This window comes from Amblyomma maculatum, chromosome 3 (genome assembly GCF_055883805.1).
Source record: "Amblyomma maculatum isolate TAMU_Amacu chromosome 3, ASM5588380v1, whole genome shotgun sequence".
Taxonomy (NCBI): Eukaryota; Metazoa; Arthropoda; class Arachnida; order Ixodida; family Ixodidae; genus Amblyomma; species Amblyomma maculatum.
Window position 1 is genome coordinate 30,255,480 of NC_139346.1, and position 72,089 is coordinate 30,327,568.

General features: G+C 45.5%; 1 protein-coding gene across 2 annotated transcripts; it reads right to left on the bottom strand.

The window, feature by feature from the left end:
* Nucleotides 1-4,973: 4,973 nt before the first annotated feature.
* On the bottom strand, nt 4,974-54,727 carry LOC146194439 (monocarboxylate transporter 3-like). Of its 2 annotated transcripts, none has more exons than XM_084597409.1 (4): nt 54,230-54,727; nt 26,978-27,121; nt 14,505-15,467; nt 4,974-12,876 (listed from the first exon to the last, which is right to left on the bottom strand). In XM_084597409.1, exons 1-4 carry the CDS (start codon nt 54,339-54,341, stop codon nt 12,713-12,715), a joined length of 1,383 nt encoding a protein of 460 aa, XP_084453535.1. In that variant the 5' UTR covers nt 54,342-54,727; the 3' UTR covers nt 4,974-12,712. The 2 variants fall into 2 exon arrangements, with proteins under 2 accessions (XP_084453535.1, XP_084453534.1); XM_084597408.1 differs by having other exon boundaries at nt 54,127-54,727.
* Between the last annotated feature and the right edge of the window lie 17,362 nt (nt 54,728-72,089).

The following is a 72,089-nucleotide window of genomic DNA, read 5'->3' on the forward strand; positions in this document are numbered from 1 at the left end:
TGAGACATTCAACAAGATCCTTGTTTTCTTGCCTGCATTGGTGTCCTGCATAAACTACCCCTAGCCATGTCCTTATGCCGGCAATTGTTCCTGATACCCAGATATGTTCTTTACAAGAGGATTTAATTCTTTGCCAATTTGTTCCCTGGTGTATCAACATACCTACCCCTCCACCCTTTTTTTCGTTCTCGTTCTGCTGCACCCTTCCCAGACGTAGCCTTCTATAAACGGCGGATCTTCTAGATCCCTGAGATGAGTCTCGCAAAGAGCGTACACACCTATTTTGTCATCCTTCAACTGCTGTTCTATCTCTAGCCATTTCGCTCTTTTTTGACCTCCCTGCATGTTTATGTAGCTGATCCTAGTATTAAATTTCTTTTTTGTACTTTTCTTTCCCGACCTCCTCCTTGCCATTTTTCGGGGCTCAGCCTCAGTTATTACACATTCTTCTGCTTCACTTCTAACTATCTCTGTGCACGGAGTCCTCGCGGACCCCCTCAAAAAGCTACAACCCTGCCTGCCAGGAGCCAGCCGATCTCTGCTCCCACACTTCTGTTAAAATGAATGCCACCTCGTTGAAAAGCCCTACCAAACCTGCTTTATGCCCCTCCCTGTTTACCTCAACCACTTCAAAACGCTTCTCCAGGCTTAACTTTCTTATGTCCTGATTAACTGTCACCCCGTCCTTTTCCAGCTTTCCGTTCAATCCTAGCACCTGTGGTACTGTGCATGCATACATAGCATACTTGCTGTGCTATCTCCCTGATGTAGTCAACTCCCTCAGCTGAACGTTCCATCACTCCTGCAGCGCCAACATTTAGGACATCATTTAGCCCCGCGGCTACTATCACCATACGGCGCTCTGCGCAATATTTCATCTGCCTATTTTTACTCTCTTTCAGCACTGCCCTCATTGTGCTCCCTCGGAAGGCTCCAACTAACACTCGCTTATCACCTTTTACACGTTCCAAGATATCTCGCTTGCACCTGCTCATGTTAGAATCTCCGGCGATAAGCACCTGGGCCTTCTCTCTCCCTCTCCCAACTTTTGGCTCCTGCTTTCGGTTATCTGTGTCCTTCTCTCTGGGGTTTTCATTCTTCCTTACTTCTTCCTTTTTTTCCGGCTTCTTAGTAGCTGCTTCTAAGACCTCTGTTGGTTTGGATCCGCCTGACCTACTTTGCTTACGCCTTCCATGCCAGTGCTGGTCTCATCCACGTGGCCCGCACTGGAATATTCGTCCTCGTTGGTTCCAAGCATAAAGTCGGCCATTTTTGTTCCATTTGAGGAAGCTGTCCAAGCAGTTTCTGATTTTCTGCCCTTAACAAACGTACTTCATTTTCTAAATTATCCACACGAGACACTACACTGCCCCTTTCTTGATCAAATCTATCTAGGCGCGCACGCAGCACGCAACACCGACACAAAAAGTCGCTGCCTTCCGCTTCACCTACAGAGTCAAAACGCGTTTCATTGAGATTAACCTGCGCCTCACACTGAATACACTTTACCTTCTTTTGATTGCACATCTTCAGCATGTATCGACTGAACTATTTCTATTACGAACTCTCAGAATATACAAACTGCCAAAAGAAGACACAAGAAACGACTAGCATACACGCGTTAAAATCAATTCTTCGAATGTGAATAGCCTAGAAAGAAAGTATTTATCTGAACAATATAGTTAAAGAATGAACGCCGAGAAAACCTAGCTGCCGGCACGAAAAACCAGGCCGCTAGGACAAAGAGCTAAAATCTATTCTTTAGGCTGCACCTAACCTAACTAGCTGAAAACGAAATAAAGTAAATAAAAGAAAGAACTCATCCATTTGGCGCTTCGGAAGCTCCCGCTGTCTCCAGTCCGTCCGTTTCCGGCAGCCATGTGTAATCGCAGGAGCGATGGAACTAGCGTTCGCACCACACGGCTGTTAACTTTCGACTCAGCTTTCTACTCAACCACTCAACACACGGTTGTCAAATTGATAACAGAATATAAACGGCCCCTATATATGCTTTCCTTTGTGCCAGTGACTTTTGGTTCCCTTCTTATTAACGTTCCAAAGCCTGAGAGGAACGCAGCAGAGGAGGGGACCAGAAATTTCTACCACCAAAGGTTCTGTAACGTGCACTCAGATCGTACAGTGCATAGGCGCCTTTCTTTCTGCCTTCCACCCCAAAGAGACGTCTTGGGCTTTGATCCCGCCTCTCAGGATTGAGCAGTTGAGTTACCTAGCCACTGCGATGGTTATAGCATATCTTGATGAGCTATGTTATTTAAACGTATAGTTTACGCAAGAGTTAAATAACAGCTCCCGGTTTGGGGAATAATCGAATCGAAAGAGGGAAGCCTCTCTACAGAAGCATGTTGCCATGTAATAAATTATGAAGGCGTCGTTCATAAACGCGTGCATGTTGACTCCAGCATCCCGGATGCCTAGTCAGGAAATAAAAGTTTCACTCGTACCTTTTGGGAGCTGCGTCTTGTTCTGATGCTTTCATCTGCAAACATAAACAATGCGCCAGTTGAGGCATTCGACTCTGCCAGTGATGATGACCGATTGTCCACCGTGTTGAGAGTGCTGAGAATGTAAAGAACTAATTTTCAGTAATATCCAAATCATGGCGTCGAATTTCATCCGTTGGTTAGGGAGCTAGGCATGTTTTACCACAGTTACGAGCCCCCCGGTTCTGTCACTTATTTAGTTCACAGAGTTTGCGCAAGCGCAATGTGTGCATCTTCTACCAGCCAAACGGCGAAGGTACGAAGAAATAAGACTCACCAAGTTACAAAACTAGCATCGTCTGTTCCTAATTTAAGTTCACGTGTTTTTTAGCTGCTTCCAAGTCAAAGTACATCTCGCCGGAGTCTTAAATGCGGCCTATTGACTTGAGTACAGTGTATGTTTAATATAAACAATACGACAAAAGCATATTTTTACGCTGATATTTTATTATTTCTGTATTCGCGAAGGAAATAACAAAAACCTACACACACAAAAATACGAGGGCCACTCAAGGTCGGCCTGTAAGGGCATGATGCGATAGCGTCGGCTACCAGGTGAAGTTTAAAGCCCCGCTTTAACCAATCCATATCAACGAGCCTGGATCGCTTAAAGGTAACGGGAATTGCAAGTGTCCTGGCAGGCTGATTCTGATATCAGTCCCATAAGACAGGAGAGGTCCGAGTTGGCAGCTTCTGCCAAACGTAACGTAATGTAATCTGCAACGTAATAAACGTTTTGCTATGCCCCACCAGTGCGAGCCCACGTAAGCGTTCACCTAACGCCTGCCAGTGTCACGTGACGGTCGTGATTTTGCACTCGACGCCAATGCTTGCTCCGACGGCAGATGTTTTTTTTTTTTTTTTTTTTTTTTTTTTTGTGGACGGAGCTTTTAACGCTGTCGAATTATTATCGAAGATACAAGTGCGCTAGATGTTGCACATGGCTGCTGTCTCCTCGTTTGCTAGTCTAGAGCAAAACATTTTTGTATAATTATTCAAGAGGGGAAAACTAACCAGATATTTATGAAAAAGGTTTCTAATCTTCTTGAGGAAGCAGATTCTCCTGAAAGATGCTTGCGCAATAACGTTAAGAACCTGTTAACCAGAGAATCCAGGGTTGATATTGTGAGCGAAAAACGATGCGCAAGTAGTATAGAAGCTGGCTGGCATGGCCGGATAGTGATTGATGGTAGAGTTGCCTGACGTCATGGTATCACTAGACATGGCTGAATTGGCAGGGGCTGGCTAATAGGGCCTCTCCTTTGAGATAGGAGGGGGAAATAAGAGGACTCCTTCTCAGTCAGACACGGTACATCAGTGCACGCGCTGTACCCCAGTGCTGTTTGGTTGAGCGGGCTTTGCTATCCCTGTCGGGTAGTCTTACATATGACTTTAGACTAAATATTATCTGTAACTATTTAGACGAAATCAAGGTATTTCTTCAAGAAATCAAGCCCGGTTTACAAACGGGTGCCATTTACGCTGCCATGCCATACTCTTAAATCAGAGCTTAAGACTCCTTCCAAACGTTTCTCATGTGTTTCCACTTCGGTTAACATCGGTAAGAATTTGCATCAGCACTGGCGACGTCGAAACAGCATGTGTGATTCGTGCAACCACGTTAAAATATTCATGACAAAAAAGTGGATATTTTTATCACATCAGCATTCGCATCCGTTCGTCGCTAACCATGGTCATGACACGCTACGCCGCAAGTCATTTCTCTGTCGTAGGGTTTCTCGTGCGCTGAGTGGCTACAAGTTTATTTAATTCATTGCAAGTATTACATGTGGTAATATTATGCGCGCATGCCCTGAGTCGGCTGCATTCTTTCAACCAGGGTGGAGGATGCATTTACAAGGAGGTACATCATGCTCAATTTATTTTCCAGGCAAAGCTTCGTGCATGGCAAAAGGCACCCTACGGGCACTGGCGGTGTGTCCCGTTAGAAAGCTTCACTTATGACCAGTGACAATGAAGCCACCGTAACATTGTCGACAGGCAGAGTAAGTCCACTTTGCAATAGAGTATGAGGAGAAAACACTTTATTGGACAACCGCAATGTTTCCCGAAATAAACACAGCGCGAAGAAACAGGACACATGAAGAAGACACATGCAAGACGGGACTGGCGCTGTCATTGTATGACCAGCACACATGGGCGCCATTAAGCACAAGCAAAAGATCGAGAAACTGTATGCGGTTCCAGTCTGGTATGTGTCTTAGCACCATGCTTAGCGCCAGTTCCGTCTTGTATGTGTCTTCTTCCTGCGTCCTGTTTTTTCGCGCTGTGTTTATTTCGTGATAGTTATGAACCAACTAGCCCAGACCAAGATCCCAGTTTTTCGATCGCCTGACTGGCCACAGCTCGTTGTGGGGACTCGTTGGTGTCCGCCGGCCAGGTGGCCCAATAGAAGAAGGGGTTTTGGATAGGGCAGAAGTGATGGATGTTAGTGATATGGCAAGACAAGATGGCATAGGAAAAAAAAAAGAACAGCTATATGACACTGCAGGTGTTTAGAAATGCGTGTTCTTAAAGCTTAGCTGAAGTAGACGGAATTGAATTCCATTCCCTGGTATACGCGAGCTTCTCGGACGCAGCTGAGTAAAGTCAGCTAGGTGCGAGAGCATGAATGTTTATATAACTTGATGACCTTCTTGATGAACACCTCCACGTTCACCGTCGCTAGGCTTGACTATGAAATCGCTTGCTCCTGATGAGAAAACTGGCGGGCGGGATTTGCCAGATCATTACCAGTGGTCACAGTACCGCCACGACTCCAACAAAAGGGGTGCGGCTGGACCGATTGGACTGTACAATGAAAAGTAGGGCCTCCCTGACTCACGTGAGTCTACGTAGGCTAAAAAAGGTGAAGGGAAATAAAATATTTGACAGAATAATACCCAGGCGTTCGAGATGAGAAATATGAGGGGTTTGAGACCAAGCCACTAATGAGGCTGATAGAGCGGAGTGATGAGAGGTTGTACACAATGGCTACTGCAGATCATCTGGCGGCCATGTGAAAGCCAGCATTGTAGATTACGTCTGCTATGCTTGGTGGACCGCGATCACACATGTTCTCCAAGTTGGTACGACCTAGTATCAGTGCAATCAGCAAACAACTCACGGCAAAAATTCAAGGAGGCACTTTGAACCACTAAAGTGCGGGAATCGAAAGCCTTTACAAAACGGTGGTTGTGAAGTCTTTTGCTTAATCTTTACTGAACTGTGGATGACTGCTTATTGGCTCTTCAGCTCCAGGTAAGCGACTGGACAAAGTCTGACATTTTGGATTTATAATGTTCATTCATGTATGACACTTTCTGCGGACGGACGGACGCATGCACGGACGCAAACTCGTCAGCTATAAAAGCTTTCGCCTTGGCGTTTCTTGGCACGCGTTCCTTGCAGTGTTCATTCAAGTGTGGGATTGGAAGTACGACATCGCTCCTACCGCGGGGCGTTCTCATAGCCACATAACATTCTGATACAAGACGGAAGCCCCTGAAGCGGATTCGATGCGCAGAGAATTTATATGTATATGACATTTTCTGCGGACAGACGCACGCACAGACCCACAATCATGGCTTTCGCCTTGGTTTTCCTTAGCGCGCGTTCGTTGCAGTGCTCATTCGAGTATGGGATGGGATATAAGACATCACTCCTACCACGCGGCGGTCTTATAGTCACTTGACATTCTGAATCAAGCCGGAAGCGCCTTAACGCCTGAAGCGGATTAGACCTGCACGACCTTTCTATAGCTTTTCCCGCCGCGCCACCGCTCTCACTCCCCACGACACATCGCGTCGCCGCTTTCTCCCATGACGTCCCGTTGCTGATAGGATGGGCCTAGAAGTCAGCAGCGGCATTCTCTATGGCAGCTGCAACCGCATGACGTTAGGCAAGAAGAACTAAAATATTGTGACGTCCCGTTAGAATATTCTAGTTCTAAGGCCGCGAAAAAGATGAAGATGCGCTAAGGAAGAAGAAAAAGAAAGTGGGGCGCGTGCAGAGCCAGAGACGACTGACTGCTGACACGGTGCCCTTGACGTCCCGTTTTTCACGAAATACTTCAGCGTAACAACTAGGTGCATGCTTTCTGGTTACGGTTGACCTCGTCAGCAAAGGCTCGACCACTCGGACCTCGTCGAAGTCGACGCCTTGCCGGTTTGCCACCTTCAAGCCCCGAGATGTCACTGGATGGAGACGCCGCGCCCAGGTCAGCATCGAGCGCCTTCTGGCCGCATTACCGCGAGCCTCGATCCTTTGCGGGCGCTGCCGGTGAGGATGTGGACGAATGGCTAACGCACTATCAACGCGTCAGCCGATATAACAAGTGGGACGCGATCGACTGCCCAACTTGCCAACGTGGTGTTCGCGCTCACAGTCACGGCTCTTACATGGTACCAGAACCACGGATACTCCTTCACGTCTTGGACACGTTTTGTAGAAGAGCTCAGCGAGTGCTTCAGTGATACCACTGCAACGAAGAAGCGTGTAGAACAGACACTGGCTCACCGAGCAGAGATTCCTAGAGAACACCTGCACCCAGCACATCGAGGCGGTCTTGAAGCTTTGCAAAGTCGCTTCACCTCACCTGTCCGACGACGACAAGGTCGGGCATTTGTTTAAAGGCTTCGCCGAGGACATTTACACCTATCTGATAAGTAAATAACACCTGGCATCGGTATCGAACGTGATCGAGCATTGCCGCACGTTTGAAAATGTAAAGATGCGAAGAACTACGCCCAAGTTTGGTCGTTTGGCTACTATCCCTACGGTGGCAGCCGTTGATTCTACATCCACCATTGATGTCGCTGCTACTTATCTACTACTACTATTCGTCAGAATGTGCGTGACGAGCTCACCCGCTGGAAAGATCTAACCTGCCGTCCAACGGAGAAGCCATCAACGTATCCGCTGCCTCAGCTTCAGTTCGTCTGTCAACGCAGCTGACTACGATGGGTGCCAGGTACGCCAGCAGTCCCATCACTACCTAGCTTGTCATACTCCATGATCGCGCAACGAAGTGCATGTGCGCTTTACCGACCCGTCGCCAGTTAACTTCGAGGAGGACATGAGATCTAATGCTGTCCATATGAGTCTTGACAGCGGTCATGTCTTCCCAAGGCGGACTTCTGCCCGTCCGTCCTTGGTTTGCTACCGGTGCGGCAATCCTGGCCACATCTCGCGGTTTTGCTATCGTCACCGCTCACCTACTGTACCACCACCTATTTTGCAGAGCCAGGCTATCAGCAGCAGTATCGCCGCTCCCCTCGCTACGGTACCACCACATGTACTGTAGGGACAGACAGTATCTTCTCCACCGGTCGCCTGTCCACTAATCCGCTGCACCGAATCATTCCTTGGCCAGCATGAGGACCCCTTCTCCGCCATCGGATCGCAGCGTGACTCCTCCGGCATTCCGCACACGCCGGTCTCCATCGCTACGCCGGCACTCATCACCTCATCCAGAAAACTCGTCAGCGCAACCGATTAAGGTGAGGTCGCTGAAATTCCACCGTGTACCAACGTACCGCCGCCTGCTTTCATGCTCAAAATTAAGTTAACGTGTCTGTGGGTGATGTAGCCACATCGGCTCTTGTGCATACTGGTGCTGCTATTTCAGTCATGGGTTTAGGCTTTAAACAATTCAGTCCAGTTCAGTCGTTCAATCATGTCCGACTCTTCGTGACCCTATGGAACATATCACGTCACGCTTTCCAGTCTCTCACTATCTTCCTAACATGACAAAATTTCATCTGCAGCGCCTCGAGGATGCCATCTAACCATCGCGTTCGCTGCCTACCCCTTCTCCGGTGACCCTCAACATTTCCCAACATCAAATCTTTCTCCAGCCACTCCTCTCTTCTCATCAGATGACCAAAGTAGCTGAGCTTTAACTTTAGAATTTGATCCTCCAATGAGCAGTCAGAGTTTATGGTCAACACTATTGGCTGATTTGATCGTCTGGCAGCCAAGAAACTCTCAAGAGTCTCCGCCAGCACCACAATTAAAACGCGTCAATTCTTCGGCGGTCAGCCTTCTTTACAGTTCAACTCTCGGATCCATTCATCACAACTGGAAAGACTTTCAGCTTCTTCAGCAGTAGTGGTTGGTGCATAGCCTTGGATAACTGTTATGTTGAAAAGGTGACCTTGAATCCGAAGTGAAATCGTTCGGTCGTTTTTGGGGTTGTAACCTAGCACTGCTTTGCCCATTGTTCTGCTTACTATGAGAGCGACCCCATTCCTTCTCCTGGATTCGTGTCCACAGTACATTCCATGTTGCAATGTGAATATCTCCTTGCAACATCGGACTTTCCAGTCGCTTCCCGACACATCCAAAACTGAGCGTCGTTTTGGCTTTAGCCCAGCCGCTTCATTCGTCCTGGAGCTACTAGGAATCACCCTTTGTTCATCCCCAGTAACATGTGGGACGCCTTCCAACCTTTGGGGGCTCATCTTCCGGCGTCCTATCCTTAATGCTATTGTGACTGGCTATACGGTTTTCTTAGCAGGAAATACTGGAGTGGGTTGCCATTACCTTCTCCAGTGAATCACATTTTGTCAGAACTCTCTGCCGTGACCTGTCTATTTTGGGTGGCCCTACACAGCAGAGCTCACGACTTCATCGAGTTTCGTAAGCCCCTCCGCCACGACAGAGCAGTGATCCATGAAGCGGTTTAAACAAATGATTAAACAATTATTAGGGCGCAAAGTGGTGTTTAAGTGTGCCCCTACGTTAACATTTTCTGGAATAAGCGGGAAATCGTTGCAGCCTTTGGGAGTTTGTAGTGTAGATGTCGAACTGGGTGGATCAGTTTTTCAGGCGGAATTTATTGGTATTGCCCATTCCACACATGGTGTGATTTTAGGCTTGGTCGTTTTAAAAATTTGTATCTCTACCGTTGACTGTCGAAGTGGGGCGGTTTATTTCCAGCAGACATTTGTGCCTAATCTCTTAGAAAGTTTGTCCGATGCGGAAACTGTATTTACGCCCCCGAAGACACAATCTACCGTCGGGGACTACAATGTGCGTCCCAGTTCATCCATCGCCTCGTAATGATGACACGTTTGAAGTTGCGGTGCAGCCTATCTATTCGACGTGTGTTAAGCGGAATGTACTTGTGCCTCATTGTTTGATTTCTGTGGTGAGCGGTCGTGCGTGGTTGTGGGCTATCAATTCCTCCCCTGAGTCCAATCTTCTGCCAGCTGAATTGAAGCTTGCCTTCTGTGGACATAATATGCTTTCTTCTGTCACATCGGTCGGAGTCGTTTCAGCCGAACCTCTTCCGCATTCGTCACCATAATCACCAATTGCTCGCATGATGAACGCCAGTTTCTGCAGTAATGAACGCCAAGCTCTGGTGGACCTCCTACTGCAATACACATCTGTTTTTGACTTCGCCTACTCCTCTGGACGGGCTTCTATTCCTGATTCTCTTATTCGTCACATGATCAACACCGGTTCGTTTCGCCCGCTATGCCAGAAACCTTAAAGAGTATGAGCATTCGAGCGCAAGATTATCAGTGAACAAGTCCGAGAAATGCTCCTCAAGGGGGCCATTCAGGAGCCTTAAAGTCCCTGGACGGCTCCTGTAATTCTGGTAACTGCACTGCATGGCGATCGCATGTCTGGTCATCTCGGATCAGTTCGGACGCTCCGCCGCGCACAAGAACGATTTTATTGGCTGAAGAGGGGATCGAGCATCTACAGATGTGTTGCCAGTTGCACGCAATGTCAGCGCCACAAACACCCTAAAGTTGCTCCCGCTGGGCTGTTGCACACTGTGCCACTTACCAACGTGCCCTTTGAGAAAGTCGGCTTCGATCTGCTAGGTCCATTTCCGAAGTCTTGCATTGGCAACCGCTGGATTATCGTTCGCGACGATTATTTTACTCGTTTCTGCAAAGCAGCGGCTATCCCATCAGCTGCAGTCCATAAAGTCTCGCCGTTTCTGTTCTGGTCAGTGATCTTAAGCCATGGACCACCGCGGGTTGTGATAAGTGACCGAGGCCGTCAGTTGTCGAGGAGTTTCTAGGGTTTATGTGCAATGAAATTTCACCATTCCGCACCTTATCACCCACAAACGAACGGCTTGGCAGAGCGCATAGATAGGACGTTGACAAATATGATTTCAATATACGTGGCTGCCGATCACAAGAACTCTGACACCATACTGCAGCGACTCATAAGATTACGAGTTATAGCCGTTTCTTCTGCACGCCCGGCCACCACACTACACCCTGGACCCCATATTGCCCCTATCTGTAAGCTGCCAACCTTGTGTCGCTAGGACCCTGTGCCTGGCAGAAGAAGGTCGACGACTGGCGCGTCTGCAGACCATTTCTTCGCAATAGCGCTTCACGGAACGCTGCAATAGGCGTCGACGGCACGTTAGTTACGCTCCGGGCGGTACTGTCTGGCTTTGGCGACCACTACGACGGCGTGGCGTTCGCCAGAAATTGTTGGTTCACTAGGATGGACCTTACGTGATTATTAGCCGCTACAGTGATGTGACCTACGAGATTGTACGCCTCATTGCGACATGTCGTGGCCCGAAAAAGACAACACTGTCACACGTTGCGCGCTTGAAGCCCTGCCAACCTCTTGAGACCTCGTAACTTGCCCGGCGGGCTTCGGCTGCGCAGTGCGAAATGTAACAGGCCACAGAGATGATGAAGATGCGCTATGAAAGAAGAAAGAGGAAGTGGGGCGAGCACAGAGCCAGAGACGACTGACTGATGACACGATGCCTCTGGCGTCCCGTTTTTCACGAAATCCGTCAACGTAACAATATGTTTCGCACGTGCCCGGCGGGGCTTAGTTTATTGACATGTTCGGTTCCCACTGAGGCACGATTTTTTCCCTTAAAGGTTAACACGAAGAAGTGTGACATTTCTAGCATACGAACAGGCCGGCGAGTCATGAGGTGCAAAAGGCTTTCGCGGTAAAATGAGGGCCTTCGTTATGAATGACACAAATAAGGCGCTAACAGCTGCTGACAGAAAGGGAAGATAGAAGACATAATAATGTAAAGTAACACTTAAACTTGAAGACAATTTGTTGCAAAGTAAACAAAAAAAAAGTCTCTAATACCGCCGGTTGGATGCGAACCTATGACCTTTGCTTTTCGCGTCCTGTGCTCTGCAACTGAGCTGAGGTGACGGCAGCTAAATCTATTATCTTAGCTATTGCTGTCACGTGTAACCTATCTTTGAGAATATTCGCCAAGGCCAACCTCCTCCATACCGATCGTGGGATCAGATTCCCCCAAAGGCATAGGCTAGTTTTTTCTTCTACTGTTTGATCAATTATCTCCATGTTTAAATATTGCTTTACATTATTAAAAGAATTTCATATGCTTCCCATTATGATAGCGACTGTTAGCCCCTTTTCTTATGTAATTAATAACTAAACCCTTTCTTTTACTTGAATTATTTGCTGATTAGCTTAACAAGGGCTTCCAATATAACGGCTTTGAAGTCATGGGCGATGTTAGATGGTTATCACTCAGCTCCCACCATATCCGTTTGATCACGTTCGACTTGACACTCGCGGTATGACTTTCCATATCCGCCGCTAAAGAGGACAGTGGCGCTGGCGAACACCCTCAAGGGTATGCTACTCGTAGCAAAAACTCCTAACAAAGTGGAAGAAAAAATATCTGCTGACCTAGTGCAATTATAGAGTGCAGAAAGCGAAATTCAAAGTTGTGGCTTGGAATCCCCCCTGTGGCATGTGCTTCATGTTTAAATATTACTTCACCATATAAAAAAAATCGCCTATGTTTGGCACTAAAGCAATGGATGCTCCATCCTTTCGCGTGTAACGTCAAGAAGCGTATTTTAATTTTAAAGCGAAGCCGCCTTAGTTTGAAGCGCCGCTTCTAATTCTCTGGCTGTCGAGCGGGGAGGCATTTGGCCCATTTCCGGCGCTTCCATAGCGAAAAAAGGGCAGGTCAGCGCCCTCTTCGGAGTTTTCTTTTGTTTTATGGGTGGTAATAAGATGTGAGACTGGCCGCATGCTCTCAAGCTAGAGATTGTAGTCCCGTAGTGTTCACAGGGTAGTAACAAGGCAGAATTGTAAGTGTCCCTCCTAATACGAGGTAGGCTTCCGCCAAGGGGTGAAGGATGCACCCGGACGGTGAGGAATACCTTCCGAAATCACGTCCTGTGTTCTGATTACAACATGTCTTGGTGCACTTGTCAACACGTGGTTTCTTCGGGTGTCCGACAGTCTCTTTCCTTTCGCCAACACTGAGTTCTTCTTTGCACTAGCTTCGCAGCCCAGACCACGACAAACAATGCGTTGCAAGCAGCGGCCGCGTGCATCAGCCCGGTGTAGGATCCAAGCGTGTCCCGGAAATAGCCTGTTCGGAAAAATAATTCATAAAATAATGCGCAAAATTATTTTAAGGCTTGCATACCACACATGCAATAACAAAAACTGTCTTCACTTGCAGACCAGCGCGAGACCCTGCCCTCATGCTATTGCTGAAAATTAAAGAGTTTACCTACGCAATTTAGAGTAATTTTCTTTTCTTATTTACGTAAGGCAAGCTATTCAAGTGCGCGACATAGAGCCAAGGTTGTGTATACATTTGTTAAAGATCTCAAACTTAGTGTCTCTGATACTAAACGATGTCGTATTTCACGAACATGGCCGCACATATAAAATATACACACGCTTTATTCAAGCGGTCTCGCGAACTGCGCGGGTCGGCGTGGGTAGGCATGGCCATCCTGCGCCAATGGGAGAAATAAGGCGCTCGCGTCACGACCACTCTTCACGTGTGATTGCTCAATGTGAGCGAGAACACAGCGCTTGTGTATTATCCATGCTGCAAGCTTACTCAAAGCAAGCCTATTTTATGGGTTGTTGTCACAGTGTAACAAAACACAGATGGGTCTTTGGTGGAACCACGGACTATTGCGGCGCCGACAACCCTTTCGGCTATCTGCACACAAATGATCCCACTGCGTTTTCGTAACTTCAATCACATCCTGTTCCCACTTTCTCACTATGCTTAACATCACAATTTTCAGATAAAAATGTGCTTTGCCTATCCATCGACATCGCAGCTTTGCCCCATGCAATGGAATTCAGAGATATTTGCATACGTCGGCAGTGGGAAAAAATTGCCCATGGTTTATCTTGATTGAACGTAGTGTGTAAGCGAAAGCTCCATTTCTATTGGTTACACGTGTTGAAGCTCTTTATTTACAGAAGAAGAAGCAGGTCAAATGGATCAATCAGATTCGCAAGACGTCAAGAAGAAGAAGACGGGAAGCAAGAAAATTCGGGGACTCCAAGAAGAAGAAGACAGAAGAAGGGAAGAAGAAAAAAACGCGGGGGCGTATGCATAGTTGCGGCCTGCACCCGGTACGGTGACATTGGCTTTAAATGGCGTATGAGGCTTTCGATTCAAAATTTGGTGCAACTCGAACTGTCAAATTCGAAAGTACTGCAGGACGTAGTACAAGTTTTACCAATGATGGCAGCAGATGTTTCTGGCTAATAACTAGGTCGAATGGAGACCCACGGAGGACCAATAAATTTTACAGCATGATGATTGCAGCAAGGAAGAGAATAAAGTCCTAACTGCCAGTGCAGTGCAATTGCTCGTCTGTGATGGGTAATGAGTCATACATATTGGACCACAAATACTTTATGGATAGATTCTCCTTAAACACATTTTCGTTTCAGCTCTCGGAGAAGACACTTCGCCAAGAAAACGATAAATATGGTCAGGACAGATTTTTCCGCTGATTACGTTTAAGACAGGCATCCGCGCACCTAAGCGGCGTGGAATGACGTATCTTTACTTTTCTGCTGTCTCCAACGTTCCGTAGCAGTTTCAATACACATTTGCAGCTTACGTACCGCTATTTATATCTGTATGTACACCTAAGAGTATTTCCGTGACATCTGTCTGGCCGCCTCGTTTTATACAACGCGTAAAACAACGTGCACGTGATTACTGCATGCTTCGCTTACCTATAATTGGCGGTCGCAGCATCAGTACTACTCCCATGCACCATGACATCGCTCCAATCATGGTGGGCAGGTTTTCCATGCCGAAGTTCTTGACCAAAGCGGGAGCTTGAAGCGCAATTCTAGATCCACACGTGGCTCCCATTAGGGCCGACGCAACCAGAATCACGTGCAAGGCTCTGAACCACGCGAGCATCTCAAATGCGATCGCCTGAGCCAGGAATCCCAGCAGCATGGTGGATTCCAGGGACAACACTGTTGAATCGACCGCCAAACCAGTTAGCGGCCTGATGAGAATGTCACTGATGGAATACGCATGCAAGAGGAACACAGCGTCTGCTGATGATATTCCTTGGTCGATCGCGTAGTCCGTCGACATCGAAACGAACATCACCATACCCATGGTGACTGCTGAGAATGACATCGCATCCAGCCAGAAGGTACAGGTGAGGAATGGCTTCACAGCCTTCTTTATATCGCTAGTTGCGACATCTATTCCAAGCCTCTCGTTGAGGAAAGCCCGTGACCAACGACTTCCGCCAGAAGCCCCAGCGGACGAGCATTTGGCAGCGTCCTTCTTTCCCTGGAATCTGCTGAGAGATTTTGGGCTACCGTCCTTCCTGCTGAAGCCCTTGGTATTACATTCTTCTCCAGCGGACTCGTCATCTGTTGTACGAGCCTCGTTACAGTCGAAAGTCTGCACTCGCGCGGGTTTGGGGTCTTCCAACCATGGCGGCCTTTTCAGGAGCACGACGAAAGGAATGGCGTTCAGAAGAGCGGCTCCGTATAGAAGGAAAGCTCCCCGAATTCCGTACGTCGCGTAGGATACTTCAGCGAACGCCGGAAAGACAATCGCGCTCAGGCCACCAATGGTGAACATGACGCTGCAGGCGGTTGTTCTCCGCCTCTCGAAGTGCTGGGCCACCAGGACGTTAGCACCAACGTAGAGGCCTGAAAGTGCGATTCCTGAAACGAAAATATACTAATTATGCATGCTGAGGATAGCGTGATCACATGAACGCATTAGTTCAGGTACGATCAAGAGTTGAAGAAAATATTAGGGCTCGTAACTCCTTCTTGAAATATTATTTGCACTTTCCATCACGACATAATATATAGATTCATGCAAGCTATTGGTATCCATACAACGTACCACTAATAAACACTTTGGAACACTTACGCCCGCTGCTAAGGGTATGATGACATAGAGTTCATGGCCTCGGTATGGAAATCATCTTGCGGATACGCGTACATACACTTTACCGCTTGGTCAATAACTAATAATTTTATTTACGGCATTGTTATGTTACGTACATTGTAATCTACCCAATCATGTGAAAGCCCACTCAACTTAGGTATACATTAAAGCTGCTTTTAAGCACACCGTACAGACACATATGCGTGGCCTAGGCCCGAGTTGGCAGTGCCTGCCATCTCACATGACTTCGCATAACTCACAGACAAGCCAGTACCCGGTCAAGTCATGTGCAGAATTTTTCATCCATAACAGCGACAACGCCGGGTTTTCTGCACAATAAGGCCTTTGATGCTGTCATGTTGAAACGGAAACAATTGTCCGTTTTTTGTCTTTTTTTTAAAACTAAAACCATATTCAAAGGATTTCACTCTTTTCTTTAATGCCTGTTTATTCGTCATGCAAAATAATGTTCGAAATAAAGTTCTAAATCTCTCAGCCAGCCGAGATTTGTCGTGTCCTATCCTTATTCGCAAACTCGCTTACTAGACATTCGGATCAAACTAGAATACGTCTCAGCCATTTGGAATCCACAGCTGTCGTATTTAATCGGCGCATTAGTATCAGTACGAATTCGCGCAACCCAATTTATTGCATCACGTTATCACCGGACGAGCAGTGCTACTGGCATCAAGTTATCGCTTCATATGCCACGGGTGTCTTTTCACCGTAAAAGCGCCCAGCTGCTCATTTCTACTCCCAACCAATAAAACATCGCGCCGCCTGTTTCACTGTCTGCGTCTAGAAAGTTTACATGGGCACACTAATGCTTTTCATAAATCCTACTTGTCATCCGCTATTCAGCTGCCTGCGGCAAATAAAACTCAGCCCGTTCTTGAAAAAATTAAAAAACCTGCTCTTGTTTTATCCCCTTCCTGAGTATCACTTAGAGCGCATTGTCACCACTTCTGAAGTACCACCTCTGCACTTACTACATTATTTGAAAAATCTTGAACTCTTGTCTAAAATCCCATATTTCTTCCTGATATTCGCGATGACCATATAGTAGTCATGAAAGTTTCCTGTTTCGTTATGTAATACCCTTTTAAAATTTGTTTGCCTTTTTCACTGGTATAACACCGATGTTCGTGCCCCATCTGGTTTTATGTTTTGCTCCCCTATGTACCGCAGCGCACAGGGGTCCTTAAGAAAAAATAAATGATGATGAGTAAATCAAAAGAGTTGAGTGTCACATGAATAGTCGTTGTGGAAACTATGTCAGTATTTCAAAATGGATGGTGCTTCTCAACGTGATCTATGAGGAGTATGTTTTGCGTGCTGTCTAGGTGTGCCGATATTGCTACTCAGTATGATAGTATTATGATTAAATGTACCAACAGTATTGCCGAGCTTAAAAATTGGTATTACTTTCGATCGCTGTACGCTGGTGAATGCTAAGTGTCAATTGCTGCGAAAAGAGCGGTGGCAATGCTTGTTACAGGTTTATAGACGTGTTTTAATCATGCCATTTTAAAACTAAGGTGATTTGAGCCAACAGTAATTTCGAGGTTATGATACGAATTTCTGACATATTGGAGCTGGAAGATGGTTACTATATGGATGATGATATAATGTCTTCAGAGGGGAATACTTGGGAAACTTCGACGTTTCGAAGGGGCACACATTCAGTTTTCGTCACTTGTTAATCGTCAGTGACCCCCCCCCCCCCCCCCCCACCTAATACAATCTCAGAGCTGGAACTTGGATTGATTATGGGCAATATTGCCGCGAAATATTTAAATCTTTATTTGTTGTTTTGCGAGGGTCGCTGGCAGGCGACCTTATCACTGTGATTCTTGCGCACGGATCGATTCTGTATAATTTTATTCCTGCTCGTTGTCGCGAGAGGCTGCTTTATCATTTGCTTTGTCACGCAAGATGCGCCGAGATGTATCTCGAAGATTCCGACTACTCGCGTGAGTTTCCAGAATATTCCAGGTTACGCTAATCACCATTCGCGCTTTGTCTAGATGTTTCCTCACCGCCTATAAATTGAGTGTTTGTCGGTGTGATGGAGTTGGTAATTCAACGACCAGCGAGCGCATTTGCTGCCACCGCCGCCGCCGAGTTGTCCAGTTCTTTCGCGGGCGCAAGTCAGCCCAATAATGAGTTCATTCTAATGCTACACCTACTTGTCTGTTCATTTGTTGCCTGCGTTAAAAACCCAGCTAATAAGAGCGCAGAAGAACGGACAGAGAGAGAACATGGACACAAGAGGTGCTCACTTCAAGTTGTTCATTCCAAGAAGGAACATATCAAGAGCAAAAAAAAAAGTGTTGAAAACCAGGAAAACACAAACACAAATACTCCTTTCCCCCAAAAATCTAAATAAAAGAAATTAGGAAAATGAAAATTAAAAAAAAATGAAAATAAACACCAATATACCTAAAACAAATCCCGGCATACATGGCGCGACCTACTACTCACTTGTCTACTGCACAACCCTTATATGTCATCACAAAACACTCTCTGCACTAAATAAGCATTGAGTCATTTCTTCGTGCTATCAGTCAATATAAGCAGTCTTTAAATATCTATTTCCTTCTGCCACACCACCACAGATGGGCGACTAACGCGGGTATCACCATATTCTCTATGTAAAAAGCTTCCACAATTTCTCGTGCTATTGTAATGAATAAACGAAATACTGTACTCGAGAAAACAGGTTTACAACCACACAAACGACGATACTTGGCTAGATCAATAGATGAAATAGAAGAGCATTGTCGCAAGAAATAGGATGTCCTTGAAGTTTTTTCTTATGACATCGCTCGGTCTTCTCAATATACCCGCTACCCCAAGAGAGCGGAAACTTGTACACAACACCAACTTTGCACAGAAAGAACTTATAGGACGATGCTCAACCTGACACCCACCATATTTATATCGTTAACTACTCTAAGATCTTTTCTGCTGCTGTGGACTCAGTTGAATATTAGCGGATAAAACAACCTAACACCAATAATGACTGCAATCTTATTTAACCTATGTTCGATGAGAAGAAGGGGATACTTTATTCTAGAAAATATTCTTTCGACGCTGACTTGTATAGATGGCACAGTAAGTGTTGCTGTATAGCTAGTGAATACAGTTTTGGGCGCAACTTCTTTTGTGTATTTTGGGATCATTTTCAAATGCGTAGAGCAGGCTCTGGACTTCTTCAATTTTGAGAGAACTGCCGGTGTCTACGAGTCCTTGCAAGCAGTCTTCTCTTTGCATAAGAAATGGTTCAAGCTCACTCTTAGCTTGTAAGTTCTAAAGGGGAGATTCTGCTAACGCCTGTAGCGGTACTTGATCACTACCGACGATCCTAGAAGCGTTTCCATTTGGTGACTAAATGCCGTTCTGCTCGCCACCTTTCCTCGCTGGCCAACGTAATGCTACAACGTAATGTGGTATCGAGGGCTTCAGGACGCAGTTCATCGGTTGCACATTTGCTGCCATTCCCTCTTCTTGTTTTTCCTCGTCGTGCTTTTTAAGGTTTTTGTCCTTACTATCTCCTCCGCGCAACTCGTAGACCAGGTTACTAATGAGTGGCGCTTTTTCTCAATAGTGTACATCTAGCGTTCAGTGTCACATTTTAGACTGTCTTAGGTATAGACATCAGTGATGGAGGATAAATCAATGAAACGCATTCTTTCTTTTTTTGGCACCGTAGTTACACGGGCCGAAACGATAGCACACCAAATAAAGCTTGCGAATTAATACTCCTACCAGTAATTCCTCTCAGTCCCTTGCTCCAACCAGTCTTACGTTTGAACATCAGAGCTTCATTCCTGACATAGTTTAACTCGCCAAGAGAAATTAAACAGTCATCGCTGTTAATAAAAGGAAGACAGGACTAAACAGGAAATCAACCTACGGATTCATCTTTGTGCTAGTTCAGATGCAGCTCAAGAACAGACCGGTAAATTTCTTTCCAAGGCGGCCTTCCCACAATCAGCGTCGGCTTATCATCCTGAAGTCTCGGTCAACTAAATTGCATCTGCTGGCGTCGCATCTCATACGGCTGTTATGCATGCGCCATGTTACTCATTGCGACGTCGTCGAGCGATGACAAGATAAAATTATTTGCATGGCGTTTAACAAATCCTTCTTGTCGTTCTTAGTTGAACATCGGTGTATATTTAATTGTTTGAGTATTTAGCTCTATCTATAAACTATCTACTATTTCACTTTCTAGGAAGGCTCTAGAATGAGCAACTTGGTCCATGAGTGGCGCCAGTGCAGCGGCTATCCGTGATCGGGATCAGGTGGTTTGTGGTTTGTGGGGTTTAACGTCCCAAAGCAACTCAGGCTATGAGAGACGCCGTTGTGGAGGACTCCGGAAGTTTCGACCACCTGGGGTTCTTTAAAGTGCACTGACATCGCACAGCACATGGGCGCCTTGCTTGTCACCGCCATCGAAAAGCGGTCGCCGAGGCCGGGATTATATCCTGCGCCCTTGGGAACAGTAGCCGAACGCCGTAACCACTGCACCACCTCGGCGGGTGGTTACGGGATGAAAAAAAAAAAAAAAAAAATCCCGGAAAATAGACTGGTGCTCACATGAGTTTCCTTTTTTTCTTGTGGTCTTTTTTTCAAGGGACGATTTTTCAATGTAGTTGTGATGTTTTCGGCGAGCAGTGGCGCTTTGGAAATAATAACGAGGAGAGCGGTGTACAAGCCGCGATAAAAAAAGTAATGAAGGTATGTTGCCAACAAAAGGGGGTCGGGATAGTACTGCGAACCGGTTTGGAACGGTTCTTCCGAATGTTTCCGGTTCAGGTTCAATTCCAAGATGGCGGGGAAAATTCGAGTTCGGTTCCGGAATAAGATTCGGGTTTGGTTTCGGTTCCAGTTTCGGTTCGACACCCTGCTTTTCCCGTTACAATGCTTTACCTCAACTCACCTCACATCAACTCATAAAACGTATCAAACTGACACACCACATCACGCTATGACTGCTACTTCCTGACTATCTTGGGTGATATACAAGCTTTGACGCACTTCATTTAATCGTTATAAAGGTAATAATATGAATCCTCAACATTTAAACTGAAAATATAACAACCACCCGGATTAAAGTTCCTAGGAATTTTCACCATCCCATCAGAGCAAAGAAATGAGAGAAAGGTGTTTCACGAAAAATCGAATTCAAATGTTTTTACAATTAAGACATCGACGCATATTCCGACGTACTGGCCTCTGACGCAAAAGAGCGAAAGGGAATTTCCTTTTCGCACTAAAACGACAATTAAGGAGAAGTTGAATTGAGTGCCTCTTCTTTCCTTATTTTCCCGGTTGTTCGTGTTTTCCGAACCCTATGGGTTATGTGCTCCTACCGTCCTGCTTATGCAGGTATCCGCGTTTAGCACGTCAAATAAACCCAGATGGCTTAATCGGTACGCAGGACTCCACTAAAGGCGTATTTGGTAATCTACTTGAAGTTTTGAGACTTTTAGTTCCCCTGCCATATGCAAAACCTGCTTTGATTCTTTTATTTTCGTGACAACTGTTGTGTTATAATCGTAGATCTCAGGACTAAAGCTGCTGCCATCACTACATCTGGCGGGAATGAAGACGGCAGTTAGCACACGTTACGAAAACCTGAGGGAAGAAAAATACCATAACTATACTTATGGGAATATTAGATAAATCTGACCCAGGCATGGAAGACAGGGAGAACGTTGCAGGGTTGCTTAGATTGCAGTTTACGGTTTAGAGATACCTAGTTTGCGCCCAAACTTTCATGATTGGAAGTTGAACGCACACTGGACAACTACCAACCTTCCACTCTAGCGTGCGCGACATCAGGCCTTCCGAAATGCGAGGTCATATTGCAGCCATAATATGATCGGGCATGACGTCTTGGTTTTTAAAAATCGCAAACGGCGGAGGACAACATTAACAACCTTGCCATTATCCTTCCTTAGCCGCGTCGCATTCGGCTTAGCAAAGTCAATGGCGTCTCGCGCGAGATTGGTTTACATTTGTACCCATTTTTACTTGTATTTAAAAGTTGCCCTTGAATCTATCTGCCACACACGCACGCCTCGGACAGCTTCAAGCTTGCAAGCAGGCCTCACGTTTTCATTATACGCCTTTTGAAGCAGTGTAAGAAGCTGAGCATCCACCAAAATGACGCCCTACGTCTCTTCGTACCCGAGGCCCGGTAGGAAAGCAGATATAGAATACAGGAAACTGGAAAAACCGCCAGCCCGAAACACGACCGACCATAAGTGTGAGTGAATGCTTGTTAGTCCAAACCTAAAAAAAAAAAAATTAAAAACAGACTAATTTTCAACCACCTGCTGCGTTGCACGAGCGTCGACCTAACTCAAACCACATGCTCTCCCTTCGAATCTGTTAAACTAACCGACGCTGCGCAGCCACTAGGAATACCTTTACATCGATGCAGTGATGGTTGGATAAGAAGAGTGTACATCGCTATAGCACGAATTCTGCTGCGCGAATTAACGTAAGGGCTTTTCGCTTAATGCGCAGGTAGTTGAATTGCAGCGTTAGCTGTGTAAGGACGTTCACAAAATCAGTGAGGAAATTATTTCTAAATAATATGGAGGTGTTCGACACGGCATTTTGCAATCTCTTACTCGTGTCATGAAACATAAAAAATAGCGAAAAAATGGATGCTCAGAAATTTACAAGGTGGAGGGCAATTTGCACTATTATTTGGACGTGGATTTAAAGATTTCAGTGGTCCAATATTATGTAAACTATGCATGTATGATATCTATTGAGACTAGTTTTCTCTATTAAACGGTTCACTTCCCCTCAAGACCTAAAAGCAGTAGCATTTATTATTTCTGATCTTAACATAGCAGAATGCTAAATTATATACCATTGAAATGGTGTTTGTTCTTACGCGAGAGGAAATAAAGGATGTAATTCGTACGAGGCTATGCTACGTGAAATGTACAAAACAACCAGCAGAGGGGAAAGCACTTGGCCCGGCACATCTCATCTTCACATCCCTGGACAGCATCAGAGATGGCCGTCAAGGTCCGCTAGAATGGTTGCAGAAAAGAAGAGGAGCCACTGTGGCGACCAGTGGCCAGTACAAACGGCAGGGCTTCACGCGGCACTTTTGGACAATTTTGCGACGTGAAGACGCAAATCCGAAAAAGTTATGGGCAGCTTCACGGTCTAATATATAAAAAAGCTTTGCTTATGATGCGAGGTTTGCTACACAACCAAGTTTCAGTCGATGGAAATTCAATGCAATATAGCTAGGTAAAAGATTTGCCATATTATTATTGCGTGCAGTCGCGTCTGCTAGCCTTCCAATTATGAGGTTAAACAAATGGCCAGCTGGGGCATTCGAAACGCTCTGCCAGTGCCGAAACAAGTGTACACTGCGATGCAACAGGAATCTGGGGTGAGAAGTGCGTAGTGGAGGACGCCTCACGCTGGTATACAGCATGAAGAGCAGAAATATTAAATAAGAGCGGATATATTTATCTACTGCAAATCTTTAAATACCTACGGGCAGGAGTATCTTCCGTGGATGCCATCAACCACGCCAGTGACGGAGTGTGCTAAGCGCACGCGATTATTATAAAAAAGTGTACTGCAAAAAAAGAAAACATTCACAAGAGAAGACAGAGGTTCTCTTGTGATTGTTTTTTTTTGCGCACCACACCTACCAATTCTCCGAAACCAATGCCGGACAACGTATTCTACTGTCGAGTCATTAGGCTGCCGCGTTGTGGCGCACATAGTTACAAACTCTCTAACCTTCTCTTTCATCCCCAGGAAACGCTGCTATTGAGGATAGCCTGTCCGCGTCGGTACATTCGCACAATTTATGTGTAAATACACACTTTATCACAGTGTGAAGGGACGAGAAAACAAAAGGCAACAAACATAGCACAACACAACGCATGGACGGGCATTGATTTCAAATCCGTCAGTGACTCAGAAACGACGCAGAGAGTGTACGACGCGGTACGTTTTGCGAATTGAAAATGGAAAATACTGCCTCTACAAAAGCGTAAAGAGAACAGCGAAGCCGCATCAAAATTGGGCAGGACAGCGAGGATTCGCCTCTAAAGTTAGTTAAAACTTGATAGGGTTAATGGCTGCCGCTACCGGCTACATTTGCGGATCCTGGTTCTTACACATTCACTCTCTTACTCGCTTAAATAGTAATTTTTGTTCCTGTTTTACCTCATAGATGCTCGCTTGTTTAGAGCCATAAGGTATCACAATATGTAAAAGATCACGCGAACTGCATCTCACACCCCCGCTTTAACCATGTCGTACGAGCGTATCTGCGTGGGCTAAGGGCAGCTCGTCTCAGCCAGGATTCATGGGTACAGCATTACAGAGCTTTGATCTCTTCTTCCCATTTCAAGGGCGAAGCCCAGCTGGAAGCTTCTGCCAGATCAACTATGTCACGTGGTCTTGTGACATCACAGAACCAGGAAACCCCACTCAGTGCACAGCCATGTTATTTGCCAGCTACCACCTGCCGCAGCAATGCCCGTGATGTTTCAAGGAAGCAGGCCTTCGTGACCCGTGCGGGCCAAACATGGGGCGCAAAGTACGGACAACTGCCGCTGCTGAGCTCAAACACCCAAAATACAGAGAGAAATATCCATGTCGAGGATGACAGCAGATGAGAACGAAGTACAATTGTCGACAGAAGGGGGCTATAGCAGAACAAAATCTGCGAAACTAACGTAACTACGGCATTGCGCAAAAAGCATATCTCATAGGAACACTAAAAATGTGAAGCTGACAGACAGACGTGAAAGGCAGCTAAGGTGGGTGCGAAATACGATCCAATGTTAATGTTACGTATGTTTCTATTTCCAAAGTTCTGTCTATCGCTGCCGGGGAGTATACCTTTATCATTTTCGTATGGGAGGTTGGAGGTCTGTTATCGGTCGTATGCTCTGCCATCGAAAGACCGTTTTTATTCAGTGTTCTTACAAACGACCGCTTTTGACGCTGATAGCTAGTTGTCTAGAATGTTTGGGGTCACCTGTAAAAACGTCCAGTCGAGGGGAATGATGGCTGGTCACATTATTTCGTCACAAGAATGGTTTGCAGCGACAATCTTCTTCGGCATTTGAGCCGCCTTACAGTCCCTTGCCATGCACTATTACAAAGGTTAAGGTCGACCTCAGACAGCCAGGGACGCGCTCATCATTACTACATTCCTAACTTGTTTTACATGATCAACAAGCGCATAGGGACGCAACCATCCTCTGTCGGTTGCTCTTATTTTTGTGCTGAAAACAGCCTTTGAAAGGGAGTAAAGCGAAACATTTTTAGCGCATATGCTCCTATTGTCCGTCCTGTACAGAACGCCAAGCAATTTTTGAGGGGAACTCCAGTCCGCTAGCAAATGGTTTGAACAAATGTAGTTTACTTCATTTACTTTCACTATAGGGAGCCCTTCGCCTCATAATACCCGGTGTCTTGGATGTCCTAGACATCTGTTTTTCTTTCTGAGGTGAAAGCTTGAGCTCAGAAGGGTAGGTTTAAAACGCACCAACCTTGCCGGCGAAATTGTTCTTCTGTTCGCGTACAGAAACATCTGCTACATTTCTCCGGAAGCATTCAGCGAACTCTGCCACACCGGCTGCACTGTGACTCCACAAGAAGTATTTTCGTATTGTGGGGAACACTGTTTGGTAAGAAATGAGGGATCGAAGTTGATGCCCAATGTTTAAAGCTTCATCATACATACTATGCCGCTCACTTGCCTGGTCAAGTGACTACAAAAGTGTTTTCATCCCTACGATGCACAGATAAAACAAACCGCACAAAGGAAGTTATGCAGGACCTGTCTATTACCTCCGCCCTCCCCCATCTAGAGAAAATATTGCTATATGATCCCTAATTCCTAAGCGTAATAAAATAGTATATATATATATATATATATATATATATATATATATATATATATATATATATATATATATACAGCAAAATATTTCACCTTTTTCATTCGCCTATGCCTGGACAGACAGGGGTTCCTGATCGTGTGTTATGCAAGCGCGTGCCCGCAGTACGACATCGAGTGCGCCCCTGATTTCGCCATTTGGTCAAGACAGTCACCTAGGGCGGCAACCGCATTTCGCAGTGCGACCGCCTGCATTTGTGCTAACCTCTCTATTCACATTCTTCACAGCGGCACTAGATTCACGCTCGGTAAATTCCAGTTAACTACATCATGCACGGGCACTCCTTCCCACGTATACGTGTACGGGATGGACCTTGGTAACGGAATTCCAGGATTAGAATATGACTTTTTCTTTCACCCATTCAACTGTATTGTTAAAACATTACTTCTGAGAATTGCTTTGCACAGGCTTTTTCTGCACGTTTCCCGATTTCATTAGCATAGGCTTCCATACCTGCACGGTAGGAAGGATGCAGAACTCGTGCAATGTGCCTCAGCTATCGTAAGCATTTCGACTTCTTTTCCTCCTACCTCTATTAATTCTGTATGCGATGAACGGTTCTGTTGACCTATAACATAGCCTCCTTTATACGAGGCTATGCCCATAGTTATTGAATCAATCAATAAAAAATTATTTTAATTTCTTCCGCAAAACCTTCTGCTGCTGTTTCACATTCATGATATGGAGAAAACTATCTTGGATAAACATAACACCCAAATTTTCGCTACTGTTCCAAATCACGTGCATAAGCTGCAAATGGGCTTTTACTTCCGGCCGTTTCTTTCATAGAGATATTGTTTTTGTGCTGTACGATTTGGTTCTAGTGCAGCAGAGCCCTTAAACCACAAAAGAAAAAAAAAAGTCCTTAAACTGAAGAAAGCGCGTTTCCTTCCTTCACAAAAATGCCTTAGAGCATGAGCTGTGCCATAAGTAGCACGAAGCAGCATGGAGACATTTACCAAACGTAGCGCTTTTGCCCAAGTGCTTGGTTTTTATGGCCGCATTATGAATGCAATCACGCGAAATAAGCGCAGTGACACTATGTATGGTTTCTGGCTGAGCTTCGATTTTTTTTTCATGCTTTCCTGGCTTAATACAGCTGCAATTGTCCTCATTTCCTACTGTATAGTGCAGCCGTTGTCTCTTGTAGTGTCTAAATAAAGCACTAGACATGTGCATTTCAATTTACTGCGTAAATATACCAAATTCTAGATGCTTATGCTGCAGTAACTGCCTTGACTGGGAGCTGGAGTTGGAAAACTTTTATTTGAACATTTTTACAACTGTTGGCGGCCCTCGCTTACCATGTATGACGCCGAAGAAAACGGCGATATATGGAATGCTTTCGGCGAAAAAGCACAAGCCCACCGCAGGCCCGCTGGTGAAGGCGCACGCGTGCAGGACCTTTCTGCACGAGTAACGTTTGGCAAGAAATCCCATCACAGGACCTGCAAAAAGCATACACGGCGCTGCTGTAACACAACCGTTCAAAGAGCTTTACACTCTTTTAGCCTTACGCTATGACTGTACGCTCGGATTTTCTAATACTTCATTCAACATTTCTCATGCCTTTTCTCTCAGTTCTTTTAAACAAAAATGACTCATGATTTGCAACACGTATACTTTAATTCCAGCCCGACGCCACTGTTAAGCGGCGCGCAGCAAGTGAAAACTTTTGGGGACAAATAGGCTCCATTTTCAAGGATATTGCCGCGAAACATCCAAACCTATATCTGTTGATTTTTTAGTAGCCGCCGGCGTGCGGCCTTATCACTTTGATTCTGGCACGCATATCAATTCTGTATTTATTGTTTGTTAATGCTCGATCTCGCGAGAAGCACATTTATCAGTTCCTTTGTCTCGCAAGATACACCGAGATCTGTCTCGAAACTACGGCCACTCGCGTATGTTTCTACAATGTTCCTGGTTGTGCTAGTAATAGTTTGCGACGTTATCTAGGACGTCTCTGAGCCATCTTTGAATTGAGCGTTGACGTGGGCCACAGGCCTTCTTTGTTCGACGACCGCCGAGCAACGATGAGCCCACAGCAGGCCATCTCAGGTTTGCGAGCACGTTGCGTCGAATCCAGGAGACGTAATACTGGCCACGAATACCTGCCGAATTTGCCCACTAAGTGAATACGTGTTGGGAGTGCCAACGACGTAGGACGCCACCGATCAGACCAGAGGGACTACTGAACCCGATTCCGCCCTCAATCCTGCCCTTTCAACAAATTGGGATGGATCTCCTCGGCCCCTTTCCATCTATGGGTAACAAGTGGATCATCGTGGCCACTGACTACCTTACCCGTTACGCCGAAGCAAAAGCACTGCCCAATGGTACCGCGGCAGAAGTTGCCATATTTTTTGTCGAACAAATTCTCTTGCGACACGGCGCCCCAGAAGTGCTCATCACGGACAGGGGAACGGCGTTTACGGCAGAGTTGATGCAAGCCATCCTGGAATACAGTCACGCAAGCCATCGACGAACAACTGCGTACCATCCCCAGACCAACGGCCTTACGGAGCGCCTGAACAAAACGATCGCGGACATGATCGCTATGTACGTCGACGCTGAACACAAGACCTTGGACGCCATCTTGCCGTACGTGATCTTCGCGTATAACACGGCAGTCCAGGAGACGACCAGAGCGACCCCGTTTAAGCTTGTGTACGGCAGGGAGGCCACGACGAGGCTCGACGCAATGCTGTCGCACGTAACCAACGAAGGCAACTTTGACGTCGCCGCCTACCTGCAGCGTGCAGAGGAAGCTCGACGACTCGCACGGCTGCGTATTAAAGACCAACAGCGCACTGACACCCGGCGATACAACTTACGACGACGCCACGAAGTGTACAATCCAGGAGACCAAGTGTGGGTTTGGACTGCAATTCGTCGCCGTGGACTAAGTGAAAAGTTACTGCATCGATACTTCGGGTCATGCAAAAACCTTCACCGCGTCGGACCACTGGACTATGAAGTCATTCCCGACGGTACGACAGCATCATAACAGCGACGCGCACCCAGAAATCGTTCATGTTATTTGTCTGAAGCCGTATTATGTGCGTTATAGAATTCTTGCGAGTACGCTTTTGCAGGCTAGTTGGTGCCTAAGCATTCTGTTTTTTTTTTTTTTGCGCGGAAAACGACACAAAAGAAACGAGGTAGACAGGACAAGCGCTTTCTTCGTGTTTAAATTTTGTAATGTTTATGTTTAAGTTGCTTTGTTTATATTGGAAAACCGAGGCTATGTTTTTTAAGGGGAGATTAATGCCGCGAAACCTTACAAACTGTATTTGTTTTTAGTAGCCGCCGTCATGCGGCCTTATCACTGTGATTCTGGCACGCATGTCAATTTTGTATTCATTGTTTGTTAATGCTCGATGTCGCGAGACGCACCCTTATCAGTTCCTTTGTCTCGCAAGATGCGCCCATATCTCTCTCGAAGATCACGGATATTTCTACAATGTTCTAGGTTGTGCTTGTAACAGTTTGCGACGTTATCTAGATTGCTCTGAGCCGCCTTTGAATTGAGCGTTGACGTGTGCGACAGGCATTTTTATTTCGTCGACCGCCGAGCACGGTTATTACTATCGCCGCCGCCGAATTGCTTAGTTCTTTTGCGGTCGCAAGTCAGCCCAATAAATAGTTTCTTCAGTGCGCTCACACACTCTTCATTTGCGTCATCGACCTTGTCACCATCACGTGACAAAATTAACGGTTTGTACCTGTCCCTGCGGGTCCTCAATCGCTCATGCGTACTTTTCTATTCCCTCAGTCGCTAATGCGGTAATGTTTTCCCCTGTTATCTCACACGCATTGTTACGAGGATGGAAGCCAATAAAAAAGAGCATGACTCATGGTGATGATATGGATTTTAATAAAATTAAAGAGAACTGTAGAATCTACATTGGAATACTGCGAAATCACGGATGCTGCTGTTGGTTTCTTCTTTTTGCTTAATTCACTTCTTGTTTGCCCACTTACTTTAGTCTTTGGTACTTTCAAATTGCTTGCCCTTCCTATGCCCTTTTTCGGGTCCAAGTCCGGTTGCGGGACGTCACATCCTCTACGTCACATAATTCACTTCTTGTTTTTGGTGCTTCCGGTTGCGTGATGTCACATCCTTGACGTCACATTCACTACGGCACCCCTTTCTCTTTTTCTGCTTTCACTCCCACCTTCCTCCCTTCCCTTACGGCGTGGTTCAGCTTTCCGCAAAACATGTGTGACGGATACTGCGCCTTTCGTTTCCTGTGAACCAGCTATTCTAATTACCTAGTGAACTTATTAGCTTAATTATATATTCGGACGCATTACGTCACCCTCTATGTATTGACACCACTAATTAACGTCTACCACTTATCACTTACTCACAACTGCTGCGGAGACAATTTTGCGGACACGTTGTGCGGACAGAGATCTGTGAACATAGCGAAGTAACGCTTTCGCATTAATAATGGGATCAGACAGCGCGAGCGCTCCTGCCTAGAGAGGTGCACGTGCCGAAATTTTTAGCCCGAGCCCGGCCCCGACGCTACAGATCCGAGCCCAGCCTAGCACTCAGATTTAAATCTCGGCCCGGCCCGTCTTGCTATAAGTGCATGAAGCGATGATACAGAAGCAAATAGTTTCCGGATTGTAACTTTATCCAAGATCTTGAAATTTTTGAAGTAACAAATTTGGTGAATATATAGAGGCACTTCACATACATAGAAATAACGTATTATGCAGAAACAAGTTATGCATTGAATTGAGGAATTTGTGGCGTTCCTGGATAATGAACCCGGCAGCGCTGAAGTTTCGATGCTTAACTTGGGGCTGGAATAATTAAAATGCTCTTTGATAAGTAGGCAAGTTTTCGGCTGGCAATTTGTTTGCTTCTCCAAAAGTGAGCTAGCGCAAACATAAACAAGGGGTTGATTTTGTTGTCAAATACTCGGCGAGCTCGCCTGGCTCAACGTGTGCTTTTCAAGCGAACTTTTCGCAACAAGAGAAACACGAGGAAACTCTTGTACCGCAGAAGCTTTGAGCCATGTTCCGCTTCAAACGAGCCCATGTCGAGGCAGGAGTGTCAGAACAGAGACGTTTGACAGGCGACAATGTATAGCGTGAATCTTGAAATGAGTACCTAAATATCAGTGCCGGTGTTACCTAAGTGGAAAGGCGAAACTCGAAACTAGCCCACGAGTGACCCCTCTACTCAGTCACTGACAGCTGCCAAAGATCCATTCGCGCTGAGGAGGCGGGTCGACGCCGAGAAACGTTTCGGAAGCTCTCGTGGGGTGAGGGTGCCGTAAAATTCTGCGGATTCTAGTCTTATTGCACAATGCCCACATTCGCGCTCTGGCAAAAGTTGCATGTGAAAGCCCTCTCGCCCGAGCCCGAGCGAGAGGGCTTCCGAGCGGCCTGAGCCCGGCCCGCGGGCCGTTTCGGGTATGGGATTTCGAGCCGGCCCGAGCCCATACACAGCTCTACTCCTGCCCACGCCGGTGCCGAATTCTTTGATTGGCTTGTGGCTAGAAATGTTAGCATTCATTGGTAAGCAGACACATTATCTGCAGAGACATAAAACTTTGCTTCAGGCAGAGCCATATCAGCGTCCTACGGATTGCGTACTTGTGTGACACAGCGCCCAAGGGTCCTTCATGACTGCCTTCCCATCTCAACCTCCTACCTCAAATGTGCCACCCGTGTGTAACCTCTCAATTAGGTCATGTGATATAATCTCGTGACGTCACAAAAACCGCTGACCAATCAGTGTCGGGCCATTTCGCGTTACAACTGTCAAGTGCCAGAGATATACTTTTATTTTAACGCATTATTGTTAGGATTCCACATCGTAGGAAACCCAGCGTTAGTGTTGCAGACGATGAGAGAAAAATTCTGATTGGTCGGAATGATTGATCCTGGCGTCACAGTCACATCACCTTGCTCGGAAAAGCCAAACAACCGACACTCTTTTGGTAATGTGCGCCATGAGAGGAATTAATGTGTACAAAACACGATACGCAGTGCCAAATAAAGGTCACCGCATGAGTGGAAGTATTTTACTTTATAAAGAAAAATAATTGTGCCCGAAGATTAAATTTAATACATTTAGGCAACGCTGAATGGCATAATCAGGTAGAGGCGCCGGTGAGTGCAGCTATGTATGTTGCAAGGCGCTTCCTCTTAAAGCAGCATTTGTCGAATAAACTAAAACCCCTCTAAGTAGCACCAACCACTTCCCTTCTCCTCCGTTCCAATCTCCCTTCGCGGCACGGTCTCGACAGTGATGCCCTCTATGATGGACCTCCCGAAGGAGAAGACGGCTGACGCGCTACCGGAGGAAAAACGCGGAAAACTGTTGAAGCCCTGCGCCGATGTTTTCTAAGTGAAATTTTATTCCTCTGGCCTTAATGACGCCTTGTAAGAAACTTGTGGAAAGGACCGCCATTTAAGGTGTAAAGCGTCTGCAAATTCACAGTGCGCGTTGTTGAAGCACGACGCATGCCCGCGGTTTGCTCAAACACGCGCGTTATGTCGGAAAATGACAAGAGTTTCAAGTTTTGACTGCATGGCAGTATGTAAATGTGGCTGAGAAGGCTTATTTGCGTACCTGTTGAACAAGCAGACGTTTGATCGCCCTTAACTTTCCTGGGTCAGCAACGCCTACAGCAGCTGGGCCGCTGCTGCTCTGTGACTTTTACAGATGCGAAGTTGATGCGCGAGTTGTGGCGACCATGAGCAATGTTTTCACTCGTGGACGGTGTCGATAATGCGAACAATGCAGAGGGTGTTCTCGCAGTGCAAGATATCGCTTATTTATTTACATTGCAAGAGATTAAACGAGAGTAGAAAACTGGGAAAGTTGGTAAGTATTCATCTTGTTGTGGCACCACAGGGACGAGGGCAGATACGGAGATGTGTTACCTTTTGTTTCTTTGTGTATTCTTTTGGATTTTTTCATATATAATACATGTCCCAATAAATTTTGACAGTTGGTAGTAAGCACTTGGTCTGTCGTTTTCCGTATCTGTGCTCGTCCCTGTGGTGCCACAACAAGATGAAGAGATTAAAATTTGATAACAGGGACGATCTTGGTGGAAAAAAAAGAAAAAACTGGATGGAAGTTAAAAAAAAAAGATCTCCCCTAGCACCAGTAACGTTTTGTTGTGCTAATTCTCTGTACACCGCGTGCACTTCCATTCTTTCCCAATGTGAATCATCGCTGAGAAGCAGCGTCTCCATAATTAAAGCAGCATTTTGGAAATAGTAGAGACAAAAAATTGTTTTATAATGAAAGGAAAAATCACGCGCTCAATGTTTATCGCGCTAACCACCACGGCACCTGGAAGCGCAGTGTGCGTTCGAAATATTGCCATCTGAAACGTACGATGGCTCAAAACAAGTAGCAGGGAATGTGAAAAAACTGATGATAGGCTTGCGATAAAAAATAGACCATAGCTATTGTTTGTAAAAAAGACAAATGAGAGATGAAAAATCGCAGCAAGTTGGTTAAGAAAGGATTATTTTTATTAGCGAAGATTAGAGTAGACGCTGAAATTTTTTTAATGGGCAGATTTTTTTGCCCATGCAAGCAGTAAGTGTGACTGCCAGAATAGCTACCTGAACAGCAAAGGACCTAGGAAATGGAAGCAGAAGGAAACAAAACAAAAATTGAATACAGCATTGAAAAAACGACGTACATAACTGCTGGGCGCGCAGCTGCCGCAGGGACTCCGTCGGCACATCATAATAAAAAAAAAAAAACGATAAATTTACTGGGGCAACCTATCACACTGAGAAAATTCACCACATGAAGCACGACAACAAAAGCGCATATGGCGTATACGAAACCCATTTGCTTAATCAGGCGCATTCTATACTAATGTGTTCGTAAAAAAAAAAAAATAAAACAAAGAGTGAAACGAAAGGTGCAAAAGTTTTAGATTACAGCAAAGCTAATAATCAATTCCAGGGCCTGTGGTAGTTAAGAGCATTTCCTCTCTGTTCGCACACAAAACGTGCGAGCAGGCGCGCATCCCTCTGATTCAAGGTCGCGCCACGAAGTAGCGGGATGGAACGAAATGCAATATGCCCACGTACTAAATACGATCAAAGAGCCCGTGAAATACCCCTCAATAATCTGGAGCCGTCCACTAAAGCCTCCCTCATAGCTTAAGTTGCTTCGTGACCACAAACTAAAATACGCGTGAGCGCACGCGGAAGCTAAACCGAGCGTATTCATAAAGGCCCCCGTACGGTCGTTTTTAGAGGCGCTGCGCTCGTCCGCCTTCCGCCAGCTGGCGGACGCGTACGGCACGGGTGGCGCATAGGGTGCTATACGGTCACTTTGGGGCATCTTTTGGGTGGCGGACTTCTCCAGCGCTCTGATTGGCGCGCCCGGCGCGCGCTGCTTCGAACGTCGAAACGCTGCATATGACGGCTGCGGCGCTGGTTTGGGGAAACTTTTCCTCTTCACGGTGGCTCTCGATCGTCGGCTATCAAATTAATTTGCACCCTAGCTGTAGAGTTATTGAGCCCCCGAATATACAACACAAACAGTATAAACTGACCATTAGTAGAGCGATTAAGTCGCCGGCGATGCAATCATCCAGCAACAGCGTAGACGCACGCATGCCCCAGCGGCACGAATTTTTTAAGTACTCCCGGACGTATACATCGAAAGGTAAAGTGTATATATTCATATCTCTCCTGCCTGTGTTCGCGCGATCACTTCGGTATAGCACTCGTGGCAAAGATGCAGGAGCTGGTCAATTAATGTTTTCATCAGAAATTACAGCCTAAACACATTTTACAACACGCCTGTTTTACTGTGAGAAAATAGACTGCAAAGCATAAACAAACATGCACATCATTTGTAACATGTACAGAAGCACCGTTTTCCGTGCGGTTCTCCCCGGTGGTAGCCATCTCTTAGTGGCGTACATTTCACCACGTAATCCTCATTTCTGGCTGCAACGTACAGCTGTGGTGTTGCATACGAGATGCATTTGCACGCAGAAAATGTGTCGAGGTTCATGACAGTAACAAATCTTTAAAAGTGCATGGAATCATTTGTTATGGTATCCATGCCATAGCAAATGATTCAAACAGTGCATGTTCAAATTATCTCTAAAATTCAATGTGTTGACTTCTTCAAAGACATTTAAAATAGCTGCTCAACTAGTTTGTTTGTATTCAGTTTGGTTTTCAGCACTATTCATATTTGATTCAGCAGCAAGACTATGCTATTCATAATCAGTTTGGTTGGCAAAACTACAATTCGCATGCCCCCCTGTACGTAATACTAGTTTCTCCATCTCTGTGCTCAGTGCTGCCTATATTATTAAGTGCCTTCGTGTCAAGTGCAGCATACACTTCCTTTTCTTGACCTATGCCATTTGGTCTTCCTAGATTTCATGTGTGTGCACTGCTTTTGTCATTTCAGACGCAGAAAGTAGCAAATGAAATCTGGCGATTGAGTGTTAACATGCAACACAGCTCAAGCTACTCAGCTGCGGCATGTACTGAAAAGAATTATTACCGACTGAGACAGCCTCTACCAGTCAAATTTCAAGTGAAATATTTGTACAGTTAGTGCTGAGCACAAATAAACAAGAATTATGGCACAACTGTGCTGCTGCTGAGGAAGAGTCCATAAAGTTTTCGAAACATTGCATGATATGAAGTGACTATTCTAAGTAGAAATATGTATATATTGGATGTATTGTGTGGAATGAGTGTTTTATTCTTCTGTTGTAGTTTTATTTCACTGTTTCTCATACTTAAAAACAATACACCTAAGAGTAAGTAAGCACTGAAAAGTCGCGTCACTGCACGACAGAGTAATAGTGCATGGCCAGAGCGGTCAGTTGGGATCAAGAAATACTTAGCGCCCACTGCCTTGCATCAGCTAAGGGTCCCCACTTGTAGAGGAAAACTGTCTAGCGGCTAATTGTAAAACAGTGACCAAGTGTAATGGCATGTCACTTAGTTGCCAGGACAGCATGCAGACTTCATGGAATTTTGACTTGTCTGTGAACACGAAATACTATACTTCTATGACTAGTGTACTTACCTACCCGACTCCTTTGCTTTGTTTACATAACTATCCTGCAAGCCCATACATCAACTTCATCGTGGAGTGAATACACAGATCCTCAATATAATTCAAGGAACAGAAACCAATTGTAGTGGCATGTAAACACAGTGCAGTTCTCCAAAAGAGTCACGACAAAACTGTACCTTGTGATATTGAATAAAATATCCCCTCTGAGGATTCAATACTCTTCTGAGAAAGAAAACTGTGCTTGGAACTCTGAACTGTCAAATAAAAAAAAAATGGAAGAAAGCGAGTGTGTGTGGATGTAGGAGTCCTTGCCACGGGAGGCTAAATGCCTTGCTAACCCAGATGTTTTATACTCGGTGGCTCATGTAACAAGTAACGAATGCTAAGACAGAGAGGCATGGAAAGCAGCACTGAACTGCAAGATGTTTACTAGATCAATGTTATAATTGCATATAGTGAGAAAGCTGCTGGATAATCTTGTCAATCTAAGCAAAATGCTTTTATTGACTGTTTACAATCACCTGGCCTGTTTGAGACCGATTAAAAAAATGCTGGCTATGCCCACCATCGAACCGTTTGAAATTATGGTTGCATTTTGTATACTTACTTATTTCCTTAATCAACTGAAACTAGCAGTGTTTTTTTTCCTCAATGCTACCTATGCTTAAAAACCCATCTAATGTAGCTTTGTGTTTTGGATTGCTCATCTCAGTGAATTTTGTGTATTTACAGGCACATATGGAGGCTTCTGGGTCATTTTACAATATCACCAAGCAGCAGGTGTACCGTAAAAAACACATTTCATGCTTTGGTCAACTGCTGCAGGATCCTTCGTCAGGGAGTCTGTCTCTACAAAAGCATTGAATGTAAATGTATGGACCAGTGAGGCTTTACATACCTACCAGAGGATGCATGCATATGTAATAGTCATTCACAACTCATCCATATGTGCCATTTAGTAACTCAAACAGCATCTGCCTTGCAATGGAAACATGCCACTAGGATGCTACATGTGCTGACCATTTTATGCTTATAGTACTTGCTGTAATGCTAGTTGGTTCACACTGACCATTTGAGCGGCGCAAGGACATGATCACAGGAAAAGAAGATGGAAAGAAAGAGCGCCTTTCAATCCCTCTTCTTTTCCTGTGATCGTGTTCTTGTGCCGTTTTATTGATCATGTTATGCTGGGTTACCATTTCTTGAATGCGTAACGGCGCCCTCGCTTCACTGCCACTGGAAGGTTCTAGTCTGTGCCTGGTTCAATAGCCCTTAGTTTAGATCGCCCCACCAGATTCTGCACGTCTGAAGAGCTCATGCTGCATGATACGTCATCCTGTCCCGCGTTAGATGCGTGTAGGTTTCTATATGCATTCCCGATTTTATTTTTTTTGTCTGTGTTTCAATGTTACTTTTTAGATGTTTTCAGGATCATGCACAAATTCCTGTGAAGCTTTGTGGATGCGTTCCTACCTGCGCTGTAGTGTGTTCATTTCCTTCTCTGCCATTGTCATTTCCCTTCATTCACTCTCCAGGCCTTTGGGCTGCGTCGAATAACATTGGCCAGCACTACTGCTTCTTGTGCGCCTTGTTTTTGTGCTTTTCGTCTCCACTTTGTTCCCCTTAAAGCTGAATAGAAACTAGTTCATGCAGTTTCACACTTGGGAAATGCGTAGTCCCCAAGTAGACGAGAGGGGGGGGGGGGGTGCGGTTGTAATGCAGCAGTGATACACAGTGGTATGCACAACATATAATAGTGATGATCGCCCCTTGTAGACTAGCAGACAATGCTGTTTTGCCTTTGAGCAGTGTGGATGACTATAATGCTGGGTTCTTTTCTAATACAAATTGGTTGGTTGGTTGGTTGGTTGGTGGGGTTTAACGTCTCAAAGCAACTCAGGCTATGAGAGACGCTGTAGTGGAGGACTCCGGAAATTTTGACCACTTGGGGTTCTTTAACGTGCACTGACATCGCACAGCACACAGGCGCCTTGCTTTTTGCCTCCATCGAAAAGCTGCCGTCGAGGCCGGGATTCGATCCCGCATCTTTGGGAACAGTAGTCGAGCACCGTAACCACTGCGCCACCCCGACAAATTGAATAAATAGATAAGTTGGTAAAGCACTACTCTTGCTCATTCATTACAATTGTGTTTTCTTCAAGCATGTAGCCTTGTACTGTAGTCTCACTTCTTCACACTTGTGCAGTGTTGCATGTGGAGACAGGCTCTGTGGAATTTTCCATACAAAGGGGTCCTTGCAATGGGTGTATACAGTGACAGCTTCATTTAGGGGGACATTATAAAAATAGCCACTGAGCTCAACAGGGAAATAGAAGTACATTGCTCTGAGAGGACACATAACATGCTGTAAGGTGCCGTGTTCCAGAGTCGTGAAGCGCACTAAGCCTTCGGTCAGTCCGAGATTGCTAACTAGGTACATGCTGACGCAACCGCATGAATTTTCACTTGACAACCATATCTGTGGAGTACTTAGAAGCACTCCAGTGATTTTAGCTGTGTGCAACATGGCTTTTTTGAGATTTCAAGCTGTTTGTGTTGCCTGATAGTAATGCTGCACTGGTCTGGTTGAAGCCAGGAAATTCAACAAAGCAAAGGATATTTTATCCAGATTTCTGCATGCTATACCATGAACAAAAAATGAATGTTGCCTGTCTGTAGCAGCAAACTTAAGCTGTTATATGCATATCCCCAGTTGTAGCATCACGCATCTGTTACCAGTATAGTGGTCTTTGAAGCCAGAAAATAAATGTTTATCCTCCCCATTCTGGTTCTGCTCAACATTTGGTTCTTGCCAAGTAACTTCCATTTTCTTGCTACACTAAGCAGCAGCATTTAACATTCTCAAGAAGCATCACTTTATGCAGCTCGAGGCAATGCAAGGTAATGTGGTTGTGCGACGGGATTCTATCTGAATTATCATGCTGTAGAGCGTTGACACTGTCGAACCTTCGCGGTTTAGTCTCAAGGAAACTTGTTTGAAAATTCATCTTGCTCAGTTGCAACTCGTTATTTGAATTCGTTTTCCCCTCAGTGTGATCAAGGGCCTTGCCCTAGTAAAATTGTGCTAGTACCTGTATATTGTTGTATCATTGCAACTGGAAGAATGTTTAGCCAAGTTGAAAATTCCTTTCAGATTGTACATTTTTTTTTCATTCTGAACCATAATATTGCCCAATTCATTACAGTCTTATAATGGGCCTTAACATCTTTCTTAGCCATTCATTTGGTGGCATCTTGATCTGTTGAGCTAAGGATAGAACGACAGAAGTTGATTAAACGGCATGTGCTCTATTGGGACATGAATCTCTCCTCTTGCTTTTGGCTCAGCACCAAACCCTCGGTACCCATCATAGATATGTACCCTTTTCAGAGAGGCAAGAAAATTAAGTTTTGTCGGCACACCATCATGATACCCAGCACCCACAACATAACAATTAATCTGAACAAGACGTGGCACAGACAAGACAGGCTTGCTATAATCTAGCTATAATTGCAAGAATTATACTTCATGAAGAATCAAGCCACTGAGTGGTGCCGATGCTTCTGTAGTCACATCAGAAAGTAGACAGTGGAGATCATTTCATTAATACAAAATAGTTTCCAGAAAGGTCACATCGCACCCAAGGCTGTTTTCAGGCACAGTACACACGAGCAACAATCAATATTTATGATGGACACGTTGCAGGGAAAAAGCCGTGCATGCATGGTCACTACAGGGGGAAGAACAAACGCGACTACCTGCACAGATCAAACTTTATTTCAGCATTCAGAATGCAAGATATGTGTAGTGAGCTTTTCAAACGAATCAAATACTTGCAGGCAATTTCAACCACAAAATAATTAGAAAGTAAAAATTAAAAAAAATTAATCAATGAGAGCAGGAAATCTGCAGTAAATAATAGGTGCATGTTATTGCCATTATGAAAAGCACTTTTTTTTTGGCTGTTCATAAGACAATGAGGGAAATGTATATCGCAAAACAATGCCGCTGGTCAGCTGTTCACAGGATTTCATGTGACGTCTGAAGTGCTTACATGTGCAAACTGCCTGTCTTGAGAGTACAAAAGCTTATGAGATGCTATTTTCTACATATACCTTTGGTTTTTCATTGTAATGCACTTGAAAGAACCGTAGTAGCAGCCCATTTCTTAGCAAACTCAGTCTGAAATTACCTGCTCCTTGTTACACCTCTGCGACGCGAACACTTGTGATCCTCATTGAGGGTTTCAGGAAGAATTGAAGCATCCGGTGCGGCACGGCCGTTTTGAATGACCACTGAGAAGCTTCCTTTGTGTGCGTTAGGGGACATCGAGGGTGGCGACGCCCGCTCTCGGATGTGCTTCAAAACTCAAGAGCGCTCAGAAACAGCTTCGATCCAAGCAGGCTCGGGCACGATTGCACGAGTTGAATGCAGATCGAGTTCAATGAGGATCGAAAGTGTTTGTGTGACCGTGTTACATACCTTCTACTCATTAATTTCTACTATGAATATCCCTAAAATTTTTGCTCCTTGATTCATACTTGAGAGTACCAGCATTCATCACTCTCATAAAGTGTTACTGCATGCAGCTTAAGGCATGCCGGATGTAAACATTTGCCTTGTGCCATGTATTTGCACCCCAAGGTTCACACTATGCTCCGTGAGCCGCATGATAAAGCTGAATCCATGGAGCCTTATACACTTTCGTGCAGGTGGTTTTCTGCTGAGATCTTGCTTGCAGGTACTCTTACTCTTTATTATTATGGCTCACAGTGCGAGTTTTTTTTTTTTTTTTTTTTATGGGAATATCATGAGGTCTGTCCTGCACAATGTGCAGAAAACTTCCATCCTTCTAACCTTATACTGCTCCAATGGGGAAACTGAATAACACATAAGATGGCATTTCATTTCAGATTGTGTCTGTACTTTTCTTCCTGTACCATATAACACTGCCCAATCTATCACACTTGTCCTAAAAAATCTTACACACCTTCTTAGCTTTCTCAGCCATTTCTACGGTAATCGTTCCATTCACAGAACAAGAATGCGTCGTGCTTTTTTTTTTTTGCTCGGCACGAAAACTTGGTTACAAGCCCGCCGTGGTTGTGTGCCCACAACTCATACCTATATATAAAGAGGCCAAGAACACTAACAACAATGCCGTCCGCGCACGGTTGTAATGAGAGCATTCGGAGTACAACGATTAATCCCAATAAACACATCTGTCAAGACATCACACGAAGCAACGATAACAAGCAACCATCGCAAACATACTTCACGAAGCATCAAGCAGCAGATTGGTGCCGGCTTCCCGACGCTTCTCCGTGCAGCCAAAATCGTTTCGCGCACGTAAAACACAGTTTTCAGAAAGGGCACTTCACACCCACGGCAGTTCTGAAGCACCGCACATACACGAAACACGATTGATATCAGTGATTGCTCGCGATCGCTGCACGCAGACGAATGAATGCGACTAGCACAGCTCAAAATTCATATCAACATTCGGAAAACAAAGCATGCGCAGTGAGCTTTTCACTCGCAGGCGATTTCACAAACTTGCCAAAACAGCAGTCGTTCCGAACGTATCACTTTCGCTACACTCGCACTAATTGTCGCTGCTATGAAACTGTATACGCGCACAGGGAATTAATTCACTGCGGGAGCTGCTTCTTGATGCTGTCCGTGAAAATCCTGCAGCAATCACAAACGGCTCCAAATAAACACGTCGAGGCACCGCAACTGTGTAGCAGTAGTAAATCTTCCGTAGGTTTGTCGGCCACTCGTCAACTCGGTGCAGGCCAACTCAACTGGGGAAACTGTCACTCGATGCTTGTGCACATGGCAAGGCAAATTTCCAAGTCGCTTTGAATAATCGTAATAAACGAGCAATAGCGACATGAAGTATATCTTTCATCGACAGGCACCGTCCGCCTAGGCCTTGCTTCGCCTACGCTCGGTCGGCGGCCATCTTTGAAAAAGTAGGAGGAGCTTGCGATGCGCCTCCAGAACGCATGCGACAAAAGTTGAAGTTGACGAACTCTGTGCGGCAGCCGGGCGGAGGACGCATGCCTCCGTCCGCCCCATTGTTACGACCTGGCGGATACGTCCTCGAGCGGACGGGCGCAGCGCCCAAATAGTGACCGTACAGCGGCCTTAAGCCGAACCTTGCAATGGTGTCAAAAATGGAGCTGATATTATGGCCAGAAGAGAGTCGCTCTTCTGTCACAGCTCTCGTGAGAAAAAGGTTGTCACAAATGCGCTAAAACCCGAGCACAGCACAGACACATTTAAGCGCTTTTTTAAAGAGGCGGGCGTCAACAAGGTTAAAAAAACAACAACAAAAACTAATGAACCATGGCACTTAATTCACATAGCCGTGCATTTTTTGCAATTTCCTTGTAGTTAGCCGCCCTGATTCTGCATAGTCAAAATTTTTTCTTTTTGCGTTGAACTGGCCAGATGGGGAAAAAAAATAAAAAAACAACCTTTTGCCTTCGCCTTGTCAGTTGCGGCAACCGAAGGCGCAGCAGCAGCGCGGCATCGCGATGCAGCTTACACGTGCAGCTGTTTCGTCGCGCTGGTGCGAAAATGGCGACCAGGGTGAGCTGGACAAGAAAAAAATATACAGACGCGCAATACGCGATTACACGTAATGACACGCACTGGCTAATGGTAGAGCGGAGGAGGCTAAGGAGGTGGGAGGCGGCAAGGAGGAAACTCTGGGGTGAGCGGGTAGGCGGAAAGATCAAATAATGGCAGCACTTTTTGACGGATGCAGGGGTTTTAGATTAAACAGCATCGGGGGACGTGAAGCACCACGGTCGCAGCTAAATATAGAAATAGCAGAGGGTGGCTAGGAGAGAAAAGGTAAATTATACAGAGCCAGGACAAACATTGAAAGCGACGGGAATACAGGTAGAATCGTCTATGTCACGAAAAACAAATAATTGCAAAGGTACTCTGATATGTATAGGCCGTTTAACGTTTCGGTTAGATTGGAAGCCACCTATGTGAATGCTCTGAAACTGTGGTTTCTACGTTCCCACAAGTAAGCGAAAAAATCACTTTTTGTTTTCCGAATTTCACCTCAGCCATTACACTTTGCAGTCCCAAAACTTGCGAAAACTGTTTCTTGAGACTCGCACGCACCAGCGAGGTTCTGTTGCGTGAGCACTGCTATACTTCATGATTTTTATAGCCAAGTGGTGGGTACGCGATATTGGTCGAATATTTAGAGGAGTCGCCCAAGGTGAGGTAGATTTGTAATAGGAGAGTAATTACTCATTGACATCCACCCAAGCGCAGCCATACGGGTACAAAGGAAAGCTTTAGAGCTTTCTCAAAAACTTCGTAAATAAAAAATAAATAGCTCGTCCGGGTGCAGGGATCGAACCAGGGATCATCGCCTTTCCGGAGCAGTCGCTCTACCAAATGAGCTAACCTTACATCCTGGCTTACGTGCACAGACGGAGCGCGAAGAAACAGGACCCGTGCAAGGGTCGTCCCGTAGCATAATTATCAGGACCCGCTACTCTGCAGGAGCGAAGGGGAATATGGGAGAAAGAGGAATACTAAGGGTGAAGATATGGGTGAAAGGAAGGCACATGGGTTCATGTAGACAACCGGAGAGGGGCCAATCACAATCAGGTGTCGAGATCCGCAAACGTGAAGAGGGGATTAAACGTCCAGTATTGAGCACTCCCGGGGAGGCCTGCCCTCAACAGGCTTCAATGAAGCGGTCAACAATGGCCTCGCGCGCATAAACTACGGGGTACACCGTAAGTAAGTGCAACTCACTGATGCCACAAGAAGTTTGAAGAGCTCGCGAGTCAACGTGAAACGCAGGTAGCTCCCCATGAAAGCCCAGCCTCACTCTGAGTAGGAGGCTTATGTGGTTTCGAAGAATGCCACTTGGAAGGAAAACCGCGGTAACAGGGTCCATTGTTTTGATCAGCAGATGCCAACTGTATCCTTGAGCCAATTGTGACTCACTGCTTGAGTAATGCTAAGCCTCAAAGAAGGCAGGAAGCGTGTCTTCTTCTTCAAAAAAATTCTATGGTTCAAATGCGGTCGCTGAGAAAGCTCTTTGCTTCTGCTTCGGAAATTCTTTTTTTTTTTTTTGCCGCCAGCAGAGCCTTAGGATTCATTGCAATGTATGTCGCCTACTAAAGCTTGCGATAATACGGGGCGCGCGTTCTCGGAGAAAACATTAATTCCCCCTCTGCATTGCAACCGATACGAGTGGTGTCGTCAACAGCAGATAGTGAATGCCATCCGGATACCTTTGCACATTGCACGCGACTGGATGGCGCGACAGCGCTGAAGTTAATTTATTTTATGCACAGTCACATTACGTAAACGTTTTCTTGTGACAATACAATGGAGCGGCTGTTTCCGTCTGAAAAATAATGCAGCTCAGCGAGGTCCATTCACCTTATCATATCTTATCATTCTTATCATAGCAAAAATAACTAGCGAGACTTGTTGCTCGACAGACTGTCTTAGTTTCCCCATACTCATCTTTAAGGTCACTTTGTCAGAACCAAGTGGTCCCCGGGTCCATACCAGCAGGAGTAGAGTGATCGCTCTAACACCGCTCTTTGAAAACGCTCACCAACCCGAGGAAAAGCGGCCGAAAATATCAGTTGAAAAAATGCGGACTCGGCAAGGTAACAAACAATTTTTAACATTTTATGTTCACTGTAAGGGCTTCAGCACGTGCGTACAGTTTTGTCATTTTTACACTTTTTGAAATATGTCTCTGGCTTTCGTATTAATTATTTATATTTTCTTAAGGAATCCGCTTGCTTTTTTATAATTTAAGAGCCCAATGGCCAGTGACACTAAAATTCTAGCGGCCGAAGTCTTCAACGCATTATCTTTTTTACAGTGCTAAGGAGAATCGAGGCTGTTTAATTAAATTGAGTTAAACTCTAAATTGCTTCGAACTACCGCTGAATTCAGTTGAGGGAAGATGACAAACGTAGCGAGGTTGAGTACCGAGGTTTAGTCTTCACATCAAATGTTAACCGATGAAAATATCTTTGTGGGTACGAAACACAGATGTAGCCGTTCAAGGCATTTACACGCGGAAGTGAAAATTAGTTAATTTGGAACTAACTTCAGCGCTGCTATACAGCAATTTCTGCTAAAGGGACACTATAGCGAAAATCTGACAGCTACACAGATGTGCAAGCGTTGCGTGATTGTGATTGTTTTTAACCAAAACCCGAGTAATGATAAGAGAGAAAATCGCCTAAAAGCAGATGTAAGTAAAGCATGCGAGGTACTCTCTTTAGCGGATCTTAGAAAGTATGCGGGATTACGATTGGTATATCGCTTTTTTGCACAGTGTTGTTTCGAGGTAATCGGGGAAGCGTCGTCCTGAATTTACATCGTTTCATTTGCAATGTCCGCGCAGAAGCATTTTCTGAAGCTCTGCGCAAATTTCGTGCGCAGATGAGAGATTCGCTCCAAAGACAGCGAGACAGCGCCTGTAGAGGAATTTGATGCGCGTCATGCATACCATCTAAGTTGCTCACCGCTTCAGGCACATAATGGTAAGGTCAAACCTTGTAATGTTCTCGAAAAGAACCAAAACAACATGAAGTAGCATGCACAATGGGAAAGCACGACCTGTGAAACACGGACATTTCACACCAATCCCTGTTCATAATCAGCAAATTGATATCAAGGAAGGATATTTGTCACTCAATGCACAGCGCGACCTGATAAATATAAGAAAGAAACCAAGGCTCCCAAGCCGGCCGCGATGGCACCACAAAATATGTACGTCACCCCGAAGCACAGGAGAAATTAATTCCTTTATATTGCGCAAATCATGTATGAATTTTCTGCGCCCTATATTACTTCCAATAAACTCAAATAACTTTCAAAGCACGAATCACTTCGCAGTACACTCAGACACAATGTGTATACGCTTGTAAGCGTATTCGCCACTTCGGAATTTGTCAAATTGATTTTCGCGTGGTAGTCATCAACAGTGAGTAAGACGCAGGCGTATTTTAAAGAGACGGACGCCTGCTGGAGGCAAGGTTGTTTCCTGCCTCTTTTTTCCCCCGATTATTAGTTGCCTAGCCCTAGAAGTTCTTGTATCCGCGAATAGCATCGTCAGTGTTCAATCAGGAGTACAGCAAGGAAGTGTGCTTGGACCGTTGTTGTTCTTAATATATGCAAATGATTTAATTTGTGTTGTACCTACCAATGTATCTGTTAAGTTATTCGCAGACGACTGCGTTGTGTTTAAACGAATTTCAACTGCATATGACCACAGCTCTGTACAAAAAGCAATTTTCGCCATTGACCAGTGGTGCCTTAAATGGAATATGAAACTTAATACTGAAAAAAACTGTTCTCTTACGAATACAAAAAAAAATTCTCCCATTTTGCTTCCTTACTTTCTTCAAGGCAGTACAGTTTTGGAAGTTGAAAAATATAAATATCTAGGTGTAACTCTTTACAATAGGTTAAAATGGACAGCACATATTACTAATATTTCTACAGCTGCATTACGAAAACTATGGGTTTTACGAAGAAAGCTAAAAACTGCCCTAGCGCATAAAAAAAATTAGCTTGTGAAACTTGCGTACGGTCTTCGATTGAATACGCTTCAGTAGTTTGGGACCCGTACACGAAAAAAGATATAATGCTTCTTGAAAAAGTCAACAGGAAAGCTGTTAGGTTTATATTCGGAAAATATAGAAGGGAGGACACCCCTACACAGTTAATGAATTTAAATAACATGCATGCACTGGACACCCGCAGAAAGATTGCCTGACTGACATTCCTCTTTAACAGTTTAACAGGAAAAAATAAACTCAAGCTTCCAGAATGCCTTAAGCGCCCACAAGTGAGAAGGACTCGCCGTGTTAATGAGCATTCACTTACTCCCATTTTTGCCAAAGCTAACAGACTTAAGTTCAGTTTTTTCCCTACAACAGTAGATTGGAATTTGTTACCAGCATCTGTTTTATCCTCATAAAATGTTTGTGATGCATTACAGCGTCTATTTACCTGCTAATATTGTTTTATGTATATTTTGTATTTGTGTGCTTGTAATATTAATTTCATTCTTTTCATTATGTAAGAATGTGAATTCCCTCCTGCTTGTGTCAAGCAATGGCCTGCAGTATTTTCAAATATATAAATAAATGATATGCAGATTCAACACCAGATGTTGTTTTCTAGTTGGCTCTGCGACAACCAAAGAAAGTGCAGCAGCGAATCATTTCACTTGTTCGCTCTGCAACGAGTCTCTTTGAAAACAGAAACAAGAGTGCAAGGAGCCTGGAGAGAGAGAGAGAGAGAGAGAGAGAGAACTTTATATAATGCAAAAAAGAAAAAATAATCTAGAGCTCCCGCGGTTAAGTCCTCAGTCCAGGACTCCCGCGGCCGTTGCTGCCCTGCTGGCCCGTTCAATCAGCCAAAGCTGGTCTTTCGACTCCGAACTGGACAGCGCAGCCTCTCACTACTCCGGCGTGGCGTTGTGAATTATCGGCACTGCATTTTTTTTCTGGCAGGCCCATGTGATGTGATAAATTGTCGGTTTCTTTCCACACCAGGGACACGTGTCCCTGTATACGGTCGGATGTATCTTGCTGTACAAAGACAGACATGGGTAAGAATTTGTTTGTAGTTGCCGCCAAGACACTGACTGCTCCCTGTTGAACAACTTGTGGGACGGAGGATACCGTCTTCTGGTCCCCCGGTAGTGCACCAAAATGTCTCTTCGGCCTCTTACCTCCCTCGGTTTGCATAACCTCGAGCTATGAGATCGGCCTGGATGTTCCCGGGAATGTCGCCGTGCCCCGGAACCCAAAGTACGAATTGTTTTGTGTCGCTTATCCCGCCGGCCTTCAAGATGGCGGCCGCCTTTTTGCCAATCCTGCCGTTGGTGAATCCTCGGCAAGCGGCTTGCGAATCGGTCATTACTACCAGCGAAGGCCCGGACCTATTGCCCTCTGCGACCGCTATAGCAATAGCGGCCTCCTCGGCGTCAAACACGGTGCAGTTCCGTAGCGAGGCAAGGAGCGTGGAAGAAACAGCTAGAAAGTCGCTTCGTCGAGTGGCATTGACAAGATTGAGGGCAGGCCACACTCACCGAACGCACTCGTATCTCACGTCCAACCCTTGCCCTCTATGCGATAAATGTGGGCAGCACGACTCTGTTGTGCATGCGCTCATCGAGTGCACCCGCTGTGATAAGGAACTCAGGGCTCGTTTCCCCCAGTGTATGAGCAGCGTATTCCACTTCGCCCGAAGCTCTTCCTTCAGCCTGATTAATTATGTTCTTTGACGAGAACACCTACCTATTTAAAGAAAATTCGATTTTACAAGCCGTAGTTTTCGATTGAACTGACGAGAGGTCTAATTTTGTGCTTCTGCACAATGTTGTTTTGTAATCCTTACACATTGCAGGCCGTTTCAAAAATAACCTGTGCCACAGTGCGCTGGAATCGTTCGCTACATTAGCTTAAAGGGCGTCGTAGCTAGGCATGGTGAGAATTTCTCTGCCATCTTGCTCAGGACAAACCCTGTTTCAATCTAAATAATATCTCTTTCTTTACTCAATCGCCAAATCGTTTTATATATTTTCGCCTATAGTTTCACTGATCACATTTAATTTTTACATCCATGGTGCTTCGTCACCTTCCGACATTTCTCATTATAAATATTCAATGTCCGTCCCTGAAGCTGGTTGGCCTTTGGTGCCCTTGCGAAAACAAACTTCATTAATCACCACCATCATCATCTAAAGATGTACAGTGCAATCACTCCTCGGCATCAAAGATCACACTGTCGCCAAGTAAACATTACGGAAGAGTCTGCCCTTGCTTCCCTTTGGCGCGGATATGGGCGTTTATTTCTTTTTTTTTGCAACGATATATATTGCCTCGGGCATCAGTACGGTATGGGATGATGAATGAAGAGATGAATAAGTGAATGGAAAAAGGTTGGCTGATTTTAAGAAGTTCAGAAGTGAGCGTTGATGTAGTCCCGGCGTCCAGGCAATGCACGGGGCAGGATCGCTTGCTGAAAGGCCAGCTATCGTCAGATGCCAGATTCGTGTCATTTTCAGTGCTGGGGAGTCCCACAGCAAGTGGTAAATGTCGGCTTCAACACTTTTATTTTTACACATTGGACTCCCTGGGCGGGGATATATGTCGGAAGTGAGACCACGTTCGAGTGACAGCTGGTGGCAGGATGAGACTGTGGGGGGGTTACCGCACACGGATGAATGGGAGCACGTGTGCGGCGCCGAAGGTGTTCCTTTCTTGGTAAATGGAGGGTAGCGTCATCCTCATCAAGGAGCGGTGGCAATGATCCTCATAGCTTCTCGGTCCACGGCTTCAAGGCGATCTCATTGTGCTCTTGTAAGGTGCTAGACCAGCGCTGGATAAACAATACATGGCTGCAGCACCGCTCTCACCAACTGGCGTGCAACTGACAAGCCAGCGCCAATCCTTTTAGGAGAAATTCTTAGCCCTTAGTCTGAATAGCTTGCTTTTTTGCCTGAGAAAGCAAAATAGTCGCTGATCCTTATTAGCAAATCGTTAAGCCCAGCATTTGACATGTGTTACCAACAAGCCCAAACTGTCGCAAGAATTTTTACGGTCGGACTTTCTTGTAGAGGGGTGCCTGATAAACAGAGACGAATTTGACTTACAGTAAATATACGGCGTCCCCAGCTGTTGGCGGCAGACGTGTAGGTAGTTTTATATACGGAAAGCCGAAGGCCATTGCAGGAAGCGTAATCAGAGGTAATATCTGATGCAGATTGAAGGGCAGCCTCGCGAGTGTGCAGATTTTGATGAGTGCATCATACCGGTATACAATCAGCGTATTGCAATAACTTGATTTCATGGATATAATATAAGCGCCATGCCAGTGGCAAGAAGGCAATAATAAACAACGTCGATGGCAATACTGATTCCTGGGGCACGCCGCGTAGCCTAACAAATGAACCACCTGCAATACTACAGACGTATTGCAAATTTTTTCCGTCCAAAAATGATTCGACGAAGCTACGTACTCTCGGGGGAGGTGCGCGGGCATGTCAGTAGAGTTCAGGATTGGTGCATGACTGATGTTGTTGTATGGGTTTTCAACGTCTATTGCTAAAATATTCCTGGGGCACGCCGCGTAGCCTAATAAATGAACCACCTGAATTACTACTGACGTATTGCAAATTTATTCCGTCCAAAAAAGATTCGACGAAGCTGCGTACTCTCGGGGGAGGTGCATGTGCATGTCAGTAGAGTTGAGGATTGGTGCATGACTGATGTTGTTGTACGGGTTTTCAACGTCCATTGCTAAAATATTCCTGGGGCACGCCGCGTAGCCTAACAAATGAACCACCTGCAATACTACAGACGTATTGCAAATTTATTCCGTCCAAAAAAGATTCGACGAAGCTGCGTACTCTAAGGGGGAGGTGCATGAACATGTCAGTAGAGTTCAGGATTGGTGCATGACTGATGTTGTTGTATGGGTTTTCAACGTCCATTGCTGAAATATTCCTGGGGCACGCCGCGTAGCCTAACAAATGAACCACCTGCAATACTACAGACGTATTGCAAATTTATTCCGTCCAAAAAAGATTCGATGAAGCTGCGTACTCCAGGGGGAGGTGCATGAACATGTCAGTAGAGTTCAGGATTGGTGCATGACTGATGTTGTTGTATGGGTTTTCAACGTCCATTGCTAAAATATTCCTGGGACACGCCGCGTAGCTCAACAAATGGACCACCTGAATTACTACAGACGTATTGCAAATTTATTCCGTCCAAAAAAGATTCGACGAAGCTGCGTACTCTCAGGGGGAGGTGCATGTGCATGTCAGTAGAGTTCAGGATTGGTGCATGACTGATGTTGTACGGGTTTTCAACGTGCATTGCTAAAATATTCCTGGGGCACGCCGCGTAGCCTAACAAATGAACCACCTGAATTACTACAGACGTATTGCAAATTTATTCCGTCCAAAAAAGATTCGGCGAAGCTGCGTGCTCTCAGGGGGAGGTGCATGAACATGTCAGTAGAGTTCAGGATTGGTGCATGACTGATGTTGTTGTATGGGTTTTCAACGTCCATTGCTAAAATATTCCTGGGGCACGCCGCGTAGCCTAACAAATGAACCACCTGCAATACTACAGACGTATTGCAAATTTATTCCGTCCAAAAAAGATTCGACGAAGCTGCGTACTCTCAGGGGGAGATGCATGAACATGTCAATAGAGTTCAGGATTGGTGCATGGCTAATGTTGTATGGGTTTTCAACGTCCACTGCTAAAATATTCCTGGGGCATGCCGCGTAGCCTAATAAATGAACCGCCTGCAATACTACAGATGTATTGCAAATTTATTCCGCCCAAAAAAGATTCGACGAAGCTGCGTACTCTCAGGGGGAGATGCATGAACATGTCAATAGAGTTCAGGATTGGTGCATGACTGATGCTGTTGTATGGGTTTTCAACGTCCATTGCTAAAATATTCCTGGGGCACGCCGCGTAGCCTAACAAATGAACCACCTGCAATACTACAGACGTATTGCAAATTTATTCCGTCCAAAAAAGATTCGACGAAGCTGCGTACTCTCAGGGGGAGGTGCATGAGCATGCCAATAGAGTTCACGATTGGTGCATGACTGATGTTATATTCGTCGTTGTTGTAAATTATTCGTCGCTAACTTGGTCGGTCTGGTCATGTATTTCAATTGGTGTCTATGAATAAGCCATGGAGGAAGGTGGCAAGTAGATCTCTAGGAAAAAACCTCACAGGCGACCCTTGCCCCATCGGTGACGTGACGATGGGGCTCTGAAGAAGATACAGTAGAGAGCACGTGACCGAAGTGTCCAAGGCCAGCTGCCGAAGTGGATTTTTGCCGCCTTTTATGGACATGCCCAAGAATGCAGCCGTCAAGAATAAGACTGTCGGACTGTCTGTGTTGGACTGTCGGCTACAAAGAGAGAACATTTACACTTGTGGCTGATGAACAATACAAAGAGCCGGAACTTGCTCCTGTTATTAAAAAAAAATAGACCGCATGACTTCCTTTAGGTTAAAAGACAGCCTCATTCTATGCCAAATGGCAAGTCTTCAGATAAAAAAAAAAGAGAGAGAAGAACCACATCAACGGCTCTTCCTTCTCTTCTATGAGAAATTCTCTTCGGCTCTTGAGAAAAATGAAGAGCGCTTCTTAACTGCACATACATGCATGCATGCATGCATGCATGCATACATACATACATACATACATACATACATACATACATACATACATACATACATACATACATACATACATACATACATACATACATACATACATACATACATACATACATACATACATACATACATACATACATACATACATACATACACCCACACTTCAATGCCTTAATATATCACGAAACCCCTTAATAGCGGCGCTCAAATTTCATATCAAGGAGTATCGAATGGCCTTTAGAATATTTAGTTGTCGGACCTAACAAGCGCATTACGATCTTATGAGCATGCGACAATTATTCCGTTGTCCATTTGCCGTGCTCACACGTGACACCGCAATGACTGCGGGTCACGTCAGTGAACGAAAAAAACACGAAACATGAGCTCATTACCTGTGACATGCGACCTGGATCGGTATAGTTCGCAGGCGTCAGTTGATGGGACGCACGCTAGGTATTATGGCTCTTTTTGACTGGAGAGCCGGAGAACGACAACATCATTTTAGAGAGCAAATTTAGCAGGCAATTTGACTGCGGGAGAGCTGCGAGCTTTGATTGTCCCCGGAAAGCGGCCAATTTCCGCCTCGAAAAAAATGAAAAAAAAAAAAAAAACATGCGTCGTGCTTCCGAGATATATTCCTATCCATATTACTGTGTTGTGTATTTTCATTTACCGTCTAGTTTGCATTCTGCCCTTTTGTTTAGCGAAATTCTCATAAAACGAATATCTACGCGATTCATCGCATCAATTTTAAAAACTCACTTTTACCTCATCAATTTGGCTATCAGTCAAGGTATTTCCCAACGACCTCTCTTGTCTGACAAAATTAGGGATGATATTGATAGTAGTAACATCGGTGGTAGAGTATTTATACATTTACCAACGCGGTTTAGAGAATTAACCATTACATCCTTCTGCACAAACTAACATGTTTAGGAGTTCGTGGCCCACCTTTACGACATCTTCAGAGCTAAATCTGACCGATGCGAAACTGTTCAATACGTAATAAATGTGTTCTGCGCAGTACATAACCATGTGGCTTTCTCAAATATCTATTTGGCCCCCTACGTTTGCTCATATGTGTTGGCCTCATACTGCTGCAATTCATATAGCTGCATGACCGCGATCGGCGGCCAGGATTTACCAATTAAGTACCTACGTAGCAGCGCGCGCACGCCGGCGCGTGTGACACCCGTGGGGGAAATACCGGAGTGCAGTGCACAAGAACCCAGCTATTCTTCGAGGAAAGCGAGTATGGAACATCCTATCGCCGCAGCTGCTTATTCTGCGCGTTAAACTTTAACGCACTCTTGCCCAGTGCACTGCACGTCGTCATCTCCGTTAACTTCCATCAGTACGATAGAGCTTTCGCATGTCAGACTTGGTTTAACTACGTTACAACACTACCACGTTTTCTCTTTAGGAATGAAGCAACTAGCTTCTATCTTCCTGCTACTGCTATTTCTTTGCCCCGCCGCGGTGGTACAGGGGTTAGGCCGCTCGACGTCCATGGTCAATATTGAGGGATCGAATCCGTGCAGCGACGTCTGCTTTTCGAAGAATGCGGAAAGCAAGGCGCCCGTGTGCTGTGTGATGTCAGTGCACGTTCAATAAGTTTAGGGAATCCATATTTCTGGAGTCCTCGATTACGGCCTCTCTCATAGCCTGCGTCGCTTTAAGATATTAAACCCCATAAATAAAACCCCGTTTTCCACGGTCGGATAAGGCTGCTATGAAATGTAGGCGCCGCTTTGCTTTTTCCGTTGATACCTGAAAAAAAAAAAAGGTAAAGTAATGTGCATTTCATCGCAGGAACGCCCGCTTGAAATATAGTTTACTTATGCTCAACTGAAAGCAACCCTGGCTTATATCGACGTAGTTCTAAGGATGTACTGCAGGGCTTGTGCGCTCACTTAGGTTGTTCTTATGCTTATTCTCAGCTGCTTCGGGCACCAAATTGCATAGACAGCATTGCACAAAACCTATATTTGCCTTGGAAAATATTGGAAATTGTGCATGAGCGTGATTTATAACTGCATTTCTTGCAGACCACGAAACTATAAAGACGCTTCCGTAGCTTTTAGTACCTGGAGGAAAGCGATAGCCACATTTCAGCCAGTACGGCGGCGACCTTCGATATACATTACCGGCTAGAAGGACGAGGCTAGAGTTGAGCGTCACAGGCCACGATGCGGTTTCCCTAGCGGCCCCGAAAGTCTCCACGATGCCGTAGAAGAACACTCCACTCACGCACATGGCGGAGAAACTGAGAAGCAGGAGGAAGCCGCAACACACCACGGTTAACCAGCTTTCTGCGGAGTCCGGGCCGGACGCTGGGCACGTCTTTAGCGACGACCGCCATTTTGTCGCCATTGTTCTGATGCCGTCTTCACACTGTCCAAGGTCAGTCTCAGGCAGGAACAAAACAGTGTACAGCAAAAAAGTATATCCTGTGCGTGCTGCTCGCGAGGTCTTTGAGAGCACAAAAACGCAGTTGCACTTGCGAAGCAAGCTGTGGCGGGGCTGCCGTGCTTTACAAAAGGTCGCACATAGTCTACCGCTGTATCTGCGCCGGCAATCCCGGCGCAGCTGTTTCTGAGTTGAGGGAAAGCAACAAAACGAGGCTGTCGCGCGCACTTGTGACTGTTATCGCGATGAGATTAAGCGTCTCTTCTATATAGGGTTGTATATTCGCCCTAGAGGAGGCAGGGCGAACCACAGAACTGAACAGCCGGTAAATACAGCTATCTTGACACCTACCTCAGGCAGTACAAAGCGAGTGCTTTTTTTATTGAGGGTTAGGAGCCGCTACTAAAGTAAAAAAAAAAAAAAAAAAAGCACTCGAGAGGCTGGGGCAAAGTGCAGTCATTGACACTTCTCTCAAAGCCATCGACAATCGTTGACAGTCTCTCAAAACGTTGACATTTATAGTAACACGGTTCTCTTATCAGGCGGTTTTGTGATGACGTAGCACTGATGCCATCGAGCTACAAATAACCTTCGGATGATCTTAACTGAACTAGTTTCCTGACACGTTAAACAAAGGTAAACTCACATGACTCTGCAAGCCGCAACGATACCTGGCGCTGCATTCTATAATCGCAAAATGGCGTTGAAATGGGGGACATTCAAAAATAATTTTTATTTACAAAAGTAACATCCTGTAACGTATGCGTTAGAATTAGTTTCGAATTAGCAGTTAAGGGTTCGAATCAGTTTCATCTTTAGGGGATTTTACCTACGTGCGACAAAAAGTAGTTAGTGAGTATAAGGCCATTTCTAAGTACCTCATCGTATAGTGGCCGGAATTATCACGATCTCTGAGGCAAGCCAGTGACTGGCTTCTTTGGCTGATAAGACCGGCGTATCTCATGAAAAGAATTCTCACGCGTGAACGTCCGTGTTGCATGTCAGAAAAAATTATCCGGCGTTGCCGACAGGGTCGTTGTCGAACATGTTAGACCCCCCCCCCCCTCCTCCCCCCCCCCCCCCCCCCCATCACGGCCACTAAAAGTAACAAGAGTTCCAAATACCTCTATCCTTACAGACGCGTTTGAATGTTATGGCATAGCAGGCCCTGTATCTCTCCTTCTGAAATACAAGATCGTAAACAAATAAATAATATTAATGTAAGTACCTCTCTAGATAAAACTATTAACCAAGGTGTTCCTCAGGGATCTATTTTAGGACCTTTACTGTTCATATTATATATTAACGACCTTCCTACTTCTATTAGTCCAACTCATTGTGTTTTATACGGGGACGATACTACCGTGTCATTATCTAACAGGTTCATTGATGATCTTACTGTTGATTTGAATACCGTTTTGAGTAGCATAACAAAATGGTGTCTTAATAACCACCTGGTTATTAACCCCACTAAATCAAAGTTTTTAATCTTCAAAAGTAGCCAGAAAATCCTTCCTTGCACTCCTACGTTAACACTCTGTTCTTACACTATCCCAGCTTCCGATAACACTAGCTTTCTGGGCGTTATTCTTGATTCTGCACTTAAATTATCAGCCCACATCACTCATCTGAAAAAAAAACATCTATGTTTGGCATCCGAGCTCTCCTTAAAGCACGCCCATATTTTCCTTGTTACATTCTCTTATCTCTGTATTATGCTTTCATTCACAGTCGCCTCACTTATGGGATTGTCGTTTGAGGAAATACTTACAACTGCCATTTATCATCTGCACAGCATATACAAAATCAGGCCTTCCGCATTATTACCTGCAGCACTTTTTCCACCAGCGCTCGTCCCTTATTATATGAACATCATATCTTATCAGTCCACCAGCTCTTTCAGTATCACCTTGTAATCGCATTCTTTAAGCTATTGAATGGCAGTTTGCATCTCCAGTTTGTTAATCCGTTACTACTTTCGAACTACAACTCTACAAGATTTGCAGCGAATAACAATTTACCACCTCCCAAATTTCGTACTAATTATGGAAAAATGACGACATCTTTTGCAGCCAATTCATTTTGGAACTCATTGCCTTTAACACTGAAAACTTATATGTTGTTGCCCACATTTAAGAATAACTTGAAGGAATATTTGTTGAATTGCTGATGTTTTATATTTTTTATGTCTGATACCTGTGTTAGTGCCTTTGTTTTTGTGTAAAAATACCGATTTGCCATGTTCTGTATATTGTAACCTTTCGCTAACTTTACTGTTATTATTTATTTTGTTGTGATTTATCGAGGGTCCCTGTGCAGTCTTATGACTATGGGACCCTCGTCTGTATTTTTATGCATTTTGTAAATATGTTCAATCTAAGACTTTCACTTTCACTTAAAAAAAAAGTTTGAATCTTGGAGGTGTTAGTTGGCATGGCCGGGCACTAAGTGGTCGGAGGTACACTGGCGCAATGGCTCACATTCTTATTTCGCTCACGCATGTTATCCTACGTGGGATTGGTTGATTGATTGTGTCACGTCACGAAACCAAACAGCGTGGTCGAGTTAGAAGGAGTTGCTAAATCCGCCAGTACCTTCCATCATCATCATCATCATCATCATCATCATCATCATCATCATCATCAGCCTGACTATTCCCACGGCAGAGTGAGGGTTTCTCCCATATTTCTCCAATCAACCCGGTTCTGTGCCAGCTGCATCCACTTCAAACCTGCGATTTTCTTAACCTCATCCGCCCACCCCTAAGCGACCATCGGCTGTCCTGTCTTCGCACTACATGTCCTGCGCATGCTCATTTCTTCTTAATTTCCACTTTGAAGTAATTTCCACTTAATTTTCAGTTTGAAATTGAAAGCGAGCGCTCCGGTACGATTGATTCTTCATTGGAAGCCTTGCACCCTCTAAAAATCGTGAGTATGCCATTGGCGGGTGGAATGCCCGTGCACTGATTGCTGGGACGTGCAAGGACGTGGTCGCCTGCTCATTTAGATGGCTGCAATAAAGTTACGCGCACGTGTACATACCGTATGAATGTAATTAATCATTTATGCTTTTCCTTTCCCACGGGGTGTCAGGAATTGCTTATTACAATTATATTCAGCTTTAAACCGGTAGCTGTCGGTGGTATACACCAATATTTTGAAACCCATTTCGGATATACCTGGCTCAGTCTTACCTCAGGTGAACCATTGTTTCCTTCTCGTAATCGACTTTTAAATTAATTTGTATTCATAATTTGCACAGTGCGTTACTCCCACCCCTACACGAACTCGATTTCCTTGGCATGACTCATAGTCCATGTAGCCGTTTGTGACACACACAAGTGTGGGCAATTAAATAGACAAAAACATAACATTACGAAACTGGAACTTTCGAGGGCGCAATGGTCGAAAGCCATTAACGACAGTCGTATCTGCGGCGAGGAACCCGTCGACCGTTGACTCCGGTCGCGAGAAATTTGTCAATATATCGACCGCCACGCGTTGGCCAGCACCCTTTGTTCTGCGGAACAAATGGCCTGTTCTTGCTGAGAAGGAGAAACATGTCCTGAAAATACGTCGAAATAGCGGCAAAGCAGCAGGTAGAGCTAAAGTATTGGCGAATATAACAAGCCTGAAATAGAACGCGAGGTGCGCTCTTGTGCGCCGCTGCATCTGTCAAACTGACACCAAAATATTCTTGTAGACGGTGACGCAATAAAGGAGCTGATTGTCCTAAATAGTGTGTGCGAATCCCACTTAGTATTTATGTTTTGAGAAATCATAAAACCGTGCTAGAAATCAAAATTTAGAGGATCCTGCATGCGTCACCGCTTCGCACCCCCATTCCTTACCTAAAGTTCATGCGACATTAGGCTGGAGACTGCTTCTGTGCGGTACGACATTCTGAAAAAGAAAAAAAAACGCCAGTACGTCGCACTAAAATTCTTCCGTGCTGCCATGCAGTTTAGAATTGAGCAAGAGCTGCCGAGCAGCCTTCCATTTCTTGTCGTTCTACTGAGAACACACACACACACACACACACACACACACACACACACACACACACACACACACACACACACACACACACACACACACACACACACACACACACACACACACACACACACACACACACACACGCACGCACGCACGCACGCACACACACACACACACACACACACACACACACACACACACACACACACACACACACACACACACAAAAAAAAAAAAAAAAAAAAAGCTTGCGGTTTTCTATGTGCGGAAAGCCAACAGAACCGCAATAACTCCGAGGCATCTGTCGTAAATATTTTATTGATGAAGGCCGACATCGCTTCCTGCTCTCCAGACGAAAAAAAGTCCGAAAAGAACAAAACTGTCTCTGGCCAAACGAAAAACAATACAAAACAGCAGAGACCACCTCATTCATTAGGCGTGTCACCAAAACACCAAGAGGCTGAAAAACAAAAAATAAATTTCACCACTGGCGAAAGCACATGTTACTGCCCAAGAAACTTTTGAGTTTGTTGCGTTACGTCAGTAAAACATTGGCGGGTGTTCTAGGAAAAGAAGGCGCACAAACGATACGCAAACCAGCGCATACCTTCCTCCGCACAAGCTTATTGCACGCTTGAGCTGCAGAACCCAACTCCAGCCGCAGGAAATGTTTTTCGATGGATACAAAAAAAAAAAAAAAAAAAAAACAAGGCGCACTTGTACTGTTTGATGGTCGCCGCAGAGCTGGTCTAATAAATTGTCACAGATGCCACTAAGGTGTCTCTAATAGCCTGAGTCTCTTAGGACGTTAAACCTTATGAATTTAACGAAAGCGTTATTTTCAAGTGTTTCGTTGGTCTATATTGTAGCTAGTCGTGACTACAGCAAAGCCCTAATACAACAATGAAAGGCTTACAAAAGAAACATGTGATTGGGGTTATTTAGCGCCCACAAATGAACAACGCTTCCCTCGTCAGCGTTGAACGTAAAGCCGTAAAAGAAACATGAAGATGATAAAACCCGTGAAATGCTTCTAGAATGACCTGCAGTAACGTCGAAGCAGTTACGCATGGCTGAAATCATTGCTGATAAGACTGGGGGCATTTTGGTCGCCAGAGAAAGCGATAAAAATGCGCAAAGAGAGCCGTGAGCAAAGAGAACAGAACCTTCTTCTGTAAAAACTTGGTATTTCTGCGCGCTACAAGGAAAGTGACAAAATAGCGTATGGACGCTGCTGGCAGCAACAAAAAACGATTACAATGCAGCTTTTCGATGGCGGCGAAAAGCAAGGCGCCCGTGTGCTGTGCGATGTCAGTGCACGTTAAAGAACCCCAGGTGGTCGAAATTTCCGGAGTCCTCCACTACGGCGTTATTCATAGCCTGAGTTGCTTTGGGACGTTAAACCCCACAAACCAACCCACCAACCAACTTAGCGGCATCACTCAACCCGTAAAAAGCGTCGCCTAAATACCTCAAAATTAAATATACGATTTCGTTTGGTTTATGGGGCTTAACATCCCTCAGTATCTCAGGCTATTAGAGACGGTGCAGTGGAGGGCGCCGGAACGTTTATCGACGCGGACGGAGTCCTTTAACGTGCTCTGACATCGTACGGCACGCGGGAGGCGTTTTTTGCGTGCAAACGAAACGAAGTGGTGTCCGTGTGCTGTGCGATGTCAGCGCACGGTAAAGATCCCCAGGTGGTCGAAATTACTCTGTAGCCCTCCACTACGACTCCCTTTCTCTCTTTCAACTTTCACTCCCACCTTCATCCCTTCCCTTACGGCTCGGTTCAGGTGTCCACAGAGCAAGTGTGACAGATACTGCGCCTTTCCCTTCCTGTGAACCAATAACAACAACATAACAACAAAATGACCGCTGCGGCGGGGATTTGATCCCTCATTCGTAAAGTTAGATGTTGAGAAGCATAACAATAAAAAATTAAACATCAAATGGCATTTAGCGCAAGCGGGCTTAAGGTGCACAAGAGGCACGATTTCTGGGAGCACACTCCGCCGCTTGGACGCTGTCAAGCCGTCGTTCATGACTTCGTAGTTCAATCATAAAGAACGAAATTGGTGCATTTTCTCTCTCTCTATGATCCAGTTTTCCGTTGCTGCGAAATACCCTTTCCCTCTTTCCACTTTCACTCCCACCTTCATCCTTTCCCTTGCGGCGCGGTTCAGGTGTCCACATAGCAAGTGTGACAGATACTGCGCCTTTCCCTTCCTGTGAACCAATTATTATTATTATTATTATTATTATTATTATTATTATTATTAGTATTATTATTATTATTATTATTATTATTATTATTATTATTATTATTATTATTATTATTATTATTATTATCAACCAAAGTGTCTGCGCAGCAGAGATTCACACAGACCGCGGCAGCGAATTTGCGTCCATACCTAAATATGATTTCCTCGATTTTATTGTATGTGTCGTCGGTGCCTATGTAGTGTACAGAAAGGCCCCCTCTTGCTCACTAACCGTGGGCGGAGTAGCCGTCAGGCTTCCTCGACGGGTTGCAGGTAGGTAGTGACGTCAGGGTTGTCTTCGTCAATGATATGCAGCAGCAATGCGCCGAGAGTCGTCGCAGTCTCCACTCGGTAAAGATAGAAACATGGAGTTAACCTCGGGTTCTAGGGCACTGTATCGGGGTTCCTGGACGGCGGTGATTTAAGCAAATGACATATATTCGAGGATGGTATGTTATGCCTTGAGTTCGGCATCGCCATATATTAAAATTATGACCGATATAGGTTTGTTGAGATGCCCTGTAAATTGTTATTCTAGGGATGTATAGTGGCTTGTATGACTGTCACGGCTCCAAAAAGAGTGCGAGACACCTTTGCGAACTTGACGCTCAGCGTTAGCCGATTATGTTCAGCGTGGCGAATGAGAACAGAGCCACGAAGCCAGTTATGGAAGAAATAACAAACATATTCTCAGTAATATACACAGGATTATACGACGCAAGCATTTACATGCGCTTAAGACAACACAGTGAAGTTAGCGTACATGAAAAAAAAAAAAAAAACTCTCAGTTACAAACACATCAGTCAAATTCTCACTATCGAGCTACATGCAAATTGAGCACTGCCATTTAAAACAAGATGAGGCGAATGTATAGAAAGTTCAGAGGTAATTAGGAAGGCGCAAATTGTCCGGCGAGCGCGGCAGCAGTCCACTCACAAAAGCGACGCAGAAGGGGAGCTCTCGAAGGCGATGGTCTTCGGGGTGCGATGCGGCGTCGGTTTGGGGAGGCCGGAGTGCTTGGAGGCGAGAGGCGCACTGCCGTTGGGTCTGAGTCTGGTTCTTGTCTAGTCGTCGGTTGACAATGTACAAGACACGCCCACTCAGTACTTTCCTCCCCAAGGCAGGGTCCATAATAACAAACACGCACAAGTGCACACACAGGAAGGGGCACGTAGGCCCCGCAACTTCCACACTGCATGGCCGCCATGTTGGGGATGAAAAAAAAAGCAAGTCACAACCAAAAGAGGAGGCACGTACGACAACAACTTCGTTCCTGCTAGGGGTCACTTTGCAGGAGAGAAAAATTTACCCATACACAAAACCAGCAGGAAGGATGCCCCGGTTCTCGAACTGCGGAGGGTTTGTGTAACTGCATGGAAACTGCCTCGCGACGAGAACGCGCACGAACGCGCGCTCTTGCCATGACCTACAAGACACACAGGATACACTGACATATCTCAATCACCTCTTCTAGAATACTACATATGTTTGCTGGTCATATTATGAAGTTATAATAACTGCCACTTTTGTGACTATGACTGTAGAGTAGATCGCTTGAGCGACCTCGGCCGTAAGTATTGCGTCTGTCCGTAAAGCGGACTTCAGCTGTACCGTGACGTGAAAAGATTTATTCAGTGAAGAACATTTAAACTTAATTCGGGGGCAGTACCATGTGGCAGGAAATGTTTTCAGTGTGGCGGGTGAAGTGGTTGGCGGCAACGATGATCATCTTGTTGCCCGTTGATGAAGTTAGAAAGGAAGATAGATCTTTCATTGCAAATGAAAGATCTCTCGTCCTTGCTTAAAATCTTCTATCTTGATAAGATAGAAGGCATCAAGCATAGCATCTATGCAGACGATATAACAATCTGGACCGATGGAGGCACCAATCCCAATATATCGCATAGGCTGCAGGAAGCGGCATATATAGTTGAAAACTACGCCCTAGATAGAGGACTCAATCAAGAGGAATCAATAAGCGCAAGGTGGCCGATATAAGGAAGTATAACATGGAGAAAATTTAGCATGGTGTAAAGAACGGGGGAAGCCTTAAAGCGGTAAAGAAGAAATTGGGCATAGGCAAAAACCAGATGTATGCGATAAGGGACAAGGCGGGCAACGTCACCACTAATATGGACAAGATAGTCAAAGTAGCCGAGGAGTTCTATACAGATCTCTACAGTAGCCAAAGTAGTCAGGACCGTAATGAGATTGGCGGTAGGGAAAAACAGTCAGACGTTCCACCAGTGACGAAGGACGAGGTCAAGAAAGCACTAGAAACTATGAAAAGGGGGAAGTCAGCTGGAGAGGATCAGATAACTACAGATTTGCTGAAGGACGGAGGGGATATCGTGCTAGAAAAACTGGCCACCCTGTATACGCAGTGCCTGGTGTCATCGACGGTACCGGAAGCATGGAAGAATGCAAACATTATCCTCATTCACAAGAAAGGGGACTCTAAGGACCTTAAAAATTACAGACCAATCAGCTTACTGTCTGTTAAGTATAAGTATAGTGCCTAGAATATATTCTAGGCACTGTAGTATAAGGTATTTACTAAGGTAATCGCTAATAGAATCAGGACAACCTTAGACTGCAATCAAGCAAAGGATCAAGCAGTGTTTCGGAAACGGTACTTTACTATCGATCATATCCATACCATCAATCAGGTGGTAGAAAAATGCTTGGAATATAACCAGCCCTTATACATAGCATTCATTGATTACGAAAAAGCATTTGACTCAGTTGAAACCCCGGCGGTGATGCAGGCATTGCGAAATCAGGGGGTAGACGAGCCGTACGTGAAAGTGCTGGAAGATATATATAGTGGCTGCACAGCAACCATAGTTCTACATAAAGAAAGCAATAAAATTCCCATAAAGAAAGGTGTTAGGCAAGGAGACACAATCTCCCCAGTGCTATACACAGCTTGTTTAGAGGAAGTATTCAGAGACTTGGAATGGGAGCAGTTAGGGATAAGGGTAGATGGAGAATACCTCAGTAATCTGCGATTTGCTGATGATATTGCCTCGCTAAGCAACTCGGGGGATGAACTGCAAATAATCATTGATGACCTAGACAGAGAAAGTAGAAAGGTAGGCTTGAAAATCAATATGCAGAAGACTAAGGTAATGTTCAACAGCCTCGGGAAGGAACAGCAGTTTACATTAGGTACCGAAATTCTGGAAATAGTAGGCGAATATGTCTACTTAGGACAGGTAGTAACCGCAGATCCGGACCATGAAAAGGAAATATCAAGAAGAATAAGATTGGGATGGAGCGCATTTGGCAAGCACTCGCAGATTATGACTAGCAGCTTACCGGTATCGCTCAAGAGGAAAGTATACAACAGTTGCATCTTGCCTGTACTCACCTATGGGGCTGAAACGTGGAGGCTAACCAAGAGAGTTCTACTTAAGTTGAGGACAACCCAGAGGGCCATGGAACGAAAAAAGGTAGGGGTAACATTAAGAGATAGAAAGCGTGCAGAGTGGGTAAGAGAAATAACTCAAGTTAACGACATTCTAGTAGAAATTAAGAAGAAGAAATGGACATGGCCAGGACATGTAGTGCGAAGAGAGGATAACCGATGGTCGCTGAGGGTAACAAACGGGATTCCAAGGGAAGGAAAGCGTAGCAGGGGGAGGCAGAAAGTTAGGTGGGCGGATGAGATTAAGAAGTTCGCAGGGGTATAGTGGATGCAGCTAGCACAGAACCGGGTTAAGTGGAGAAATATGGGAGAGGCCTTCGCCCTGCAGTGGGTATAATCAGGGTGATGATGATGATGAGATAGAGGACTATCTTGCTCTCCTCACAAATCTGAACTTTTCTCAATGGGCGGCAAATCACATCTAACCAGAGAATCCTACCTACCGCACTTACAGAAACCAGTGGAGGTATACGTGGGAGGAAGCAAGGTACCGAGAGTCAGCACCCTTAGGATCCTGGGGTATTTCCTACAGCGGAATAGGCAAAACACCACCATCCTGAAAAAGCTGCAGACGTATGTCGGCCAGCTAACGGGGATATTCAGGCGAGTCTCTCTCAGGAACAAAGGCCTCAGAGAACATTGCCTAATAAAACTGCTTCGTGCTTTTGTATTCAGTAGGATAGCTTATGCTACCCCCTTTCTCAATCTCACTCCTGGTGAAGTAGAGAAGTTAGAGAAAATGATCAGAACGTCATTCAAAATGGCTTTAGGCACCCATCCCCCCCCCCCCCCCCCCATCTCGTTGACAGAGAAGCTTCTAGCTATGGGAATGCATAATACCTGGGAAGAAATTGCTAAAGCGGTCAGGGAGTCCCAGATAGGGCGGCTCAGCTCCACTATAGTGGGCCGAAAAATACTGCAAGAACTACAGCTTCAGTCAGGTGAGCCATCCTATGCCGCTGAACTCCTGGAGCTTGAGACGCGGAAACTATTCAAAATTGCAGCGATCCCTAAGAATATGCACCTGATTCATGACAAGGAACGAAGACAGCATATATAGAGCAAAATGTATTCAAAGCAAACTAATAAACGACCCTCCTGAGGAATCAGCCTATTGCGATGCTGCCTGGAGGCAAGAAGGGGCCGTGGTCAAAGCAGTGGTAGATTGGAACCACTCCCAGAAAGTAATTGGATCTATTAATACGCGTAACGCTTTAATAGCTGAAGATGCTGCGATAGCGCTAGCATGTACAGGCATTATAGCCAGAACTATCCTTTCAGATAATAAGGCGGTTGTTAGGTACTTCGGAAAAGGCCTAATTTCCAAGCAGGCGGCCAGTCTACTGAGAAAGCACCCGCTAAACCGGGTGGTTTCAGTCATCTGGGTTCCAGATTACGAGGGTCTACCAGGCAATGCGGCTGCCCATCGCCTCGCTCGAGATGTATACACCCGAGCGGCCATAGAGACCCCGCTACCCGAAAACAAAGACCCCCTCATCACCTACAAGGAGCTCTCTGAGACTCCCAGACTAAACAGAAGGATCTATCCACCACCAGATACCCTCATGCCCTAATACCCTTAGAATACAGGGTCTGGCGAAAGATTCAGGCCAATCGTTTCTTTCCTCATGTTACTCTGCATAATGAGTTGGCAGGGGACCCAGAGGCTTGCAATATCTGCAACGTACCTCTGAGTCAAAATCACTTAATCTGGCAATGCCCCGATTCTCCGGGAGCTTAAGAAACTGATCCCCTTGATCGAATTACCTGGGAGTCCTACATCCGCAGCCCAAATGTGGATGAAGAAAAGATCGTCCTACGCCTGGCGGAGGAGGCTTACTCCAAGACTTTCTCTGCGGCTACGGCGCAGGAAAGCCGGCAAGGAAACCCTCTCCCTGGCTGAGCCCCTGCCCCGAGGTCCATGTCGGTGTAAATAAAGTCTTCTCACTCACTCACAAGTTAGGAAGGGGCAGAGTGAGTTACCCCACTTCTTGGAAGGGCTTAGTCGCGGGTAGCTGCGGTTCAGTAGTCCAGCAGGTTTAATCGTTGGACACTCACAGTATGCTTTCACGTAATGTGCAACGACGGCGGCTAACCACGGCCAATACACCTTGCTTTCAGCCCAACGCGCGTAAAAACACGAGTCTCCTGTTGTAGGCTCATCATGCGAAATCTGCAGAATGCCCTCTGTTGGGTTTGGGGCAGAATACGAAGATGTGTGATCCTGTTTGACGCGGAAAGTTTCCTCACAAAGACGTCGTTATGTGAGGAGAATGACGAGGGACGACAACTGAAGCTTAGACGCTCAGAAGGTGAAGGTGCTTGCCGTCCAGGTAATCGACGAGACGTTGCAGCTCAACATCCTAGCGCGGGTCTCGTTTTCGTTTACGGAACAAAATATGGCAAATATCCACGCAGGGAGATCAGCCAAGAACTGGGCAGTAGAGAGTGTTGCAGATTTATAAATACATGTTAAAAAGAAAATGACTGGAGGTGCAGAAGAAAAGAAACGAAAAGGTGAAGGAAATAAAATAAAAAAGGAAAAGTCATAACGCACATATAACATAGACACTGGTATTTCTAGAACAAGCAATATTAGAAAAATCTAACAAGGCGGACGATTTGATCCCAGTAAAAAAATTTTGAATTCCATAAAAAGCACTCCCGTGACTATGGCCAAGGATCGTGGCGCCAAATGACAATAATATCAGGGTCCCTAAACTGCGGCCAAACTGTTGCAATGACTTTTCCAACAACCATATTCTCAATGGGGCGAAGTAGCGTCAAAACAGTAAAGAATTATCTAATGATTCCTGTTCACCGCAAGATGCGCAGGCGGGAGAAGGTACCAAACCAGACCCGTGAAGATAGAAATTGAGGGGTGAGATGCGACAGCGAAGACTCGTTAGAGAGATCTGCCGTGATTGGCGTAAATTCTACTCCAAGAATGCAGGCAACCATCATATCTTAAAAGATGTCCAGTTTTCATTTTAAATAAAATACGTCATCGAAGCATCGTTCCTGTGATGTACGCTATGCCATTGAGGGAGTTTTCGCCAAGTTATCAGCAAAATCATTTATTGTCCCCTAGCTGTGAACTGGTACATATGCCATGTGTGCCCGTTTCAAATGTCCAGGAAGCTCTTAGAGGAAGGCTATTACGATTGTAGAATATGCTGATGAAGAGAGGGTAGTCGGTAATGCCAGCCACTGCAGAAAAAGAGGAGCTATTTTTCGTAGAGCGTCATTTTGCGAACCAGCTGGCGGTTACCGGTCCGTATTAGGCGGCGTCGTCGTCTTCGCTTGGGTGGTCATTGGCAGCGTCTTGAGATAAGCATTGTGCTTCAGAATGCCTACGGTTAAGCTTTTGAACACAGTGATGTTTCAGGCTACATCGAGCACGGCGGCCGTAGGGATCTTGCAGGTTGCCAAAGCAGCAAAGCGCGTGTTGACTGCTTATTACTTTGAATCGCTTGCGCTTCGACTGCACAGAAATGGACGGCACTGCGCAGTGGCCCTCGTGATAGCGAGGCACTTTCAGTCGCCAGGTAAGTGGCTTCTGCGTTTTAGATAGGCTTGCCAGCATAGGCATTTAATGCGTCAACCCACTGTGCTTCGGCTACAAAATAAAAAGCTCCTCAACATCAAATGAAAAGGCAAAATTGGCAAAATACCTACAAATGTACCTAAGCCTAGGTACTAGGCGTAGAAGACCCGTTTCGCCTGAGCTACTCAAAGGATGTGATTGAATTTTTTGCAAAAACAATACTACACCATGTCAAACCGCTTGTCGCTGTGTGCCGTGTCCGTGACCCCCGAGCCGGTGCTGTGCCTAACAGAAGAACATGAAGGAGAAGAAGAAGAATAAGAAGAAGGAGAATGCTCGGTGATCCGCAGCTAATGCTTTCGCTCCATATTCGGTTCAGCAGCGTTGAACCCGTCTAATGTTTTTTTTTTGGTGGAGCAAGATGGTGCCTCAGGAGCCAATTTCTCAACCGCAACGTTTTTCTGAACGAGAACGCTGCCTAGACCGTGGCTGCTTGCGTGCGTATGATTTTCTTCATTGGCGTTTTTTGCCGGTATGCCTGACAATAGATTGTAAGCGACCCTGGAGGTTCTTGAAAGCTTCAGCTTGCGACGTTGCTGACTTGAATGACAAGACTCCCTTTGTTGACTCGGTGAAAGGTTCGGCGAGGCAAATAAATTGCTCACAAATCGTGTGTAGTCCCCACAGTCAGATGAACCTCAAAAAATCAGAAGGGTGTAACACTGCTGAACCGAACGCGAAGAGAAAGTATTAGGTACTGGTGACGCACTCGTTGCACAGGCTAGAGCGGCAACCAGTGAAGTTTAAATGAAAACTGTAATTTTTCCTCGAGTCTTTTATTTTCCTGGCTAATAAACGTTTTCTACTACTACCGAGCGTTCTTATTCTTCTTTCTCTTTCTCTTTTCCTGTTTCTTTCTCTTCTTCTTCTTTTCGTAGCTACGCCTCTTCACGAGGTAGCTGCGGCCGCCCGATGGTCTCGCTTTGGATGACGTAGTGTTGCTTTCGCAACAAACGGTTTTCGTGTAGTTTGCATGGTTACATAATATGGGGAATATCGTCCATGTCATTCGGTTCGGGGCGCGCACCATTTTTGCTAATGATGGGGCTGAGAATGAGCAGTCATTGATAGGCAAAGCGGTATTTTTCATACAGTAAGTACAGTAAGTAAGGACTTGACTGTGTCCCGTACTGACTAAGCCAATAGCCGGCGTGGCGCAGTGGTTACGGCGCTCGACTACTGTTCCCAAGGATGCGGGATCGAATGCCGGCCTCGGCGGCCGCTTTTCAATGGAGGCGAAAAGCAAAGGCGCCCGTGTGCTGTGCGATGTCAGTGTACGTTAAAGAACCCCAGGTGGTTGAAATTTCCGGAGTCCTCCACTACGGCGTCTCTCATAGCCTGAATTGCTTTGGAAAGTTAAACCCAACAAACCAAACCAAACCAAACAAGTGTTTGTCAAATGTCGAGAAAACAATACCGTCGTCTAAATATACTGAGCAGCTTTTTCAATTTGTGCCTGCCAACATTGCGTAATTTCTTGAAATGTTGCTGGTGAATAGTAAAGACGAAATAGATGGTCTTAACTACTAAAGACCTCCCGACATGATAAATGCGGTCTTCTCACCATTTCTTTTCATCCATCTTTATTTGCCAGTAACCGCACTACAGGTTCTTTCGATGAGAAATACTTGGTGCTGCAGAGCCTGTTAGGATGCCTTCGATTCTGAGGAAGAGGTAGACGTCCTTCTTCCTCACCTTCTTGACGCAGCTGTAATGCATGCAGAATCGTAGTGTCGCACTTGGTTCTTCCAAGAGCAACGGGTGACGTCTACAAACTTTTCAAAGCCCAGATGAGATCATCACGTGGCATTTGTTACGTTTCGTCCCAAATATCTTTCCATTTCTAGACGAAACACGCTTCGGCATAGACGCCTGATGCCGGTTATAAAACATGCTTGGTGATGGGCATTGGTGACGATTAAAACCACTCCGTACATGCAGACTGCATGCATGTGCTTGACGGTATACCGACAGGGCTGCTTCTGTAGTCTTGTTCACTGTGGTCTTCGACGGCAGACTTGAAAGAAAGCGGTGAATGTGCCCTAGTTATGTGTGCCGACACTTCGGCTGTTGTGTTTTGCAAGTGGCGACAGTTCTTGCGATGCCGATCCTTTGTTTCAAAACCAAAAGTTTTGTTCGCCTCGCCGATGTCTTCGCTGTTTTCAGCGTCTTCCCTAGATACAGGGATAATTACGCTTGATCAGAATATGACACTTGTTCATCAAATACTCTCAGGGCCACTTGACGCTTTACGGATGTTTTCATTAGGCAAGCGTTAGTCTGGCGAAAATGTAAAGCGTATATAAGGGAGATCGACATTCGTGTTGTGTTCTGTCCATGCTCAAGGCTAATCCACGGGAATACTGCTGAAGGACTAGACGAGGCGGGAAAGGTGCGTCTTTTAATTCTTATTGTGTTGTGTTGGGTTTTATGGCGCATAAGCAATTAAGGCTATCATGCGTCAAGAGCAAGGTTAAAATGTGCAATGTTCGTATTGTGCATTGCCCTCATGGCTTAATGAGATGACCTCCCGCGGGCTGTCCAATAGGAATTCGTTTTCTTCAACTCAGCGACGAATCATTTACTGCTGATGAAGTAGCCGGCGTCTACATGTGCTGAGCCAGTAACGTTGCGGCCATCGGTAATTACGTCAAGGCTGGAGTCCCGCTGATTCTTGTAATACATGTTTGTATCGTAGTCGGACCTCGGCTTCGTCGGTCGCGGTTGCCGTGAGGGGGCCGCCGTTGTAACATCGAGGCGAGATGTAGGCGCCTCGGAAACTGCATTTGTCGCTGTTAGCATCGTCGTGCTGGTTATGACATCATGATGAGTCATCGCCAATGGATGGTTTTTGTCGGTTTGTAGTGAAGCAACCTTCTCCGCCGGGGACTGGAAAACCGTCAGCGAGTGCCATGTGAGTACCTGCGAATCGACTAATCAGTGCTGAAGCCTCCTGAAGTCAATTGCAAGTCAATAATACAGCAGCAATTATCCCTAAAAGGAAGCTTTTCAGGTAGTGGCGTCAGCTTTCAAGGCTGGGCCAGCTCTAGAGGAAGGAACACCAGCCTTTTTTTATATGTCTCGATTGGGTATGCTGTTTTCTTTGTTCTAGACACTAAACACTATCTACAACACAACACCTGTTGCTACCTACTGTTACGAGAAGAGAAAAGGTTTCTTATGCCTTAGTTGCTTGGAGGCTTCTCTCTGTCGATGCTATTTATGAAGGGCTTCCTTTGAGGAATGTTTTGCTTCAGTCATGAATTTTAACTGAATATAGGGCGTCTGATCTCACACTGCTTTTCGTGAAGGTAGTAGACAATATCACAAGTTTGCTACCCTGTGAGTGGTTTGGGAGCGTAGTAAGAAAGGCCACGGAGGCTCATTCTCCAGTATAAGCCATTAACGGCAATGGAAGCAGTGTAGGCTGCTTTTGGGAGTTCTCCAGACATCTTTTTTCCTGACGTTCGAGCGTCGCTTGTAGGCTGTGTGCGCGGTAGCTGGGCAGCTTAATGAAACATCGGGTTAGCGTAGAAGAGGGCCCTGTGTTTCCTGATGGGGTGAAGAATGGCGTGCTGCGCATGCATAAGAGACTGCTTGAGCTTCAGTTGGAGTAGACGATTATGGCGAGCTCGACGTGTGCTGCACTGTTGACGGATAGCGTCTGTATATCTGTAAATGTGCCAATTGGGACGCTTGGGATGGTGGTAGCAGCCGGTGCAGCTTGTCCCAAACGATCTCTCGGATAAAATCTCGCCGCTCACGTTTGCTTATAGGTGAGCCGTCGAAGTCACTGGCGGATGCGGGCTTCCGAGGTATTCTTGGCTGGTTTTGCTTCTTTGCTTCTCCCCCCGCCCTTAGTTTTTGCGGCTGATATACAAGCCCTTCATAAAGTTGGCTGTGAACACCGCACATCGGCAAGTTCACTTTGTTCTCCTGTGTCATATCCTGATTGGCACGACAGATCAGATGCTTCATCTCTTTGCGATAAGCAGGGACGCACTGGTTTAGGACGTGAATTCTTGAGTGAAAAAGGTCATGAGCTCTTTTTCTTTTATGGCGCTCGTAAAGAACTTCAAAAGGTCCTTTTTTAATGCGTCCCAAACATTAATGATTCCTGCATAATTTTCACATCAGATCTGGGCTCATCCCTCAAAGGTGAAATAAACTTACCTCAGCGTTGGTGAGGCTTTCCACGCGTTGAACATGACTGCGTGGTAAAGCGTCTTTAGCATCTCTTGGGGCTGCACGACAAACAGAGGCGGCTTCAGTTTGGCCTCCCTAGCTGCTTCACCAGATGCCAGAAAGGATTGTTAGAGAAATGCTTCATAGAGCGCACGTGTCCCCACAAAGAACAAGGCGACTCGGCGATATAAAGAAAATGATAAAGCCGCGCTA

What these genes read in the sequence shown, in the direction of transcription:
- LOC146194439 (XM_084597408.1), bottom strand. Translation starts at nt 54,352, where the DNA reads ATGGCGACAAAATGGCGGTCGTCGCTAAAGACGTGCCCAGCGTCCGGC. An exon ending in TTTCTTCGGCGTCATACATG is followed by an intron (nt 15,468 to 26,977) that starts GTAAGCGAGGGC and finishes TTTTCGTTTCAG; the next exon opens with GAATCGCACTTTCAGGCCTC. An exon ending in GCTGCGACCGCCAATTATAG is followed by an intron (nt 12,877 to 14,504) that starts GTAAGCGAAGCA and finishes TTTTCCGAACAG; the next exon opens with GCTATTTCCGGGACACGCTT.